The sequence below is a fragment of the Dermacentor andersoni genome, chromosome 9 (assembly GCF_023375885.2).
Source record: "Dermacentor andersoni chromosome 9, qqDerAnde1_hic_scaffold, whole genome shotgun sequence".
Taxonomy (NCBI): Eukaryota; Metazoa; Arthropoda; class Arachnida; order Ixodida; family Ixodidae; genus Dermacentor; species Dermacentor andersoni.
This window is the reverse complement of record NC_092822.1, coordinates 63,607,851-63,669,027: the sequence shown is the minus strand read 5'-3', so window position 1 is coordinate 63,669,027 and position 61,177 is coordinate 63,607,851. Positions and strand designations below refer to the sequence as shown.

At 46.7% G+C, this 61,177-nt stretch overlaps 2 protein-coding genes across 2 annotated transcripts; one reads left to right on the top strand and one right to left on the bottom strand.

Annotated features, from left to right (window-relative positions):
- Positions 1–4,162: 4,162 nt before the first annotated feature.
- LOC126528143 (tyrosine aminotransferase-like) lies at positions 4,163–32,884 on the top strand. The gene is made up of 11 exons (XM_050176005.3): positions 4,163–4,656; positions 5,629–5,696; positions 8,026–8,184; positions 11,082–11,273; positions 13,255–13,337; positions 16,317–16,386; positions 17,213–17,272; positions 17,379–17,447; positions 17,807–17,890; positions 21,860–21,958; positions 31,719–32,884. The coding sequence occupies exons 1-11, from the start codon at positions 4,419–4,421 to the stop codon at positions 31,827–31,829; spliced, it is 1,233 nt and encodes a 410-aa protein (XP_050031962.1). The 5' UTR covers positions 4,163–4,418; the 3' UTR covers positions 31,830–32,884.
- A 20,033-nt stretch (positions 32,885–52,917) lies between these two features.
- Positions 52,918–54,762, bottom strand: APP-BP1 (Nedd8-activating enzyme E1 regulatory subunit APP-BP1). The gene has a single exon (XM_050175997.3). The coding sequence runs from the start codon at positions 54,676–54,678 to the stop codon at positions 53,068–53,070; it is 1,611 nt and encodes a 536-aa protein (XP_050031954.1). The 5' UTR covers positions 54,679–54,762; the 3' UTR covers positions 52,918–53,067.
- Positions 54,763–61,177: the final 6,415 nt, after the last annotated feature.

Sequence of the window (61,177 nt, the reverse complement as noted above, 5' to 3'; positions counted from 1 at the left end):
AAGCTACTTCTTGTCGCTTGTTAAGCGATTTGTGTGCTGGCGGGTACACTGCTCTGGCTAACCTGTAGAGCTGAGTTATTTCCTGGTAACTGACCGTGCGATCCCTCCATGATCCTAGCGGGAGCCGTCCGGGTGCTCGGTTGGCGAGTCTTCAAGTGGCTCTAAAAAAAGTTTAGTCCCGACGTTTTATGTGCCCAAACCACGACATTCAAGAGGCGCGCCGTAGTGGGCTAGCCCGAGTTAATTCTGACTGCCTGGAGTCCTTCAACTTGCACCCAATGCATGGCACCGAGGGTGTTTTTGCATTTCGCCACCTTCGAAACGCGGCCGCCGATGTCCCCCGAGCTTAGCAGCGCAACTCCAAAGCCACTACGGTGGGTCGTCCGTCTCTCCCTTGAGCACTGTCATCTCAAGAAATCCGGTCTTACTGACGTGGGAACAATGCTGACCAGAGTCGTTTTCACGACCAGTGTCGTGAAAACGAAAGAATTACGGCAGAGCCCATCGTAAGATGACTATCGAAGTTAACGCGATTAGCATTCAAGCAACGTAGCGACCGCGTAGCGATACACCATATTGCCTAAGGCACCTTTATTTAGAAGCTGTAGGGGTGCTTCTGAGATTTCAAGTGCTATGACTATATGCGACATACATTGTCTCCGTGATCAGACCGCTTCGCTGTGACAATCGATCGGCAGGGTCGTTCATGACGATGACGACAGGATGGCGACTGTATATGCCAAGGGCGTATGGAGCGACGAAAGAAAGAATGACGTCGACGCAAGGACGAAGGTGGTATGACGACTATGGCAAGAACACAATGGGATGATAATTTTGAAGGGATGACAATAGTACAACGACCAAGCAGTGACGACGCTGGAAAGAAAACGAAGGGATGACGTCGACTGTATGACGACAATAGCGTGACAACGACTGTATGACGGCGATGGTATCATGAGAATCAGATAAGGAAGCTGGAATGCCGACAACGAAATGACCACGACGACATCCCGGCGGTGATGTGAGAACGAATGTACAGGAAGGCGCAATCACGGCGATGCCGTGGCGACGGTGACATAAGCAGGATCGATTGACAAAAGCACAATTATAACATAATGAAGAAGCAGAAATGACGTCGATCGATTGACTAAGGTGGTATGATGACAGCTGGATGACATTTCTGAAATGATGGCGATGGTACGACAACAGCATGACGGCGACTGTATAACGAAAATGGCGAGAATCGGCATGGCGAGAATCGGAAGACGAAGCTAGAATGACGACGATGGAACTGATCACGACAACGGTATGACAACAAAGGCATGACCATGCCGTATGTCGACGACGCAATGACGATGATGGCACGACAACGATGGGATATAGTCACGACTGAATGACAACAGCGTGATTACAATGGAATGACATCGATGTAACTGTGATAATGGCACAAAAATGACGACATGACGACAATTTGATGACGTTTATCAAATGATGGCGATGGCACGACAGATAACGGGATGACCGCACGTGTTCATACACGCGTGGTCATCCGACCACGACGGCATCATGACCCCATGGATATGCGTAGTGGCGCAAGTTAGCAGACAACTTCGGTCACATGGCGTAAGAGAATGGATAGATGGATAGATAGAGAGCTAGATAGAGAGACAAAACGCACCTGAAGCATGCAAAGGATGATAATCGCATTAAAAAGAATTCACCGACGATTACGATACTTCCTATGCGAAATTTTAGTGCATCCCTATACGTGCTTGCATTTCGAGATATATTGAAGCAAAGAATTTTAGAGAGACACGCCGCGGAGTGGGCAATCGCCGAAAATCTGCGGGTCAAGCGCGTCGGCTTTTATACATGACTCGTCGAAGGCTCCAGTGTAATTGCTGGTGCAGCTTGACTTCCAGAAAATACAAAACAATTCGCGTCGCACATGCAATCAGATTACAAAACAATCCCAAACCATGACAACCGAAACAAGCATGAATGAGACCAAACCGAGGAAACCAAGCAAGCGCGAGCGAGAGCTGACGCGAGCAGACGATAGTACAAAACGAGCGATCCGGCTGAGACACGAGTACGCATCGAGCGGTCGAGCGGGTCCGCATGAAACCAGTTTCCGGCACACACGTCGCTGAAGGAACCGCTCTCATTGGTCTCCGCCGTTCGCGGCGGAAACCAATGACCATCTGCCTCCGCCTCTGCCTCCGCCAATGACCTCGACCATCTGCCGCTCCGCGTTCGCTCTTTCACCTTTCGTTGTTGTGCTCGTTCGCTCGGTTACGCCGCCGCCACCGACGACGACGCTCGTCGCAGGAACGGGCCATTAGGAGCTGCGCTCTAAAAGGGGGAAATGGCTGGCATTGGAATATTTTGTCCTGCACTCGACTGGTCTTTTTCTTTAAGATTGCCTGATTTGGTGCCTATTTTTGTGGCCGAGTTTTTAGCAGTAATCCTAGCTTTACGTAAATTAGACCAAATGACTACAACAGCTACTATTCTTACTGATTACTTTTCTGTAGGCTCTTCCCTTACCGCTATTAATGATTCACCCATGCTAAAACTCTTTCACTTGCTAATTCCTGCCCATGTGCAACGTGTTCATTTGATTTGGGTACCTGGTCATAAAGGTTTGTTTTTTAATGAAACTGCCGATTCACTGGCAAAGACATCACTTTCCGGCCCTGTTCTTCCTATTCTACCAGTCACAGCACAGATCACGGCGGCAACTTTTCGGATGCGATCAATTAGAATAGCCTTATCAAACCCAGATCTGACTGCGTCTCCAGATTATAAGCACCTGGTATTTCTCTGGCTTAGCGAATCCTCTGAAACAAAGATGCTTGAGGTCTCTCTCACCAAATGACGCTGCCGCATTACCTCCCTGAATTTCTGCTTACACAGGTCGGGTTTGGTTCCCTCCCCCATCTCCTCGTTTTGTAATGAAGAGGAGACGATACATCACTTTCTTCTGTCTTGTCGCCGCTTTACTGCGGCAAGAGAAAGATTGTTGGAAATACCTTTTCGAAGACTTGGCCTGAACCCGCTATTCTTTCGTTCGGGACGTCCACTTTAGGATTCAGCCACAGGGATGGTTGCTTCGCTGTCCAAACATTTCTTACAGAATCCAAACGAATGCCATGCTAAATTCTAGCTTTCTTTCTACTTTTAAAATAATTTTTTGTCATTCGATCTGACTTTCCTGATTTTATTTTAATGGATAATTCTACGCTATTAAATGCTAATTCCCTAGATATTAGGAGATTTATGCTCCATATTAATTTGGAATAATCTACTAATTTCCTGGCCAATCCCCGATCGCGGGTAGAAGCCACACACGTGATAGGCAACAGCAACAACAACGACAAGGGGGAGTAGCGTATGGTGGACGTGGATATGTGTTTAACGTACATTAACAAAATCACAGGGGGTAAGGAAAGCGACCAATGTAGGCTCTGTTCAGAAACAGGAACACTCACACACATAATGTGGGAAGGTACCTCGCTCCCGTTTTCTCATCCCCCCGTCAGTAGCGAGACTGACTGGACTGCCTGGCTCAGTTCCGGGGACGTCGACCGACAGCTTGAACTGGTGGACTGGGCGGAGAAGGCCAAGCAGGCCCAGGGCCTTACTTGAGCCCAATCCCTCAGCCACGTCCCCCATTACCCTTTCCCCTTTCAATAAAGTTTATCACCACCCCCGTATGGTGGGCGCTGGTGGCCACTGGTACCGTTTATCCGGTAACTGGAGATCACTACCAATGTACACTAACCTACGCAGCGCGTCAGTGCTGTATCGTGGCCTGCCTCCCTCTACTTTCCCATAAACCGACGGACACCGCTGACCTGGAATTTGCATAGAGCTGCAGTTCTTATCGTCTTTAGTTTTATGGTGTTCCTAATAGCATGCCCGGGTATAAGCCAGGCCTAACTGAGGCTTGGGCCCGAACCGCCCCCGGAGCTCCTGAACCCGAGACCGGGCCGAGCCCGCGCACTGCTTGGTTTGATTTGGTTTGCCTTCCACGATGGCCCATAACAACTGCGGGTGATGGGGCAAGATTTCGATGGTATCGATGGTATCAGGAAATTGCTGTTAATACTAAAATTGGTAAAACTGTCAGGAGGAAGTGAATAAAAAAGAATAATGTAAGCAGAACTTAAGAAAATCTCCTTGAAACCACTATAGATTCCTCCACGGCTGAGCAAACATCCCTCTAAGCTGGACTTCGTCGTCTTCACTAGGCGCTGTCGAAAACAAATCTACGTCTACGTCAACCTCGCCTGTGCTCGCGCCATTCGATCGCGTTCCGCGCCATCCTTTCTCGCCTTCTCTCCTCACCCCGCGTCTCGACGACACTGCTCTCTTTCGTCGGCCACGCGGCGCTGCCGCAGACAAGGTGCAGGATGACGGGGAGGACTTCGTGGAACGCCCCGCCGTCCCTGTACGCCACCACCGCCAACAACCCGGCCCACGGCTTCGTCGAGAGACCGGACCTGGTCCCCAATGCCAAGAAAAAGGTCATCCCCCTCTCCATAGGCGACCCCACCGTGTTCGGCAACTTGTTGCCGTGCGAGGAAGTTCTGGCACCCATCGTGGACAGCCTCCGGAACCCGAAGAACTACGGCTACATACCCAGCACGGGTGAGCGAAGAACGTCCGTGTTACCTTAACGTGACTACGTGCACGACTCCGTGCAGGTCAACCAGACACAGCTGTCCGTACACGACGCGACAGCCACGTCACGGCTGAGTTTAGCTCGAAAGCTTAAGGTTAGGTTAGGTTAGGCCAGGTCAGGTCGGGTCGGGTCTGGTAGGCCGAAACAGGGGCTTAAATCATTCCGGCCACGTGAGAAACATCTCTGCCGGCCTGCAAATACGCTCCCTAAACACCCGAGTATTCGTACGATTTGCTGTCGGCAATTACTGTTGTCACCACTTCGCGACTGCGTTTGGCACGCTCTACGAACGCGTCTGTTCGCACCTGCACCAAAACTGTTGAGGTCATCGCGGCGTACACATAGCAAATTCCGGTTGCCCCGTACGACGTCGTACAGATAGACAGTCCACTAATATATAGACCACTTAGACTGTTAAGGGACCTAATGTCTGTTCAAGTCGATTCTTATTACCTACTGCTGTTATAAACGTGTATGTATAAATAATTTTAATGCGTGTGCTTCCCTTGACTCGTTCCACAGTTTCGCGCCCTCGTAAGAGTCAGCACTGCGTGTGATTTTTTTTTCTTTAACCATTTGTACTGCCACCAGACCCACGATGGGCGTTGCGCATACCGCGACCAACGGTACAGGTGGCGGGTGCTAAGAATGGCACTCGCCACCGGTGACAAGGTGGCCTAGGTTGACCTTATCGCTCGAAAGTGAAAATCAGGGCATGACAGGCTTGGACAACCAATATCCCCAGCCTATCGGTTCTCATTCTTAGTGTTCATTACGTGTATTAAAGCATTGTCGTTCTGGAGCGCCGTCAGGGTAAAATACCGGTCCTCGTACTTACCAACGTGTTACTAACGTAACAGCCTATGCAGGCATATCGTCATGTAAGCAGCGACCTGTGAACATTCTTCTGGCGTTTCATATCATTTCTTTATCTCCAGGATTACCGGCAGCCAAGGAGGCCATTGCTGAATATTCGTCGAACGCTGGACTCAAGGTGAAACCACAGGTTGGTCTCTGCTCAAAGAAAACGCGAGCGCATGATTTTAATAACCCTCAGAGCGCGTACTTAGATATAGAATGCCTAATTATTACAGTTGGGAGAAGGACTTAATGGGAAGGGCACAAGCTTAGCCAATGGTCGCTTGAGCCCCGCTCATATGACCGTAGGGTAGCAAGGTGGCGTACCCCACACGCCTGCCGCGACCATAGGACAAGCGGCGGGACGCAATTCGCTCGGCACCTTTCGCCTGGCACCAATGGTCACAGCTAGCTGGCACCACTCCTGGTCGTCACTCCTGGCGCCACTCCTGGTCATCACTCCTATGTGATGTGATCGATCGCATAGGAGTAATGACTGATACATGGTTTTGTCTGATCTTCGTGCATCTGGCTTCAGATGTTCTTGTGGCTTTGTTTACTGCGCCGTACCTACACTTATCGGCCTAAATTTCAAAGCGATCCTACCTTTTGAAATGCCAATCTGCGCACGTGCGGGCTTAATGCGCACGGGCGCACTTATAAGGCAATATTTTGGCGAAAATAAACAATTTGCGAAGTCACAAAGGCTTTCGAACCCAGCAGGAGAAAGTTTAGACGAATCTTTGTAATGGCTATCATTTCCATGCTTGTCGAACCGTCGTGATCGCAGTTTCCTTCGACAATATAGAGCCACAGTTCTCTCTATAGTAATTTTTGTAGATGTCTATCAACAGCACGTCGGGTTACTTAATTAACTATGCGGTTATATATGCAGAACGCGATACCAGAAACGCGCGCACTGTACATAAAGTCTACATTCTCGCGCACAAAGGTGGTGTGGTGACCTGAACAGTGAAGAATCTTGCGCATCCCTGAAGGAATAGAAACGTTCGACCTGGCGCCCTTAGACAAGTCTCCCTTGTTTAGTAGCGCTTTTCATCGCTCCCACTTCTTCCCGCGTTGGGTTGCAACCTCAATACTTGCCAACTCGAATGTCCGGCAACTGGCAAACTGGCTTTTTCACATGGCGCAACTGCCTGACGGCCGAGTTTACCGCGCGCGGAAGTACGCTACCGGAAAAAAGAAGATGTCGCGTTATTGAGAATATACACAGTCTTGTAACACCTACCATGTACACTCGCGAGCAAAGGTCTGGCGAGTGCAGATGTCTTTTTTTCTTCTTTGCAGCCTATAAACATGCAGGCAATGTCGAGTGGTTACAGCTACATGCGCCTGTTCAATCAATCTAGTTTATTCACGCAATTTAAGGTTGCATTGCTGTGCAATCAGATATTTAAATATCGTGAGGATGGCGTGATATCTAGACTTGCTCGTGACTGTATGTATGTATGTATGTATGTACGCATGTATGTATGTATGTATGTATGTATGTATGTATGTATGTATGTATGTATGTATGTATGTATGTATGTAGGTGAGGGGGTGCGTGTGTGTATGTGTTTTACTTTCTGTTTTGGAAGGCCGCAATGGTCAGCTGGAATCGGCTGCTTGTGTTTAAAGTGCATTCATTTTTAATGCGATAGCAATTTCTGGACATTCCAGGCGAATTTCCGCCGTCATCGTCGGTATCGCCGTGATGTTCTGTGTAAATTCCAAGTGCGATTACATTGCGGCCGCCCGCCGTTTGTTGTAGGCGCGGGCGAAAGCTTTCGAGGGTAAGCGGAGAGGGATGGTTGCCTGAAGCGGTGGTGTGTTCTCGCGCTCGCTAAGGAGTTATGCGGGGAGAGTGCGCGCCGACTTTTCGTGCTCAGAGGGTGGAGGGGGGGGGGAGATGTGCGCCCGCTAGAAGAAACAGGGTCGGGGGCACGTTAATGCGCCACTCCTCTTCTACTCCAGCTATGGTGGCTGAGCGCATCCGCGCGCATCCTATCTTGGAAGCTATCTGCGCTGGGTTCGAAGGCTAACCGACCTGGGTTCACTGATGGTTTCGTGTGCGCTGTGTTCTCGTGCGCCTAGTTCGCGTTGAGACGAGAGGCAGCACGAAGGTGAATTCGTTCGCCGCTGCTGCCGCTCGCGCCGGCGTTCTGACAGCGAGTGCCCGCGTTAATTGAGTGAGATGTGTTCGTGTTTGCCTGTGCGTGAGTGGCAACGTGCTCATTAATTTAGTTAGTAAGCAAATGTTTGCAGCAGTTTGTGCGGCTGATAAAACGGCTAACCTTACTTCGTATAGATGTCTAATCATTTGCTATCAATGTTTGGCGAAACTGTGATTCTTTTAATTCCGGCTAATGACTTTCATGGGTTGCCGATTCCTCGATAAATTAGGAATGTCAAGTAGTCCAAACGTTGTCTGAAAGCAAAGAGCGTCAGTCGCCCGACACCGATCTGTCTCGCAGGACGTCATTTTGACCTGCGGCTGCGCACAGGCGCTGGACATGTGCATCACTGTCCTCGCAAACCGCGGTCAGAACATCCTGATCCCGAGGCCGGGTTTCTGCATCTACAAGACGCACGCCGAGTTCCTTGGCATCAAGGTCAAGTTTTACAATTTGCTGGTGAGGACCTGCAGATCTCTCGAACAAATTCATTCAGTGCAAAGCAATTGCCCACTTTCTACAGGGGGACAACGGGATAGCAAGAATAAGCCACTTTATAATTTCTTAGTATTTTTCCATATTTCTACTTTGGCGGGAGAATGTTGTACAAATCAAGAATACACAAATCTCTAGGATGTATGCGCCAAAACCAGGATGTGACTATGACGGAGGCCGTGGTGGCCAACTCCGGATTAATTTCGAGCGCCAGTGGTTGTCAACGTGAGCCTAAATCAATGTAGACTAGCGTTCTTTGTCTTGCGGCCCCATCAAAATTTAGCCGCCTCAGCCAGGATCGAACATGCGACCTCTTAACAGTGCAACGCCATATACACTAGACTACGGCAGCGAGTAAAGTATTCATTATAACTGGAGAAATTGGGGCTAAACTTCCCTTTTCTAAGTGCCACGCCAACTGCCCTACTGTGACACTTGGATTTCAGCGTATTTTCTCGAATTCAAACCATTTTGGGCCAGAAATAGTTCACGAAACTGTTGCAGGTTGAGTATATTAATTTTGTGAGAATGGAATGCAGTCATTCTTCGTTACCAATAAAGCTAAACTGAACTCGTTCAGGCGCTGCAAAACTTTGATGCCAACTGCTCGCCACGACGTCAACGTTGAAAGCGCGTTTCACAATAACGGCGAAAAAAATGGTGCCACCATCTCGTTGAATCTTGTTTTGTTATTTGTTTATTTCTTTAGCGGCGTAGCCGCAGACGACGCGCACTTCGGCTTTACCTTGAACGAAAAAGGCAACTAATGCGCGGAAACGGTGAGTTACACTTAACGCAATGCAAAATGCTCCTTTTGCGAAATGTTAGCCGAAGTCAGCCAGCGGTTTAGTGGGAATAGTCGCGCATCCCTCAGCTCTTATTTATGTAACGCTCAGTACAACTCCAAAACGCGAGAAAAAAACTCACTGGAAAATTGCGGCTTGGAGTGATCAACAGTGGCAGAACCAGTAATGTCGCGAAAGAAGCATCAGCGACATTCCTCATTCCACTATTGTTAATCACCTCTGTATAATCTCAGTTACTCTAAAATCCCCGCAAATGTGTGCTTTATAGCGTGGCCTGTGCTGGTTAGATAAGTGCAAAAGCTCAATTTGCGCGTTGCTATGTCGAAGTCTGGGTACGCACGTGTATTTCACATTGTAATTGTTTTTCAACACAATAAACCCTCAGAATGAGAAACTGTTTCTTAGCCGTTTATCGCATCTCAAATAGAGATATGTTTCTTTATTCAAAGCATACCCCGCAGTGCCCAAGGGCATAACTGCAGAGAGGTTACGGCAACGATTAGAGTATGTTTCCATTTACTCACAGTGCACATGCTTTAGTCAGCCTGTTCCACTGGTTTACACTGTTCGGACGAAAACGGAATTACCCTACATGTTCGTCTTGGCTTGGCACTATTGAATTTTGCATTCATGATCATTATACCTTGAGCTATAGTGACATTCATTTAAATAGGTTCCTTTGTTAATTCCTGTCTTGCTATGGTGCGTAAAGATAGATTGAATCCCCGAGATTCGGCGTATATCAAATAATAAATGTCACATTCTCGGGACTTTATGCGCGTGCATTTTATTAAATTCCCCATTTCAATACGTTCAATATTCTCCTCCATGAGGAAATTTGGTAAGCCATACGAGGCGCGAAGACAAACGAAAAGTGGCGTCGCCGCCTGGCCGTGACGTCATTGATTCTGACGTGATCAAAATCAATGGCGTCTGCTCTTAACTAATTAACCTTGATCCATCAGTGAAGTAAGCTATATTCTTAGTGTGCGAAAGAGCGAACTTGCGAAGTTTTCGAAAGAGGGAGTGCGCCACAACGGCCGAAATCCGGAAAAATATTTTGAAATCTTCACAGTGACGTACTGTACGTACCGGCCTTCTTCGGACGCTAAATTTTGAAAGAGACGGAAATTTTGGCGTTTACGTTGTCATCACTAACGAACTACTTGCCACGAAATTAAAGCAAATAATGTTTTGAAACAATATTTTCTCATTCTAAACTGACTCAGTGTCTCTTAAGGGTCCATTCAAACCGTAAAAATAGCAAACATTTTAAACTTTCCTCATTTTGCTTGAACTATGCTTTTAACTTTCACTTGGCGTACAGCTGAGGCAAGTAAAGCAACAAATAAGGCGAGAAACGCATTATCTCCACTGTGGTTCTTATCTACGGAACTAAATAGGTAGACGAGAACAGAGAACTCAGTGCTACTAGGTATACGATTACTGGTCCCCTGTGAAGGTACTCGCAGCGATAACTCAATGCCTGTGACGTTGCGCTACTGAGGACGAGGTCGTGGGTTCGATCCCTACCGCGGCGACCGCATTCATATGTAGGGTGAAACGGAGCAACGCCCGCGTATACCGTACGCTTAGTTGCACGCTAAGCAACCTCAGATGGTCAGAACTAATCCAGAACACTCCCCTGCCGCGTGCCTCCAAATCCACTGTACAGTTCCCGGACGGTAGAACCCCATATTTCATTAGGCCTTTTATTACACCCATGATATATATTGTCACAGGGAGTATTTACTCAACAGTGAACGTCTAGCACTTGGCTAGTCAAGACTGCACAAGGCACACAGGTTTTAGCACGTTTTACAGTCCGACAAGAGAGACTCTGACCCAGCGCCACTACAACGTCTTTGTCTTCACCACTGTTCGTGACATTATCTACCATTAGCGATTCATTACTCAACCGACAACTCATGGTCACTTGCTTGGCCCTGTTTAGCCCGTATCAGGTCTTCGCGCAACAAAACACCCCATTATCGACAAGCCTTGTAATTGAACAAAGCAAAACTGCCCATGTTGGGCCGGACGGACCGTTTGCAGCCTGAAAGAAGCTGGGAGGTGGACCTGGGGAGCCTCGAGTCCCAGATCGACTCGAACACAGCGGCCATCGTGGTGAACAACCCGAGCAATCCGTGCGGCAGCGTCTTCAGCAAGAAACACCTGAAGGACATCCTGGCCGTGGCCGCGAAGCATTACGTGCCCGTCATCTCCGACGAGATAAACGAACACATCGTAAGCAATTGTGCAGTTGTGCTTGGGGGCAACCGTGGCCTCCGAGAGCGGGCGGTGCGCCTGATCTCGGAGGCAATGGGATAACCATCAAGTTTGATGCGGAGCTCTACTAGAGGGGAAATCTAGCACAACGATTGTTGATGCGCATTTGTTTGTCTTCGATTTGGCATGAATTAGCTTCGAAAGTGCATACCAGATTCTTCGCTGATTTTCTTTCTTTTTTTTCATTAATTGATGTTTTGTGCCAACCTCAACGTTACTTAAGAGAAGTTGAGTGTTTTACTTTCACAATTACTTCACTTTATTAGGTAATCGTCAGAACATAAGCTCAATACGACACTTCCGAGTATTCGCCAGTTGCTAAATGCATATAAGGTTTCGTCACTTCTCTCAGCGTATATATTAAGTAATATTTTAGAACATGTATTAATTTTTTATTGTTTTAAGAGCAATTCAAGGGCATGAAGTACAAGCTAAATGAAACAAACTACTTCCATACAGCAAGTTTGTAAGGAATGATGGCCTTCAATGATGTTCCGTAACAATATTATAACAAACAGGGTAGCTCGGAGCCATAATGATGAGGTTAGGACAAATTCATACGGTACTTCACGGCATTACCATTCTGGAAGGGCTGGCCATGCTTCAAATTCATAATTCTGACACGCCCGCCAAATCGATCAGTAAGTTATACTGAACTCTAGTTACATATCTAGGGGATGCGTATCACTTCGACCTGTCGTATTTTCTTACGATTCTTTTTTCTTTATTTTTATCTTCGTCACTGGTTGGTACGAGACCTATGACCCGCTCCTACTGCCGAGATCGGCCGCTCGGCGGAATAAATAAGATTTTATTAGAATTGGAAGAACATTAAGCTTCGCAATATATTTTCTAGAGTTCAGTAGTAACGGCATAGAATAAACTTAAGAAGCTAGCTATGCTAATAGATTCTTAGTCACAGATAGAGACATTGTAGTTTGGCACTAATTTGGCGCAACCAAATGCAGGACGTGCGAAAGGCAAGGCTGAACGCAACTTGCATAAATCTAAACTATACAATTAAATTCTGGGCTTTTTACGTGCCAAAACCGTGACCTGATAAGGCACGGATTAATTTTGGCCACATGGTGTTCTTTAACGTGCACCTAATTCTAAGTACACGAGCATGTTATTCTTTTTTTCGCTCCCACGGGGATCGAACACGCGACCTCGGACTCAGCAGCGGAGCGCAATAGCCACTGGGCTAAACTCACCAAGGAATGTCTTTACCTTGAAATTCGTGTACTTAGGATGAACGAAATATTGCCTGTCCTGCGTCGGTTTCTTTGTTGCATTGAAGATTTATTTTTCTAATTATATATTTGTTAGTTTTTTTTCCTTACTGCAATAATTCTCACTAATATTTTGTCCAATTGTGGTTCTGCTTTTTTTTTATCATATGTTAGACGACTTGTGGCGTAGTGCGGTTGTTCTTCTGGTATAAACCTTATTGATCCTTTATTTTTCTTCAACAGGTATTGTACTTGAGTAATTCGCGCGCAAATAATCAAAATTTGGTATGTTGCCCATATTTGTTTATTTATTATCTGCGCTACAATAAAAAAAATTCCAGGTCACTATTTCTGTTTTACTGAATCCTTGGCATGCAAAGCTATACGTCGATTGATAGAAATATACAGCCAGTGCATCTGCAAGTGTTTACTATAACTAAAGGTAAACAATTGTTCTGCGGTTGCTCGACATATCGGTAACGAGTTAAACTTCAGCGAGATAAGAACGCGGGAACGCCCTACCAGAATAATTCCTTTCCTTCTTCTTTTTTTTTACTTTTAGTTCCTTCTTTCCTATCCCACTTTCTTCCTTTCCTTCTTTCTTTCTTTCTTTCTTTCTTTCCATTTAAAAGCAGCGAGAGTGCGCGGCACGTGATGCATACAGATTTCATTACTTTGTTCAGTGCCACCCGCTTAATTCTTCGCAGGTTTTCGAGGGGCAGGAGTATTTCCCGATGGCGGCCCTGAGCGAAGACGTCCCCATTCTGGCCTGCAGCGCCCTCACAAAGAGGTGATTCAACGGCTCTCGAAGTTGCCGCAATGCCGTGGCCTCCGAGATAACACGGGCGAGCGATCTCGGGGGCCACGGCCTTCGCTCTGCGAGCGAAAGCCGCACGCGCAGACATAACGTGCAAATTAATGCGACGAGCCTAGACACGAACAGGAAACGTTTGTTGCGTCTCGGTTCGTAAAACAACAGCTGGGGCCTCCTTTATTGCGCCGGAAACGCGCCCCCTTCTATGCACAGAAACTCCTTCATGGATGTGTCATAATGATAATACGAGACATCTAAAACACTTCTTTTAGGAGAGGCGCTACCACATCTGAGGGGAAATTCAACACGTCGCTCTCATTCGGTGCATGCTTTGTAGGTTTATTTAGCGGTGTACTTGTGGGGTACCTCCAAAAGTTACTAGACAGAGCTTCAGCGGTAATGTCGGCGTCGGAATGATGGGCAGTATACATGGATTTGCCTAAATTTCGTCCTCTTCATTTCAAATGCCTTTGCGACCTCGAAAATTGACCCCTTTCAGCGAAATTCGGCTCTACAAATGCAACAATTCGCGATGACTACGCTTCTGTGCAGGCACATCTTTTTTTTTTTTTTTTGCCCTGAGGCTTTGTTTAGAATACTACTGTGATTGCTTGGAAATTTAGAAAGATAAAGTGTCGTAACTGAAGCCGCAGCAATGACCGAAGCCTCAACTATGAAATCTAGACAAATCCATGCGCTACCCATCGTACCCATGGCTTGCACGGCCACGGCAGCAAGGTTCCATTTAGTAATTTTTGTACGAAACTCTGTGTGTGTAAGGATATCCTGTCGTAACAAATAACTCTCCTACCTGCGTTCAACAAAATATTACACATCCTTTCGGTAATCAGAAAAGGGTCGCTGGCAGCGCAATATCAAGAGTGATTAAGTAGTTAGAAAGAAAAATCGTAAACGGCTTAAATATTCATTTTACGAGCTGGAATACTTGCCGCTGGAGTGTGAACCATGCTTACATAAAAAGGCATAACTTCGAGTTATTTCGCCACTTATTGGTTATAATTCTCGACTGAAGAGGTTCGCTTGAAGCTGCGAAACCTTCACAAGAAACCATCGACGGAAATTCTCTGGTAAACCTTCGAGCATTTCTGATTGGCCATCTATCGAGAGCTTAAGCGCATGCCTGTCGCTGTTCGCAATGCATTTATATATAAAGTTCCCTAAAAATAAAAATTGGCAGTAGCTTAGCTCGGCTATGCCAGGATATACGTAGCGAAAGCTAAGGCATAGCATGGTTAGCCTTGGTGAATCTTGATTGCAAGTGCAGGTTAGTCTGGTTGTCTAGCTATGTTGCGGCGTTTAGCCAGTCGTTCGGCGCGCTGTTCGTCTGTTTCCTGGGCGATTCGTTTCCTCTTCATCTCGTTCCGATGTCGATTCCAGGCCTCCTCCTGCTTATCAGAATTGTCACCGTCCATAGTGCCACCTCAACTGTGGTTGCGGCGCACGCGAGCTCTCCTTTTCAATCCTCCGACATGTTATCAGGCATGCGACGCAGCTGGCGAAGCGAGCGGAGGCGAGCGCAACGACGAGGAACGCGCGTGACGTCATACCAAACGGCGGCTGCGGAAAGGCGCGGCGCTGTGCAGCGGCGGAACACCTGCGGTTCGGTGATACTAGTGGCGCATGCGCAGTAGTGACTAGGGAGCGAGAGAGAGAGAAACATCCGCGGCGAGGCGCGCGTTGTGACGTCATGTGCCTCCTCGGAGCACCGCCATGGCGAAATCGCAAGTTCGCGGCCAGTAAGGCTTTCGCTTTAAAATTACTAGCGGGAACCGGTGATCGGTTAAGCAACAACTGAAATGAAGATGAGCACGAATAGTTGTCCTGTCCTCACGCTCCTGGCTTCAATCACATTTGAGGCGTTATTACGACGGCCCTATTTTTCTAAATTTGGAAACGCCAATTTCTACAAACAACATGGCAGTAAACATCTGCGCACATGCTTCATCCTTTCTAATTGTAACATAAAGTGCTATTTAAGATATGGCGTCTATGACACGTTTCGGCTGCGCAATCTTTTCCGGCGCATGCACACAGCAAAAGTATGCCCTTCGAGATTCGAGAGAACGTTTAGCGCAAATCCACGTACCGTCCATCTTCAATGTGCTGTCTGAATCGCCACGCATGCAGTTCCCGTAGACACCAGCGTTGAAGTGCCATCGATAGTCGGATACAACTTAGGTCTGCAGTGAAGCCCCGCCCACGCCTTCATAACCAATAGCCACTGTTTCTCCGCGAGGCTGCAAATAATTTGTACTTAAAACTTTCCCTGTTACCAAATATGCTGCTAACCAAAAAAATAAAATAAAATTATAAGCGCGCAACTTTATACGTTTTCACTCCTCTATTATAGAGGAATGGCTAAAGCTGAATTCTTTATTGAACTGAAATAAAACGCTTTCTTTCCTGCGACTATTTTTTGTCAAGTTTCCGTTCAGATGGCAATGAAGTTTCATGAGTAAAATGGGCTGAGCAGTGAAATGAACTATATCGCGGACTTTTGAAGAGTGAAATGTTCAGACTCCATACATTTTGCCCACGTCTGTTGCACACTTCGTCGCTTTCACCGATGAAAAGACTCTTCAAGAACAGCAGACGCTCCGGAGGTAACAAGTACGACGCCATTTTGAAAAGGTCGCATGACGGCGATTTTGTTTGCTTCTGTGATTGGCTGGCGGAGTAACACAACCCCGGGCGGTCCGTGTGCCTCGGTTGCCAAATGCTGTTCTATATTTTAAATTGTATTATAGTGCCTAGAATTATAGTTGTATCCTACTATAGTAGTTTTCTTACGAAACACTACACATCCGCCGATCTCGGCACATCTGACCTCTCCGTACATCTCTTGTCTCGTAGTCTCCGTTGTACGCCAGGTTAAGCATATTCAATTAAACCAACTTAGAACTCTTTTTACTCACTACCTACCTCGCTTTCCAGGTTTTTGGTTCCCGGCTGGCGAACTGGCTGGATTATCATTCACGACAGGCACGACGTATTCGCGCGCGGGGTGAGTTTGTGCACTCTTTTCGGTAGAGTCTTTCTGCACATCGACGAGCCCGTTTCGCTAAGGATGTTCGTTAATATTGTTATAATCGTAGCGGTGGTCTATTACACAGACAGAATGGGAGCCAATGGAAGAGAAGCGCAGTCGAAGAGATGAAAAGATTAGGTGGTGAGACGAGATTAATACGAGTGTCGCACGGTCACTTTTGATCGCGATAAGACCTGTTCCAGATCGGATTCTTTGATCGCGATCGATAATAGTCGCTGGCACTCGGTGCAATGATCCGGATCGAGTTTAGGTGAGCTCAATCGCACCAGTGCTTGTTGGTGGGTTCAAGTCACTTCCAAATTCGTCGAATATGCTGCAAAGTTGTAACGTAAAACTTCTTTGTTCTTTTTTTTTCAAGAAAAATGTTATTTCGTATGTCATTGGGGGTAAAGCTATTATCGTCTGCTGATCTTCTGCAAATCTCAGAACCACATGGTCGTCAGCACCATGGACGTCAGCTTACGATCGCGATCAAGAGGCCCAATCGCGATTCACGTATTGCGATTGTCTTGATCCGGCTCGAGCAAGATCGCGATCGAAAGTGACCCTGTGAGACCGTTATAATAAAGCTGCGTGCAACTGATGGAGTTGGTAATTGAAGATCGATCACTGGTAATTGAAGATCGATCAGCCTTCGTCCTGCAAAGGGCACGTTTATAGGCTGCTGATAATGATAATGATCGTTACGGATAGCGGTGAAAGCCACTTTTATTGCGCTGAAACTTAAGCACCGCATTTCATGTCAGTAATGAAAAACTCTCATTTTCCTTTTTGGCTTAAGGTGAAGAAAGGACTGCAGAATTTGAGCCAGAAATTGATAGGAGGCAATTCTTTGATTCAGGTAAAGTTTTTGCATAAGCAAAATAAAGACGCTACCTGCGACAGGTATTAAGTCCTTGATACCTTACGACGACTTTCCATGTCTTTTGTTTGTTTTTCACTGTCAGGGAGCGGTGCCCTCGATACTGAAGAACACGCCCAAGAAATTTTTTGACCGCACCATTTCCATAGTGCAGGTAAGAAAACTATATAAACCTTAATTATATCTTTATTTTTCTTCACGACACCGCAAAAGAAATAGACGTACGAACCGACAAAATGTGAAAGCCGGGAAACCAACAACATGAATAAAGGCAGTGCAGGTTCAACTTGAGAAAAGCTTCAAAGATCCGCTGGTGGCCAAATTAATCCGGAGTCGCACACTACGGCGGTGCCTCAAAAAACGAATCGTGGTTTTCGGCCCGTGAAGCCCCAGAATTCAATTCAGTTCAAGAAGTACGGCAAGCGCTCACCATTCCTGAATGCACCGTTCCGTCAGCTCACTGGCGTTTCCTCGCGTATTTTTTGCAATTACCGTTTCTTTCGCTCGTTGCAGAAAAACGCCGAGGTTGCGTACAAGGTACTGTCAACGATCCCAGGCTTGCGACCAGTGATGCCACAAGGCGCCATGTACCTTCTGGTGAGAGACAAAGCCGGCCGAGAGGGGCCGAGGGTGCTAGTGGCTCTTGGATAAATACTGCCAGAGTCAGTATTCCGACGTTGAACGAGTGACGATCAGGGTCGATATGTAACGTGGTGGAAAGGCGATGCCTGTTTCAGCACCAAATGCGCTTACAAACAAACCTTAAGCAGTGAAAAATGCATTCTAAAGCATCACAAAACGCCTTTGGCACATTAGCAGACACCACAAAAACATTGCTAAGCATCGTAATTAGGGAAAGAAAACTGCCTCGAGGTGGTTCGATGGTTCACGGATTCCAATATTGGGCCATATATTCTTCGATTGGTGCCCATGACAGTTGATGTAGCTGATGCGAATAAAGCTGGAGCGCTTGATCCGCCACTTCATTACCTCGCGTTGTAAACTGTGTCGCGTATCGCTCTTCGCATAGCAGTTAAGAGAGAAGGATAGTTAATTGGGCAAGTTGATATGACTGCATCGTAGGTAACCAGCGCACGGACAACACAAACCGAGAGAATAAAAAGACTACACAATTCGCTTCGCTGATTGTGGTATTTTGGTTTTCCTGCCCAGGGTTGACTTTTGTGATTTGCGAACGCCTTAGCATTTACAATGTGGCAATGATGTATATAACCTTCGTTGTTTATTTTTCGTTTTTTTTTAATGGTGACCATTCATTTACAAGTTCAGTAAAGTGTCTTGTCTTTCTTGTTTCGGTCTGTATTGTCCGTGCTATAGCTCCCTACGAAGGAAGAGAGAGCTTCAGCTACCGGAATACCGCGATACCGGTGACTTCGACGGCAATAACGCTCACGGCGACATCTCCTCACACTTTGTCCACCGTCAACACGTTAGAAACGCGTTTGACTGACATTGGCGGTCTCGTCGAAAGAAGAAAGAAAAATTACGGCAGAAACCAGCACCCACGATTATCTCTCGTGCGAAGCGTTTTTTTTTTAATGTATAGACAACGCAAATATGTACAACGATCGAGTGGCAACGATGGTACGACGATGATGATGTGCACGACGACTGAACGACGACCATCGGATGACGACGCTAGACTGACGACGATGGTGTGATGATGACGATAGTGTGACGACCCTGATATGACGACAACGTCGTTACGGCGCGTGCATGAAGACCACGTGATGACGACGGTGGTATGACGTAGACGCTGTGACCACGACGTGAAGCCGATGGAATCACGACGTTAAAATAGTTGCAGTGGCACGACGACGACGACGACATGACGACAATGATATAACGGCGACTGTACGAAGACAAAGGGATGACGAAGGCGGAATCACGATGGCGGCGTGATGACAAAAGTATGCCACGACAATGCGGCAATGGCTTTACGACGGAGCAAGCGCTACCACAAATTGACGATGTAACGACCACGACGCCATGACGACGACTTGATGGAATGACGTCGACGGCATGACGACGCTGGCTCGAAGACGGCGCGCGATCAGAGGGACTAGAAACGCGATTAACCGGACACAGGGTAATCTCGCCGAGATATACATGCTCACTCTGCGCCAATTAACACATAAATAAACGCCCCCCCCCCCCCCTCCCCACTCTTGCGCCTATCTTCATTGTGAACAAGGGACCCGTAGCGGTCTCGAAATGTCATTTTATGTTTCATTCCTTTTCAACCTTAGGCGAGTGCCAGTTCATTCGACGGCAAAAAGAGCGATACGACAACGCAGTGACAGCAATAGAATAAAAACGGCGGAAAGATAACGATGTCGTGACACGACATAATTATCCTAGTGTCAAGAAGCCAACGAAATGAAGAAGGCCGAACGACGACGAAATCATGACACGTTGCCGTTGGAGCTCGCGTCTTCGCTCAGGTGCTTCACCTGCCGCCGCGGGCCGCCTTACTTCGCGCGATATATCCGGTGTTTGTTTGCACTTTGTCGAGTGGCTTTTCCATTTGCGCTATATCTGGGATCCGCCCGTATGTGTCGGAGGCGAAATTCGCGTGTCCTTGCGCGTGACCTTGTTTTGGTCTTGGCTCCGATTGGACAAAGAAATGCTTCGCATTTAATTCACAGTAAAAATTACGCAGAAACGATCTTCTCCTCTCTTGTTTACATTTATCGCCTTCGGCGCTCAACCGCGCCGTGCTGCTCGGGCGTGCGCGCTCCGAAGCGATCCTAAACCAAAGGATGTCTAATCGCGAAGTGCGAGCGCATTACCGTTGCCGAAGTCATGTCCAGAGAAGTTCATAATGAAGCTCACAAATTTGATCGTGAGGTTGAATCTGCTGCTTTTGTCGGCTTCTATGGGGGAAAAGAAGGACGCTTTATTGGCCCAGCCAACTGCACTCTTCTCACCCAACCGCAGGTACCGGCCGCTGCCCCAGTTCATGCGTCCTTTGAAAAAGATCACTTTCATCGCTCGCTTCTACCCTGCTTTTCTCTGCTTGGACTTCCTGGGGCTCCCAGACGGATTTGCGAGCTAGACGGCGCGGCGACGCGAAACAAATGTACGCAGTCTCGCTGCACTGCAAGAATGCACTGGAGACACGTACGACACGCCGACCCATTTGCAAGCCATCTGGAGTTTTCGAGCACATACACGTGTGTTCGCTGTGGCTTGAGGAATCTTCGTGCTTTATTGAACAAATCTGAGGGGGCCACGCCTCCACTACGACAGCGCGCAGGCGAGGAGGTAGAAGATGACGTCGTTTATGACTCCGCGTTTAGATACACTGACCGTGTGGCCTGAGGTGCATTTTTCCCACGGGAAGAGAAGCTTCACGGAACCAAATTTTTGTGGTAGCCGGCGCACTGTGCAGAGCAGTACGCGCGCAGACCCGGCCTTCGTGCGACCATGGTACGGCCGTTTGATGTGCGTGCAGGCGTACGTTCTGTGGAGTCTTGATCACTCTTGCCGCGTATCCGCTATAACCTTCTCATCCCTACGCTTCTAGGTGCGAAAATACTATAGGCGGATAAGCAGGCATGCAGCTTGCGAAAATGCCGATGTCGAGGGCAGCAAAATGAAGCACACACACTGCGTGAAAGTCTACCGTCAAGTGCACTGAGCAGTACACCTGTGCAGGTGTGTATGTCGACCCTCGAACGCGCTCTGCTCTAACAAGTTCGTGCCGTCGCTGCTAAATACTGCGAGAAACAAGCAGCGGTTGAGAAACACGTGTTTCAATGCGCACAAAAGCAAGCTGTTACTGAACACGAAGTTCTAAAGCCAGGATTATGCATTCTTGAATAACGTGCTACGTGCCGCAAATGTATTGTCCGCTGTCAAAAGCAGGAATACTGCCCCACTAACACTGACCCACAAAGCGTTCGTTGTACAGTTTCTGAAACACAGCGGTTTCGGTCTGCGATGGCATGTTAGCATGGTTCGCGCCGAAAAGCGCAAAATTTCCCGCACATATTCCTTCGTCCGTGGCCATTGCCGGGGCACGGTATTTCGCGTGCAGCGTTGCATTCGCGTTCGTTTCACGCGTTTTAGTTCCTCCAGTCTCCGCTTGGCGACAGCAACAGCCGGGAGAGCACTGTCTGGATAACGGCAGCGGAACAAAACACGGAGACTACAACAAACCTGCTCACGCAACGCCTTTGCCCCGGTACGATACCATGAGCAACACACGAGTGAGCGCGCACAGCCGTGAGAAAGCCGCCATTGTGGCCCGACAATATGGCCGCTATTGCGTAAGATACCACGTGACTTCCTCCACACTTTTCTTCTAGCGCGCGGACCGCATAGGGCCTCTCAGATTTTTTTTTTTTTTTGCTTCCTCTAAACTAAATTTTATTATGTTGCATACCTTTATAGCGTTGTACGCAGAGGCAGAGTGTCACATGCATACGTTGCATAGCGTCCACGGGCTCCACCAATATCAGTCGTTCATAAGTAGCGTGAAACCAGACGTATCTGTATTTACTTAATATATTTGTAACATCCGCTTTTCGTTCTTCGCAGGTCGGCCTTGAGGTGAACAGGTTCCCCAAGTTCGCCAGCGACACCGAATTCGTCCTGGCGCTCTTCGCAGAAGAATCCGTTCTATGCCTACCAGGACAGGTACGCTGTATCCATAGCGTGTGTCGGTAGTACGGTATAGTCAGGCACGCCGCACTTAAGTGCCCCACCAATGTCAGATTCGGAACGAGCGGCTGACTCCGCAAATGCAGTACAATCCCTTCCTCAGGCGCGAAAAAGCGAAAGCCTACTTAAGTTTACTTAAGTTACTCTTTTACTTAAGAAAGCCTACTTTAAGTTTAGCCGTGATACTAGAGCTCCATTACACACTTAGCCGATTTGCACTCAGGATCCGCGAGTTCTGGTTCTGTTCACAAACTTTCTTAAATAAACCTCAGCTGCTCCACGGAGTCATCTCGACGCGACATGGGCTTTATTAGACACGGGCTCTGTAGACCCCAACAGATACAGCGTGTCCGTAAAGTCATGGTGCACTTTTGACCGGTCACAGGAAAGCAGCAAAACAAGATAGAAAGGTGAAATGTTCACCGAATGAAAGTAAAGCTATCCAAGTTTCCGTAGTATGATGTGCAAGGGCGTGCGCACACAGGTGATGACGCAGCACCACGAACTGCGCCGCAGCGGGTCAGCCGACGCCCACGCCAGTCGAGATGTGGACGGTGCAGATGAAAGTTCGGTGTGTTCTGTGGCTTGCTAAAATCGAATCCTACAGCAAAGTACATCGCGAATATCGTCGCGTGTACAACAAAGCGCCACCACACAGGAATAACATTAATCGGTGTGATAAACAGTAGAAGGATACCGGCAGTTTGTTGCGCAAACCCCATTCTGGTAGGCCGTCGGTAAGTGACGAGTCTGTAGAGGCTAAACTACGGGATAGCTACCCAAGGAGCCCTAAAAATGTGCACGTGCGTGTGTTCGGCAATTAAACCTAAGCAAGACTAACACGGAGAGTTTTCCTTTTATTTGGTGTGGGTCTGACATTTCTTTCTTGTTTCGTTGATTTCCTGTGACGGGTCACAACTGCACCAATACTTTACGGACACGCTGTATGTAAAGCTCTTGTTACCAAGGAGCAGAAAGTGTTGCCTCTGGAAATGCTCCAAATCCGTCATTGGAATTGCTGTCGGGAAGCGTCGCATCCTGTGGGGTATGTGTGGCGCTGCGTGAACTCAGCCAAGCGGGTCACTGGTACGTGGGCAAGTCAGATATTACCTATTACCTCTCCCACTTCCTCCCCCCCCAAACCTAAGATCACCTCCATCGCTTCCGAAATAGAGGCAACGTGAATGTCAAAGAATGTTAGTGGTGCCATTCACTAAGTTTATATACTTGATCGCAGATTTTGTATATATATATATATATATATATATATATATATATATCCATAGCCAGTGCGCAACCATGGCGGGTTATATATATTGTAAAGGAGATTTATTGGGGTTCGTAGCGACCGCCGGTTCTACGATGCACCGAGCAGTTCCCGAGCTCGAGCTTCTGCTGCGCGCTTGATGCTGCCGATGCTGCTGGCCCAGTGCGCACGTTCGTTATCTTCCTTACAATATATATATATATATATATATATATATATATATATATATATATATATATATATATATATATATATATATACATATATATATATATACCATCAGCCTAGTTACGCCCACTGCAGGGCAAAGGCCTCTCCCATACTTCTCCAACTACCCTGGTCATGTACTAATTGTGGCCATGTTGTCCCTGCAAACTTAGTCTCATCCGCCCACCTAACTTTCTCTCACCCCCTGCTACGCTTCCCTTCCCTTGGAATCCAGTCCGTAACCCTTAATGACCATCGGTTATCTTCCCTCCTCATTACATGCCTTGCACATGCCCACTTCGTTTTCTTGATTTCAACTAAGATGTCATTAACTGGCGTTTTATTCCGTCACCCAATCTGCTCTTTTCTTATCCCTTAACGTTACACCCACCATTCTTCTTTCCATAGCTCGATGCGTCGTCCTCAATTTAAGTAGAACCCTTTTCGTAAGCGTCCAGGTTTCTGCCCCGTAGGTGAGTACTGGTAAGACACAGCTGTTATACACTTTTCTCTTGAGGGATAATGGCAACCTGCTGTTCATGATCTGAGAATGCCTGCCAAACGCACCCCAGCCCATTCTTATTCTTCTGATTATTTTAGTCTCATGATCCGGATCCGCACTCACTACCTGCCCTAAGTACATGTATTCCCTTACCACTTCCAGTGCCACGCTATCTATCATAAACTGCTGTTCTCTTCCGAGACTATTAAACATTACTTTAGTTTTCTGTCGATTAATCTTTAGACGCACCCTTCTGCTTTGTCTCTCCAGGTCAGTGAGCATGCATTGCAATTGGTCCTCTGAGGTACTAAGCAAGGCAATATCATCAGCGAATCGCAAGTTACTAAGGTACTCTCCATTAACTTTTATCTCCAATTCTTCCCAATCCAGGTCTCTGGATACCTCCTGTAAACACGCTGTGAATAGCATTGGAGAGATTAATATCTCCCTGCCTGACGCCTTTCTTTATTGGGATTTTGTTGCTTTCTTTATGGAGGACTACGCTGGCTGTGGAGCCGTTATAGATGTGTTTCAGTATCGTCTACATCCTGATTCTGTAATGCCTCCATGACTGCTGAGGTTTCGACTGAATCAAACGCCTTCTGGTAATCAATGAAAGCTATATCTAAGAATTGGCTATATTCCGCACATTTCTCTATCACCTGATTGATAGTGTGAATGCGGTCTATTGTTGAGTAGCCGTTACGGAATCCTGCCTGGTCCTTTGCTTGACAGAAGTCTAAGGTGTTCCTGATTCTATTTGCGATTACCTTAGTAAATAGCTTGTAGGCAACTGACAGTAAGCTGATCGGTCTATAATTTTTCAAATCTTTGGCGTCCCCTTTCTTATGGTTTAGGATTATATTAGCGTTCTTCCAAGATTCCGGTATGTTCGAAGTCATGAGGCATTGCGCATACAGGGTGGCCAGTTTTTGTAGAACAATCTGCCCACCATCCTTCAACAAATCTGCTGTTACGTGATCCTCCCCAGCTGCCTTCCCCCTTTGCATAGCTCCCAAGGCTTTCTTTACTTCTTCTGGCGTTACTTGTGGGATTTCAAATTCCTCTAGACTATTCTCTCTTCAATTATCGTCGTGGGTGCCACTGGTACTGTATAAATCTCTACAGACTCCTCAGCCACTTGAACTATCTCATCCATATTATTAATGATATTGCCGGCTTTGTCTCTTAACGCATAGATCTGATTCTTGCCTATTCCTGGCTTCTTCTTCACTGCTTTTAGGCTTCCTCCGTTGCTGAGAGCATGTTCAATTCTACTCATATAATACTTCCTTATGTCAGCTGTCTTACGCTTGTTGATTAACTTAAAAGTTCTTCCAGTTCTACTTTAGCTGTAGGGTTAGAGGCTTTCATACTTTGGCGTTTCTTGATCAGATCTTTCGTCTCCTGCGATAGATTACTGGTATCCTGTCTAATGGAGGTACCACCGACAGTTTATATATATATATATATATATATATATATATATATATATATATATATATATATATATATATTTACCCAACAGCTCTAGAGAAATCGTACCGACTGCATAGTCGTATGTACTTACGGCCAGTATTTTTTCATCACGAAGTATTACTCCAACATCTAACACGCTTCTGATTTCCGTAACAACACTGCACCTTCTGGCTCCAGTGCTGTTCTCTGGCCTTGTTTCTAATTCTTCAAGCCTGACTTCCGCGAGAAATTGGCCGAGCGGCCGCACCAAACCCAAGGAAGGTTGGCAACGATGGCTTCGCCAATGAAAGAATTGCGAGCTTGAAGGCGGACGTTTGTTGCAGTGAAGACATTTCGGTACCGTTTGTTGTTTCGTTGCGCAATTCCGTGAAGACCACTGCTGGTCACTGGTACATCTGTAGGGCCAATACAGATAGGTGTGTAATAGCCCAGTCACACGGGGCACCTTTAATCGCGATTGAGCCCGATCGGGATAGATCGCTATCGAATGCCGACCTGTCTGCCTCGTGAATGCTCCGCCGTGTACTCGGCGAGAAACTTAATTATGTGCTTACATAAACACACAGGAGTTCATTGAAGAAAAAAAGCTTCGCCCTTTAAAGTGGATTTTCAATAAATACCTAGGCTGCACTTCGACATTTCCGAGTAATTTGTGGTATTCAGAACAAAGTCAAAGAAAATAAAAACGGAGGAACATTTTTTTTTATCCGAGGGTGACTCCTCTCCTGCATAGTACAGTGAAAAACTGGAGACATTTTAAAACATATTATTTGTTAAAAAAATATGCCTTAATTTAAAACCAATCTATGGAACTCTATAAAAGGGCGTATCTTTCATCAAGAGTGGTTGGTGGACGCCATTTGCCTGATAATTTTGGCAAGTGCTCGATAAAACCAGTAGGTAGACGTTCGACATGGCACCGTGAAAACAACGGCGGTTTTTCGAGATGGCCTATAACAGGGACTGCACGTGTCAATTCGGTTCCAACGTCAACGATTCTTGTGAAGTACGGTGTTCTTTTTTTTTTTTTTATGTGTGACCTTTCGTATGATCAGAAGTAAACTAGGTTGCAGTTGATGCGGTTTTGTTCATTTAAATGTTGCGCGGTTTCCAAACAAGTTTTCCTTGATCTGAACGCACTCTTTGTCAGAAGACCCCTGCATGTTTCAGCAACTGCGTTTCGTCCTTCAGTTCACAGGGGTTCTCTGGTCAAGTTTTCAAAACTCTGAAACACGTCGTGCCTCGAGCTCACGTATGCAGCATTTCGGTGTAAAATTTTCTTAAGATTGCGATGTCACCGCAAAGCAGAACTGACAGTATTTCGTAAGTGCAAGCAAACAAGTTGTTGCGACTCAGTCGTGAGTTCGTTGCTTGCTCAATTCAGTGGTTGTTCGAGAGGATGTCATGTAGTTGCGTCCTCGTCTCTTTCTGGCCGCTTCTGCATCGATGTCGGCACCTCTCGTTGCAAGCACACGCGTCACCATCTTCGCCGCGGCTTTGCCGAGCATTGAGAACACGCAGCAATCGCCGTTAACCTAATTGTCCTGGAAAACTCTATGCTTTCCTTTCACAGTAGCACACGCCACAGCGATTGACATTTCGATTGACGCGTTTGAAGAAATTGTGTCGTCATGGCAACGGCAACAAGTTCCATGGCAGCCTCTCTCTGGTGGGAACCTCCTGGAGGTAGGTATAGGCAAAGAAAGCTTTCCTTTAAAACTGCATACGAAAAATCGCCACTCAGTTGGGGCTCGCGATTTTATCCTTACTAAGCTATAATGTATGCACGGAGGGAAAATCTTGCGCCTGTAGGGTATAGATGCGACTTCCGATTATTGAAATCGAAATTTATTCAAGTGTGACATTTTATGCGCTAAGGAGGAGGGTAAATGGCAACGATGCCCGACTAAGGCTCTCTCTCCCCTAACGGTACACAGTGCACTTGAACTCGTGATACTAAACTCTTTGCACTTCAACGACACATTAACCCGTATTCATCAAACGACCGGATTAGTACGAAAAAATGAGAACGGCAACCGAAGGGCCCGATTTCCATTTATCGAAACCATATGAAGCCAACGCATAATGAAGCCAATGATGAAGACGATACAGCTTCATGAAAAAAGGGATGGCTCTTTGGCCTATTAAGGGTAAGGGAGCTGGAAGGAATTGAGAGAAGAGAGGGCCCGTGCGCGGAATGCTTCTGCGCACGATTGCACAATGTGTAGATCACCCGATTCCGCAACAAAGGCGAACAGCGATCGCTAGGCACCGTCGGCCTCCGCCGAGGGACGGATCCACTCCTCGAAGCTGGCCACTTGGCCCCCGGTGTTTTCGTCGGAGGGCTGCATACTTTGGGCGCTCCCACAGCAAGTGGCCGACGGTTGGCGCAATCGCCGTTTTGCGCGCTGGGCAACCCGTTTGTACGGGCGGTATAGCTCGTGTCCACCGTTTTGTGGTTAAGGTAAAAGAAAACCAAAGTGGACAAAAAAAAAAGAATATTACTTGCCGCCTGTGGTGGCCTAACCCACGCCCACCATTTATATTGTACTGCATGCATAATGTTGCGTCCATGCGTTCTGTCTTGGCGGGCCAACGGAGCGCTGCGCAAAGGGAACGCTTTCGCCCTGGACGGTCGTTTGCTAACGGTGTTCTCGTGAGCATGACCGCTCACCAAGACGCGTCCTTGGACCTCGACGCTTTGACGTCGAACTGCGGCGATCGTGAAATTCGAAGCCCGTTCTCCCATACTTGCACTTATAAAGCAGCGCTGCAAACGCTGTAACACGGGGACGAGAACAGCACATATACGAAGCGCATCTATAACAGCACGGACGAAGCATTCCAGCCCCCGAATCGAGTGCCTGGAATTCTGGCCACGGACCGCGGGCCTGGCCGATCCTCCTGGCACCCTGGAGAGCTGCTTTCCGGGCGCTACGCGGCAGAACCACTTTCGCTGTCCTCGTGTCCGAGGCCGTCCGGTCCTATTCGAGCACGTCGAAAAGCAACTGTTCACGAAATTTTGTGCGAGGACAGAGATCCTCCCGGCGGCTACATTCGCCCAGCGACCCCCAGGGCGAGCTTCCTCAAACATTCCCCGACCGCGATCCAGCATCAGGAGGCCCAGCTTCTATGATTGGCCGTTTGAGGAATCCCGCGATGACGAGGGCAGCTAGCCCACACCGTACGCCAGCCTCTTGGACGAGTCTCCCCGATGTGAAGGCGCTGGACAAAAAAAAAAGAAAAAAAAGAAAAGGAAATACGCGAGGGCTTGCGCGAAGGCAAAAAGCCACGCCGTCGACGCCACCGCATATATCTAGTCGTTGATCTTCTCCTCTTCGTTTGTCATCCCCACATTTTTTTTTTTTCACCCATGGACGCCACATAATGTATATGCAATACTACGAACTATCGAAGCTGTAGAATAAATAATGATATCTGACAAGCAAAACGCACTCAGTACGGTGTGGGGGCCCGTCATAGTAGTATGTACACTATTAAGTAAAAAGCACGTGAGTCACGTTAAACTTTGCAAATATACTGAATAAAATTAATAAATGAAAGCTTTCTTTCTTTGACCTTCCCAGACTTTCCTCGCCCCGGCTGCTTGCTGGGTGCTGCTGCTGTCTTACCGAATAGCTCATACTACAAAAAAGAAAATTGAATTACGTCCCAGATGCAGGGATCCAACATCGTCCTGCCCAGCACAGCAGTCTAATGCTCTAACCATAAATCCCCAATTGCTTTTCTTCTTCTTTATTGCCGGTCGTCGACTCGTTACACTTCCAAATACTAATCAGAGTACTTACATTCCCTCTACTCATCGTCGTCAACACAGAAATGACATTATCTTACTGAAATTATGTTCATTACGTGCGGCCGCCGCCTGGCATGACGTTGTCATTTTGAAGTTCCTCCACTACACTCTCAGACAAAGGTACACCCTTTGCGGTGTACATCTGCCACACAACGACAATCATCATCTGCCTTGCTTGCGTTCCCTTTCTTGAAAACGTCGCGCCCGCTACTTTCCTGTCGGGAATGCTATGTCATGCTGATAACGGGCATGCCGTTCGTTAATGGGAAGCACCGGGCTCGCCGCGTTAAAGAAAGGAAATGCGGACAAGACAGATGACGTTTATTAGTGTGTGGCAAGATACAACCCAAAGGGTGTAATTTTGTTTTAGAGTGTATAGCTAGAGGTTCAACTCTGTTACCCACGGATGAACACATTCGTGTGGTTTCTGTAACTCAGTATACATTCCCGGAAACTATACATACGCGCTGGTTTTGCATCCGGGTTGCAGTGATAGCCCGTTATTCTAAAACGCCATAAACAGTGGAGGCCCGTAAGCATATTTAAATTATATTCCATCATTGTTTATTGCCAAATACCTGCTGCCTTACGGATCTATCGGAAGCTGCGTTTTTAAAAGTTGTTTGATTTCATTAGGCCACAATCCCACGTGTAGACTTATATCGTGCCAACGCAGACTAGCTATTTGAGATGACTGCCGCGTTTTTATGATGACAAATTAATGACTTTCATAGTATAGCACACACCCAAAACGAGGGATTGGCCAAGAAGCGGGCGGCTTACTTTTAAAACGAATAAGAAGAAATGAAGAAATACAAGACATCGTAAGAGTCGTCAAAACGCGTAGAACAGGTGCGCACGAGCTTTTCATTAGCAGCTGCACGAGAGCTTCACTTTGCATACATTCCAAAATCTGCTGTTGGATCTGCATAATCTTCTAGCAAGCAGCTAGTGTATCTCTCTCCTACATTTTTTTTCAGAACTTGATTTCTTTTTATTCTGAAGGTTGCCCTTATGCATAACACATTTTATGAAAGAAATAAGAAATGGCGTCACCCGTCTACGAACAAGTTTGCTTCATGCATAAAGTCAAGCGAGCACCGGTCAAAACGGCCCTTGTATCCAACGTCGCAAGTCAGAGGTTTAGCATCTGAAATCAGTTTCTCTAGAGGCGTGTTTTATATTTTTTATGAAACGGATTAGTTCATGACTGATAGCCTAGTCCACACTTCATTATTTCTGTAGGAAGAATGTCAAAGTATTATCGATAACTCGAGGAACCTTCGGAGACGATGTCAGCATTGTGAAGAAGTAGACGGGCAGCAAGAGCTAACCTTAGAGTATCTAATTTACATATAGGTAATGTGTAATATATTTATTTCACACATAGTTATATGCCACTGCGAAGGTTAAGTTATGCCCATGGCCAGCGTTTGACTCGGGGAGAGTTAATTAGAGACAAGGCCCCATTGCTTCGACAGATAATATATATTAGACAACCGGCACGCAGACACTACCCATAAACACATTCCGGTAGAATTCATACCACGATGAACGTCAGCGTTATTGCGATTATTTTCAAAGAAATGTATAGCGACGCGCTGTATCGCCATCGCAGACACAGAAAATGGAAATGCCGCTGCGAATCACAAAGCCGAATGACACCACGATACAGTGAATCTTGTTGTAGTCACTGCACGAGTAGCTGAAACTGAAATATACTTAGTGTCCTGGCTGCAACTTCGTTGCTATCTCTCTCCACAAAGCAGGCGCGCTCGACACGGACGTGTCGGTTGTGGATGAGGCGTTGGGTTACGTAGCATTAGAATATACTTAAGGCTACGGAATACCTTGTGTCGTCTTGGCACGATCATCACGTGGGAATGACCAAGAGTGGCAACATAACCGCGTAACCCATGTTGCCTGCCAAGCGAGACAGCAGCCAGCAGCAAGTTGTCTTATCCGACTTAGAATCCTATGTGCGAGTTCGGGCATGCCTATACGCCGCATTGGGATCAATTTCGCTAACACTAAACACTTCATGTTAAACACCAAACGGATAAGGTCGCCACTGTGAGATAGAGATACAGGCTTTAATTATATGCTGGAGATGTTAGCCTGGCTGTTCGCCTGACGTGTTACTCCAAGTGCTGGGGGATGATTATGATATATACAGTGATAAACACTTGACATACAGCCACACACATACATACACTATAGAGCTATAGAGAGTGCGATATTGAGAAGTTCATGACCCCGCACTTCGCAGCCTTGATGGTACTACCCCTGTGATCATCGTTGGCGATATCTTTGGCGATATCTACCGTTGGCGATATATTACGAAGTGATGAAAATAAATACATGTGCCCTTGCCTAACCCTGTGTGACGTGCTACAGCTTCGCTGGTCATCCGCCATCACAGAGTGGAATGGCTCCTCGATTTCTTTCATGTTTTTTTTTTCAGAGTTTCGACTACCCCAACTACTTCCGCATCATGCTGACAGTGCCACAGGAAATGCTGGTCGAGGCCCTCGACCGAATAGCAGCCTTCTGCAAGGCCTGCTGCACTCGCTAGAGCTGGCTAGCGCAACAGCAAATTCAGCCTCCTGAGATCTCCTCACGGGTAGCGCCACAGTCGCCAAGGAGGCTGGAGCGCGACGTACCAGCCATAATAAGTGCGTGGGTGCAGAAGTAGTTGCAACATCTGCGGGCAAGGTAGTTGCAGCATCGGCGGGCAAGGCATCGATATGCATCGGCGAGACGAATGTTAGCGTTTATCCACACGACATTGCGTCAGCGTCCACGAAATTTCACGAGGCCTATCTCAGCAAGAAAAGGGAGCAGTGTCGTTTGTCATGAACAAACGCAACTTTCTATAGAACTAATAAATTTTACTTTTACATATTATCGAGAAAAAAAAAGAAAAGGTGCCGTTACTGCCCAGGTTCGGCTGATGAACAGCAGCTTCCAATTTAAAAAAAGCGAAGAAAAAAAATATCCTTATAACGCCGACAAATGCCAAATCAGGGGGAAACGTTGGACAGTCTAAGGGGGAAAATTATCTTGGTGAAACGGTATGAATTCCATTCGCAGAAAATTTTCGCCATTTTCTCTGCCATATTTTTTGCACAGTGAAGCTGTCTACATGCGATCTGGAAAAAAAAATTGTCCGGGATGTTGACAAAAACAAATCATCATGTGGGCCGATCCTGGTGATAGCGCAAAAGGGGTCCAAACTCAATGTCACATAAGCCCTAAGGGCACGGGGACCTGTAACGCGCCCTTGAACTAAAGAAAAATTAAATTATGCGGTTTTACGTGCCAAAACCATGATCTGATTATGAGGCACGCCGTAGTGGGGGACTCCCGAATAATTTGAACCACTTGGGGCTCTAACGTGCACCTAAATTTAGGTTCCAGGGGTGTTTTCGCATTTCGCCCCTATATGGAAATGCGGCCGCCGTGGCCGGGATTCGATCTCGCGATCTCGTGCTTAACAGCGCAGCCACTAAGCAACCACGGCGGGTGCCCTTGAACCGCCCTTGTCACACGTGGGAACCACAGAGGTCCCAGGCACAAGGGTAAGAACAGATGTTTTTGAAAACAGTGTTTTGTACAACTTAAGCTTCTCGGCGCTGTTGTGACGGTGACGTCTCAACGCTGCCGCCACTGTTGCAAAGGAGGATCCAAGGCGACGGTGATTAAACGAAACATTTATATGCAGTATGTACAAGGGCGTTACATGAACGGCCCAGAGGCCGGGGCATAATGGACTCGCACTAAAGCGTGCGGTGAGAAACGGGAGCACGCCTCTGCTTGCTGTCGTCGTCGTCGTCCCGTGGTTCGGGCTTTTATAACCACAGGAGTCGATGCAGTTGCCATCGGCTCGAACCTCCAATCAGGACCCACCACGGGTTGCTGTGCGAATTTCGACGAATGGACGAGAGGCACCTGCATCAGGCGATCCCGGTGAAGTGGTTCAACGGCGCCGCTCCGGCGGCGCCACCGGATGTAAACCGAACACGACCCGCCGTCGGGCCGGGCGAATTCGTTCGGCGCCCAGCTTCAGCCGCATGCCGGCGAAGCGAACCTTTGTTGGGAGCTCTAGCACAACAGCACCCCCGCCGCCAGACCATGCGCCAGGAAGACGAGCTGCTCCCTCGTGGCTCGGATGCCGGGCGCGCTTGTTGGTCAGGCCCATCCAGGTTCCCCTCCGTGCTCCGGGGAATAGGTGGCTCCACGCTCCTTCCCGTGAACAGGCCCCACTCGCCAGGCCAGGGTCACTCGTTCTCCGGCTTGTCGCCCAAGTGTCTCGACCAGCTTTATTTGGCAGCTCCGACAGGCTTTCTTCTCGGCACCGGTAAGGGTTAGTTCTGCAGCATCAGGGAACCAACCGACAACAGGCAACCCCCAACACGAGCAAGTGCCGTTTTGTCACCCGTCAGAATACCAGACTCAAACGTATCGAAATGGTTCTAGCTTTGTCTCTGTCCCAATTTATTTCCCTCTTCGACAAGAGATACATGTGGTACACAGAACTCTCAAGCGCGGCACAAACAATGTGTCACTACATGACACGTAATGATTACGATACAAAACAAAATTTTGGTTTTCTTGAGATCACTTGGTCAGAAAACACTAAGCTGAAGCTGAAAATGAGGTGTCTAAATTTTGCCCTCAGCTAATAACAACACCATTAGCGTTTCGTGAAGTAACGAAATGCAAGTTACGAGGAGTTCGAAGGCCGCACTGTTTAGAACGCACGGCTCAATGCGTCTGCGTTCGCGTTCAACTTTCCTTTCTTATAGCGAACGACAAGATTGTGCTGCTGGAGCGTCATACTCCATCTTAACAACCGGCCGCTTTTAGACGACATATTATTTAACCAAGTCAGTGGGCAGTGGTCGGTCTCCACCACAAACTTGGAACCGGCAACGTAGCAGGCCAATTTCTGCACGGCCCACACGACGCAGGCGCATTCTTTTTCAGAGGTGCTGTAAGCCTCTTCTCTGCAAGTTAGTTTACGGCTCAAGTACAAAACTGGCCGTTCATGGCCGTTATCATCCTTTTGGCATAGCACCGCTCCCATACCACGGTCGCTCGCATCGCACTGGATCAAAAAACCTTTTGAAAAGTCTGGCGCCAGTAGAACTGGTTTCTCGCTCAAGGCTTGTTTCAGCATTTGAAATGCGTTCTCTTTTGCCGTGTCCCATTGCACCTTCACTGGCTCAGACCTTCCAAGTGCGTCAGTTAGAGGACAAGCAAGCGCAGAGTAATCTTTCACGTAATGCTGGTAATATCCAGCCAAGCCTAAGAAGGCCCTTATCTCGGACTTGGTGGTTGGTCGGGGGTAGTTCACGACCGCGGCTACTTTGATTTCAGACGGTCTTCTTCGGCCGCGCCCCACCACATGCCCCAGATAAGTCACTTCGGCGCAACCAAGGTGACACTTCACAGGTTTTACCGTAAGACCTGCTTCTTTCAGCCTGCTCAGCACGACTCGTAAGTGCGCCAGATGTTCGACCCAAGTGTTTGAAAAGATGGCGACATCGTCGAGGTAAGGGAGTGCGTACTCAGACAGGCCACGAAGCACTTGATCCATTAGACTGGTGAAACAATACGGCGCGTTTTTGAGTCCAAAACTCAACATGACGGGGCGGAACGTTCCGCTCGGGGAAACGAACGCAGCGTAGCGACTGGCCCGCTCTGTGAGGGGGACTTGCCAATAGCCTCGCACAAGGTCTAGTGGGGATATGTAATTCGACTTCGATACCGTTTCCACCCTTTCCTCGAGGTTCGGTATCGGATAGGTCTGATCTCGGGTTATCGCATTGAGGCGTCGATAATCGATGCACGGCCTCGGATCCTTTCCCGGTACTTGGACTAGTATTAGAGGGGAGGTGTAGTCGCTCTCACTCGGCACAATGACTCCTAGGTCACACATGCGCTGAATCTCATCCGCTATAATCCGTTTCTGTACAGGAGAACAACGATACGGCTTACTACGTATCGGCTCTTCGCACGTTAGTTCAATGTCGTGCTCAATTAGCGTCGTCTTTCCGGGCCGATCGGAAAAGACCTCTTCAAACTCAGAAACAATTATTTTCAAGTCTTCCTTTTGGGCTTCGCTTAGGCGAGGTTCTAACTTTACTTGTTCCAGCAGGACATTCGGACCACCTTCTTTAATGTCCGCAGTGGTCAGGATTTCCGTACCTTCCTCGTCCTGAACACTCAAAACTACGTTCACCACTGCGTGACGCTGAATGTATGGTTTCATCAAATTGCTGTGGTAGATTTTGTTCGGTCGTTTGCCTAGTTTAACTTCATAGTTTGTATCGGAAAGCTTCGATACAACCTTCGCTGGCCCTTCCCAATGAACCTCGAGTTTATTTTTCTTAGAAGGCCGCAGTAACATCACTTGGCTACCTGCTTCAAAAGTACGTTTCCTTGCTGACCGGTCGTAGTAAACCTTTGACAATGCCTGTGCAGCCTTAAGGTGGCTCTCGACAAGGTCTTTAGTTCTTCCGAGCCTCTGAAGCAAGTTAAGAACGTACGCAACTACATTTGGGTCCTCCTCGTAGCCTTCCCACGCCTCTCGTAGCATGCGCAGCGGGGTTCTTAAACTTCGACCGTATACAAGCTCCGCTGGGCTGAAGCCCGTACTCTCGTGGGGAGCAGATCTCAAAGCGAACATTGCGGCTGGAACGCATGCTTCCCAATCACGTTTCCGCTCAAAGCAAAGAGCTCTTAATATTCGTTTCAACATTGAATGCATTCGCTCTACTGGATTGGATTGCGGGTGATTGATCGAACTGTGGAACACTTTGATTCCGCACCTTTCCAGGAAAGTAGAGGTTAGGCAGCTAGTGAAGACGCTACCATTATCACATTGAATTTCCGAAGGAAATCCGACTCGAGCGAATATAGAAAGGAGCGCGTCAACGACCTGAGGAGAATTGAGCTCTCTGAGTGGCACCGCTTCCGGAAACTTCGTTGCGACACACAGGGCAGTTAAAATGTATCGACATCCGTTCTCGGACTCGGGCAGTGGCCCTACTATGTCGATTACCAGCCGACGGAAAGGCTCAGTTATGACTGGTACCAACTTCATTGGTGCCTTCCATTTGTCAGTACTCTTGCCGACCCTTTGACATGTATCGCAAGAGCGCACAAACTCTTCAATGTCCTTCCAACAACGAGGCCAGTAGTACTCTTGGGCAAGTCGAGCTTTCGTTTTCTTCAAGCCGAGATGCCCTGCCCACGCGTTCTCGTGCGCGAGGTCCAGTAGTTGTCGGCGATACTTTAGAGGGATTAAAAGCTGCTCATACTTACGACCCTGTAGATCCGTATAACTGCGGTACCACAAGCCAGATTTCTCATGGAATGAAACATTCTTCCTCGCTGCTCCCAGTTTCACATTATCAAGCAAGTCCTTTATCAAGATATCCCCCTGCTGTTCTCGAATGAGCGTCGCTCGGTCAACGTTCAGTAGCTCATTCCAGCTGTCAGAGACTGGGGTCAACGTCGAGCTCACCTCGCCCAACGGCGCTGGTTCGGTTTCTCCGCCGGTGGAAACGATGCAACCCTCTTCCGCAGCAGACAGCCCGACTGCACTATTGCGGGAGTTCTCCAGCCCGGTCGACTGACTGCTCGGGTTACGCTGCTCGGCCGCTGTTTTTGTCTCACTCTCTGGGGCAGCATCAAGTTTCTGCGTAAGCTTCCGCGCTTGCGATCGCGTGAGGGCCATGCACGCCAAGCTGGCAAAGAACGATTTTCCCTGTTCTCTAAGGAGCTGCTCCGAGCTGTTAGAGAAAAGATAAGGAAAATGCTCTGGGAGGGCTGCCGACACGGCCGCTTCGGTATTAAGCTTACCAAAAGTGCCTTCAATGATCACCGTAGCGATCGGTAAGCAAGCACACTGCTCCTCAGCAACCTGCTTTATCCACGCGCATTCTCCTGTGAAGTCGTTTGGAGAAACTAGTGAAGAGTGGACCACGTCCATAGTGGCCGCTGAGTCCCGGAGTGCTCGGCATTTTTTTCCGTTAACGCTTATCTCCTGCATATAGGGTTCCAACAACCGCATGTTCTTTTCTGTTTCTCGAATCGTTGCAAAAGCAACCTTCTGTTTACAGTTTGCCGCGATGTGCCCTTCCCTTTTGCAGTTGTAGCAGATTAGCGGCTTCCGCGTCTCAAATGCACGTGCGGCATCCGCTCGCTGCTTGGCATCATCGTTTGATTTTTGCGATTCATATAACTCTTTCCTCACAGTCTCTTTAGGAGGAGATGAGTCCTTTCGAAAACTGCGGTACGCGTACGGTTTCCTTTCATCGGGCTTTGTAAAAGCGTCCTTCCTCTCCGCTTTTTCCACTCGCACGGCCCTATTATGCAAGCTTCGGCGGATATAGTACTCCTCAGCTAGCTCTGCTGCCTTGTTCAGCTTTACTTCTTGAAGCCTATCCTGCAGCCAGAGCCTGACGTCATCTTCGATGCAGCGGTAGAATTGCTCCAATGCTACGCACTCTACCACTTTATCTCGATCGTCATAAACTTCTTCGCCCTTAAGCCATTCAATCAAATCAGCCTTAAGGCGGAATGCAAAGTCGATGTGCGACTCACTGCCTTTTTTTGCGAACCTGAACCTTTGCCGGAAAGCCTCGGGTGACAATCTATACTTCCTCAATAGAGCCTCTTTGACATCATCGTACCTCTCAAACGCCTCTTTTGACAGGCACGTTATCACGTCAGATGCCTCCCCAGGAAGCATAGCTAACAGGTTCTGTGCCCAAAGGGACCTCTCAACGTCGTTTCGTTCACAAACGTGCTCGAACTTGACGAGATACTTTGCCATGTCTTCGCCAATTACGAACGGCGGCAGTTGGTCCCGAATTCTTGGACCGCTCGCCTGAACTGTCGTAGAAGCTACCGCCGGCGAGGACTGCCCAAGCTCTAACTCCAACCTCTTTGTCGCGAGCCGCTCTTTTCTATCGGCTTCCTCTTTACGTATACGCTCCTGCTTCTCAGCCTCCTCTTTACGTATACGCTCCTGCCTCTCGGCCTCCTCGAGCTCGCGTTCACGGCGCTCTTTGATCGCAGCCCAGGCCTCATTGGCCTCCTCAGCAGTTACGTTCTCGTTCTTCATGATATCAAGAATGGCTTGCTTTCGTTTCGCACGGCCTACGGTAAGGCCTAGCTCCTCACAAATTTCGATGAGTTCCTTTACCCGAAAGTTCTCCATTGTTCACAGTTGCCTCTTGCCGTTTGCCCTTGCTAGAATTCCCTTGCCTTTCACTACTATCGAGCTACTAGCGTGACACGCGCAGGTAATTCTTTACACTGTCTTGTTTATTCCCTCGGCACTAGCTTTGGTTTCAAAACTCTCACTAGGTCTGAAACAATCAAAGTTCTCCACAGTGCTTCACACAGCCCTACTCTAAACTACGATAACCTGTGCTAGAGAAGTCTGGTGAACTGAGGGGAAAACATCAGGCACTCACCGCGCCGGGGTAGCTGACGCCGGTCGATCCCGCAGCTGCCAACCACCTGTTGTGACGGTGACGTCTCAACGCTGCCGCCACTGTTGCAAAGGAGGATCCAAGGCGACGGTGATTAAACGAAACATTTATATGCAGTATGTACAAGGGCGTTACATGAACGGCCCAGAGGCCGGGGCATAATGGACTCGCACTAAAGCGTGCGGTGAGAAACGGGAGCACGCCTCTGCTTGCTGTCGTCGTCGTCGTCCCGTGGTTCGGGCTTTTATAACCACAGGAGTCGATGCAGTTGCCATCGGCTCGAACCTCCAATCAGGACCCACCACGGGTTGCTGTGCGAATTTCGACGAATGGACGAGAGGCACCTGCATCAGGCGATCCCGGTGAAGTGGTTCAACGGCGCCGCTCCGGCGGCGCCACCGGATGTAAACCGAACACGACCCGCCGTCGGGCCGGGCGAATTCGTTCGGCGCCCAGCTTCAGCCGCATGCCGGCGAAGCGAACCTTTGTTGGGAGCTCTAGCACAACAGCGCCAACCGCACAATCTCGCTAGTGCGGCAGCTCGCGCGTTCGTCGTCGTCTTCCACGCTTGTCTAAGTCGATGCGTGTCGAAACGTCAGTGTATATCCGTAAAGTAAAAAAAAAATAACAATAAAAAGTAGGAAAAATAAATAAATTGAAATTAAGAAATAAAAACAAAATAGACGAAACAAACAACGAAGTTATGTGTTTGTGCCTTAATATTCAACCAATATAGCATAACCACCATATAGAACTTTATATAGTTATTGAGCAATGCAGCTTCACTGCTCTTGCATCTTCGCATAGTGGAAGGGATCTGAATATACTTTTTTTTTTTTAATTCGGAAGTGTTCTGTGCCAAAACCGCGCTCTGATTATGAGGCACGCTGTATTGCGCAGACTCCGGCACAATTTCTACCATCTAGAGTTCTCTACCGTGCATCAAATGCTCGGTGCACGAGTGTTATATATATATATTTTTTTTTTTTTGCGTACCACCCCCACCGGAATGCGGCAGCATGCAGCTGCCGGGATTGAACTCACGACCTCTCGCGCTCAGCGCAGAAGTGTCCTAAAACTAATGACAAAGTTATACGATACTTATGACCGCATAACAGGCGATGAAACGGAAAACATGCAATTTTAAGACGTAGAAATAAAGCAGTGTGGATTAGAGAGTAAATGTCGTTAAGTGCACGATATGCTATCATTGAGGCATACTGTAGTTTCAGCAGGTCTTGCAATGAGGTGAATTGCTTCATAATACAGCGCTGGGGAAAACGGACACGTTAGCCCGAGCAGCACAAGACGGGTGCGGGCACCAGAGCTTGCTTACATGCGTGAAAGGCACATCAATATTGTAGAGCGTATGACATATCTTTCAAAAAACGCCCGTCAGGCGTGCGCGCCACGCATTTTCTCGACCGTGCGATCAATTTCTTTGGCAGAGATCTCGATAGGTGGCGTACTAATGCAGCTATCGGCTTAATTTAATGTATGCAAAACGCCTCGCGTACCAATCTGCCCTTTCCGGCCTTAAAGTTAACCTGTACACGTGCACTGCGAAACTTCGACATGCATGCACAGAACCATTGCAGCGCCCGCCGTCGTTGTCGTCGAGGTTGTTGTTGTCATCCTTTGTTGTAGTTGCTGTTAATCGTTGTCGTCGACGTCATCGTGGTTGCTAATCGTTCTTGTTCACACGTCGTCGTGCTTTATTTTTTTTTTACTTGCGTGTAGAAGCGTGGGAAGGTAGGATACGTCAGAGCCGGCTATCGCAAAATCCCAAATTCGTTACTCAAAGAGAAAGGAACAAGGAAGTGTCAGAAAAACACGACACACATACGAACACAAGCGAACAAAGACTGTCTCATCTACTTGCACCAGCACCGAAAGCACCGTCTAGTACGACGGTCGCTCAATACACAGGAGTGCCAGTTGTCGTTGTTGTTTCCTCCAATGTATGGAACGTACCCATGAGCGGGGATTGGCTAAGGTTCGCAATGTAAACATGACGGAATGAGTGTCTTCCTCACGTCCTTAATTCCTTAATGGTCTGTATACCTTACATTTATACAGAGCACGTCCTGCTTATAGCTTCGTATTTATGCATTTGTCTTCCCTAGCGCTGTAACCATGTTTCATATTGCCAGCAACCAACTAGCACAACATTCCACGTTACTATAGTTCAATTATTACGGTTAAATGCTTGGCCACTCCTTCTTCATTGGTACGGCTGGCTCTCCTATATGTGACCACGTAACCCGGAGGAGACCATCGAGCGCATTATCTGCCATTGCACCTGCTTTGACGTCCAATGTCGGTTTCTTCGGAGCGCGCTCAAAAAAACACGACTGTCGACCATTTACAGAGGCAAACGTTCTGGGCGCTTGGCTTCATCCATCATCAACCCAGAGGGGTATACGCTTGCCCTAATGACTTTTCTAAAGTCAACGGACCTGAAAAGACGCTTGTGGGACACCCTACCTCTACTGCTGTCTCGGTGAACTATACCTATCCCTTGTCCTTATGATTTTTTTTATTTTAATCTCTCATCCCCTCTCCTCCGTGCAGGGTAGCAAACCGGACGTCCGTCCTCCCCGTCTTTCCTTGTTTCTATCTCTTTCTCTTTTGTTGAGCGAGGAGACTCAGCGTGTCTGTCCATCATGTGGTTAGCCCATAACAAATACAGACCCAGTAGCATAAGCAAGTCACATGGAGCACTATTGATGATATTTAGAACGGGAGGAACCGGTTTTCCAAGTTTTACAGCAATGTTGGTGCGACTAATACAGAAGTGCTCCGTTATATGCCTGTTCTCAATGTATTCCTTTTAAAAAATATCTAGGTAACTCACGAAGGTTATATTTTGAGAAAATGTGCGAAATACTTTTTGTGACATGCAGGCATGTGTTAAAGCCTGTGGGTTAATAAGGGCTTAAACGAAAATTGATAAACGGTCGTTCTTAGCCTGTTTAGAGGCGCTTGCAAAGTTTTCCCGCTTCTCCTGAAGTACCAAAGACGGCAGCGATTTAGTATTTAGATGAAATGGGTGCCATTCTATTGATGACGTGTACCCGAAGTTTGAAGTGTGTACGTTGACTGCACGCTTAAAAATTTTTTACTAAATACTCGTTTTCTACCAATTTTCATGCCTTGTACGAGGCGTGTAGTTCGTCTTCCCATGCTCCTCGCCGAACTTTCACAGTTCGGCGAGGCGACTGGGAAAACAAACTACACGCCTCGTTGAAGTAGGAGGCATGTCGTGAGCGACGTACGACAAGTGTTTAAAAGGAATCCTATCTAAATACAGGGGAAAGAATAAATCGATTTTCTCGGCAACCGCCACACTGGATTTAATGACGTTTGTTAAAGTTAAAAGAAGTTAAAGATCTAGTGACTGTTGAAAACGGATTCTCAATTTAGGCCGTCGATATTTTAATAAAGCTTTCTTTTGAAAATTGCAAGGTTTAGAAAAACGAAACTACCAAGTTAGCAACTCTGTAATTCAGCACTGAGAAACGATATGACGATTCCATAAACTGCGCCTAATACTACATATAAGCGAATAACCTTCGCTATATTATACATTCCTTTTAAATATATTTTTAAGTTGTAATTAGGACTTCTGCAAAACTTTTGTGGATATTGTAACAAATCCACGTAAGCTGTAAATTAATATACCAAATGTGGACGCATTAGATGCTCTAGCGGATACAGTTGACAGAACGCCGATATCTGTTTTTGGTGCAGAGCTACGAATTTGTAAACTTCGTGCTTCTACTTCTTTTTAAGCAAACCAGCTACGCAATTATTATTTTAAATAATGTAGGCATTCATTAAAACTTTGCTTCCTGCCGTCATCAGAATTTAGCTTTCTCTTTCAAATGTAACTAATTCCATTAAAATCGATCCAGAAGTCATTTCAAAAAATCATTTCTGCGCTTTACATTTATTTGAACAGGCGGCATCGGAGTTGGCGCCAAGCTAAAGCTTCCTCCTAATCTGTACACGTGAATTTATAGCCTTTGAAGAAAATTGCTTATTCAAGCGTTTCAGAGCATTATATACTGTCGCTATCCGCAGTGTTTACCAAAGTCTTAAAATAATTGTTTTACACAACTGATCCACACAGTGCGCGTGGGATCCGCAAAGTTTCTCTTTCTCGCGCATGGTTTTGGTTCCGAACGAGAGGTTACAGCTACAAAACTTGGAACTTTGTGCTTTGTTTGCAATTCTTCTATTTCCGAGTGCACATTTGCGGTTGCAGGTGCCTAAATGACGGCCGCATCCTGTCGCGAACACAATTTGCAGCCGGAAACAGTTGTTCGACACCCATCCGTCGTTTGGGGATAGATGTTTCACGTAGGTCGAATGAGCACGATCGTGAAGCGAAAACTGTCAATGCAAGCAACGCCACGCAACAGGAAAGAGCACCGGATGATGAGCTCCGCTGCCGGAGCCGATAAATAAAGGAAAGAAAGGAAGAAAGAAAGAAAGAAAGGAAGAAAGAAAGGAAGAAGAAAAGAAAAAAGGAAGCCAAATAAAATGCCCCTATCAAGTATGCTAATGTGAATGAACTGGTTAGGAAGGTTAGGCTAGGTTAGGAAGGCAACAGCAGTGATATAATTATATACGACCACCTGCAGGCTGACACGTGTGCCTTTTACGTGTGTGCTCTCTGCATAGGCGACCACTCTTTCATTGCATTAGCATTCTTAGGGTATACTGCACGGACATTTCAGTATATATGTATGTATGTATGTATGTATGTATGCATGCATGTATGTACGTATGTATGTATGTATGTATGCATGCATGCATGTATGTATGCATGTATGTATGTATCTATGTATGTATGTATGTATGTATGTATGTATGTATGTATGTATGTATGTATGTATGTATGTATGTATGTATGTATGTATGTATGTATGTATGTATGTATGTATGTATGTATGTATCAAACCGTTTTCCCGCCTACCTGGGTCACTGGGCATAGTCCGTGGTCGAATGGCTAGCGCAATGGCTGCTGTGCTGAGGTAACAGGGTTCGAAGTCAACCATTGGACCAACTTGGGTCGCTGAGTACCGCTCTTCAACGAACCTCTTCCACGCCGATATGGGTCACCGTGAGATGCGGGATTGGGTAGGTATACCTCTGTTCGAAGAAACCCTTTGTCGCCGACTTGGAGCCCTGGGTACGTGCAACTCGATCTGTGTTCGTCTTTGATGATTCTCCTTGATGCTGACTTGGGCAACTAGGCATTTGCCACTTCGAATGTGCCGCAATGACTAAAAAGGGCCCTTTTACTCTTCTCCGATGCCGAGCGGTATCGAAGCCACGTCACAAGGATTCCTCAAGGACGACAAGCAGGCTGCCGCACAAATGCATTGGGTATGTGCCGCTTTTTAAATAACACCTTTCGCGCCAATGGATTAGCGAGATGTGCCGTGAATGCACTGGGCATGTTCCACTCTCCAATGAACCTCTCGCCAACAGACACTGAATTGGCATGAACGAGTTCACGAAGCGCAAGGCGTATCGAATGAACCTATGATAAATCATTCAGGGGGACTCTAACTCTTGACAGTATTTTTGCTGAGGTTTCGGGATCGGGATGTAGCACAAAGAGTTCACAAACATATGGTGTAGAAGTGATAGCCTTATACGCGTTACCCCGTGGCACGCATACCCTCGTGGTTTTACCGGTCGCTGCAGGAGACGAGACAGTCCAGCCACACCCAGTGATGAACAGCCTGTCTGAGACAGCGTGTGGCGGTGACGGGACCTGAGGTCGAGGAGAAAAAACAACGTCTACAGAGGAATACAATCCGTAAAGCCCGATGACGACATCGGGGTCTTTGCCGGACTTGCAGCCGCTGCTGCCTCGAGCTGACGATGAGACCATTGATCAGGAAGGATTCGAATTAACCCACCGCGCGCGACGTTGATCCTTGCGCCGGATGGGCAGCCGAAGAGGACGACCAGAATGCGGCCAGCTGCCGGCCCCGAGCCACGGCAGTTGAACAAGGGTGTGACTTTCTCCATGCTGTCCAGCTTCTGTTGCTCCATCTGCAAAATCATCCTCAAGAGGCTAAAGGACGTGTACCGTAGACGTAAAATGTTGGCAAACCGCGGGATCTCAGAAAGAGCTGAATTTTCGCGCACTCTGTGGCCGTAACCAGTAAACCGTGCGGCACTATCTTGTTCGCATATATCATACTATACTTTATCATACCGTACAATCATGACGATTAGGCCCCTATTTTATTTTCCTTGCAGCATGAAGACCTCTCCCAGCGACCTTCAATTAGTCCAGCCAACCCCATATTATGCTTGCACTGTTATGACTGCGCTGCCCTGCTGTAAATTCTGTAAATACGACAGCTCATCGGCTATTTGTCCTATGCGCATTACATGGCCTGTCCAACTCCATTTCTACGTTTTAATGTCAACTAGAATATCGGCTATATCCTTGTTGGCTCTCTAATCCATGCACGTTGTAGACCCTTTTCGCGAAGCAGTTTACTCTAGAGAAACGAGATGGCGCTTTTTTTTTTACCTAGGTAGGACATTAGGCAGTATATTAGCAAGAGCTTGGGGGCGCAACCCACCGCCCCGTTCCAAAGGGGACGCTCATAACATCCATCCACCCATCCATACATCCATCCATCGGACGTTGCCCAACGAAACCGCACGAATACGAAACCATTACGCCGCTTCTGCCCTGCTACCATGCACTCAGTGGTAGGAAATGCTACTGGGCTTTCGCTAATACATAGTGCTCCATTCACGCCGCAAGATGTGGACTGGTAGAGGGAAGACGTGTGCAGTAGTTGACTGCAAAAATATAGTGAGTGACACAAAGGAATGTAATCGATGTGCGTGACCAGGTCCACGTATTTCTGCTGCATGTGGACTGCCCGTGCTGCCGGCCCTTCTCAATGCACGACTTTCCTCGAGGACAAAAAAAGATATTCGCTCTTCCGCCAGCGTTGTATTGCTAACCTCCAAAGAAAGTACTTCAGCCCCGGAAAGTCGGCAAGAGTGAGTAGCACTCGTTAGACAATAACAAAGGGAGTAGCGCCGCTTCCTGGCATGTTAAGTTTCTAGCACGTTATCTGCACGCATCTACCTGAACTCACTCGCAAACATACGCCCACTACATCCGCAGCCTATTTAAGAATAAGTGAATGGCACTCACTTGAATCCATGTGCCGAAGCATGGATGGCAGCGACTACACCCCAACACACGAATGTTCGAAGTTGGACGTTTCCCCATCTCCCTACTCTGTGGACGTCCACAGAGTAGGGAGATGGAGTTGACAAGCTATTACAAAAAGAACATCTACGTACCAAGCCCTGTGCGCAGCAAGAACAGATATATCGCAACTGAGCACACCCACGAGCGATTAGGCAGAATATAAGCAATCAGACAGTGACCGCACCGAGGAACTTGGTAGTCAGAAACATCACCAGCCGCTGCTCAAAGTGTTTTCAAATAAATAACTTATAGCAAGACACACTGATCCTGATTTAATTCATAAACGGAAAGTTTGGGCAGCCTGTAATACATTTCTGAAGTCGCTTTTAATAGAAGCACTGCATATGCAGCTCGCGCGGTTTGGACTACGCGTAATGAGCTCACAAAGCGCTCACATCTCCTCTGAAGCTGAGGCCTCGAGCTTCGTGTCGTTCACTCTACCACCATCCACGATATTCGCCGAAACAGTGGTTTGCCGAGACGCACCTGGGCGTCAAGCACATACGTTAAAGACACCTAGGCAGCGGATGCAGCTGAGGCAAGCAATGGACGCGTCACCACGTGATCAAACATGGCGGCGCCCACGGGATCGTCGTGAAAAGGGTCTCTACATATACAAGCAGGGTGTCGGAACGTAATGTTTTTCGTTCTGGTTTTAATTTCGTTTCACCGAAAAACGTTCCGCTCCGTTTGTGCTCTGGAACGAAAAAAGAATCTAATCCGTAATGGTCCATAACGGCTTTGGTCGCATGCAGAAATTTTCGAACCAAAGATAAAAACGTGGCATTTATTTTTCTTTAATAAGTGAATTATGAATTCTGAGACCATGCTCAGTGCCTTGAGCCAAGGTACTGAGCATGATATCAAAAGCAGCACGTCATGAAGTGTACTCGCCTAAATGCGAGACCGCTGTTCCGATAAAAAGAACTTAAACGAACATAAACGAATGATACAACTTCGGTAACAAAGCGTTGAAACCGCACAAAACGAAACTGTACGTAAGTCCTTCAGTGCGTAAGCCCTGGGTTTTGCTACGATTCCGATCTGCCAGTGCACCGAGCGACAGGCTTAGATTAGTGGAGCGCTGCCCGAGATATATCGCTAATTCTGACGTTGTCTGAAGTTGATTGTTTTGGATTGCCGACTTTCCCCTCGAACCGAAAACCAATCAAAAATATTTCGGTTGAACTCCAAAACAAAATAATAAATAACGTTTCGGTTACGTTTTCGTTCTTGGGAAAAATACGATTTTTTTTTCGTTTTGGTTTTCGTTCCGTTCCGACGCACTGTATACAAGGCTCTACTTATACGAAATACTTATATGCAATACTGGAAATCCGAATACCATGCTGCATGTCCAAGCTACGGAAATACTTTTTTCTAAGATCACGTGGTCCAGAAGTTTTGAGGCCGACTGTACAGTGCGGCCAATTCTTGAAAGGAGCATCTAAGTGATAATATATGCGTTGTAACTGCCAGAATTCTTTGCTTGAGAAACAGATACCCCGCAACCAATCGTCACGATGGCTTGGTGGCGGTCACAAAAGTGCGCATAATCAAAGAGCGCGCCGTGTATCACCCAAGCCAGCAAAGGAGCACGTCGGCCCCGCGGCAACTTCGACAGAGGAAGAACGTTCATACGCCACACACTACCGACGCAATCAATGGAGACTAGAAGCTTCGACAAGACACGCGAGGGTTACGGTATCGTGAGGAGAGAGGGCGCGTGCCGGGACACTCTCTCAGGCCTCGACACACGGTGAGCAGAGCGAGAGGAGGAGGGCAACAGCCCGAGCGTGCGCCAACGGATGAGACTCCACCCTTCTCGAAGACATTTCATGGCCGCGGCCGAAAACGCGACAAATGTCTAGAAGATTCCCAGGCTTTGTTTATGCTATGGGAGCACGACTCCGTCAGAAAGTTCGGGAAACGCCGACGAAGTAAACGACGAAGGCGATAAAAGCGCCGTGCTGGAATCAGTGGGGGAAATCAGGCAATCAGCGCCGGTGAAGAAATGTGACGTGTAGACTGACCGTCTGCAGAAGAAGGGGATTCCCTGGCAAGTTAGCCGACGAGTTCTTTGAGTGTCTGCATTTCCGGAAGAAGTTCCTTCTTCGAGATTTGCCTCGTGCTACACCGAGGATGTCTGGCTCAAGGCCAGCAAGGGTGAATACGAGTGGACACTTGGTACTCCTATTAATTCTGCATAGTACGTGTTGAACTCTTAGTGCTTGTCATTGCTTATTTTACAGAGTTTTGTTAACACCCATTTGAATTGCATTGTGATGTGCCTAGCCAAAGTGTGCATGTGTGTATGTAACCACCTTTTTGAAGAACATATTTCGTTGAGTTTTGACAACCCTGGGCTCTGAGTCAGTCTTTGGACCACGACCGGTGTTCGCTGGCACACTAGAAATCTTCTTATTCATCACCTGTGCTTTCGTGGAGTTATTTTCAGAAGCTTATAAGATGGCTTTGGAATTTGGCCTGGCGCTGGGGCCTTGTTCACAGCGCCAATATTGTGTGTTTGATCCCTGAACACGGTGACCATATTACAGTGGGAGTGGAATGCAACATAAAGCACATGTACAAAGATTTCAGGGATTGTGAGAGAAGCCCAGGGAGTGCCAAAATGGAAACTTTCACTGCGGCATCTCTCGTTGTCACAGCTCACGTGTTGCTCTGAGCCATTCAACTCTATCAGTTCATGCGAAATGCCTTCACCAAACACATGCTGAATACCATTGTCAGCGCTTGGCATGTACCTAGCTCTTCACATGTCGCACTGCATGCCAGGCTGCTTCCCCATGGGGAGAAGATTTGCAAACTGGACACAAGAACATGGCAAGTGCAGCATGGTAGACACATATACAGTCTAATGCCTTCGTAACGAAGCATTTGGGATCTCCAGAATCCTTTGTTGTAGAGGTAACTTCGTTGTAAAGCTTTGAACTGAACTCAACAAAGTGTTTATTACTACTTTTTCAGTTTTTATAAGTGACTTGACATTAAGGAACATTAAGAATTATCTGAGAAAGGCCACATCCTCAATCACTGAATTTCTCCCGATGAAGACTATCATTACGGAGCAACATCAATATAATTGACACTTAGCTGATGAAGCCGAACCTCTACTCAAATTTTCGCTTGTGTCTCACAAGCACACTAACTTCAATTATCAAATTTACATTCATAAGCACGGGCGGTTGGAAAATACCATTATCTCGGCATATTGATTGCGAGTAACTTAGCTTGGTCTGATCACGTTACAACTTGCATCTGACGGCGTCAAAATCACTTGACTACATTTGAAGAACATTATCATTGGCTCCCTATATACATAGCAGTCCTGCAATGCAGCAATAACTAGGAGTCGATCCTGCCCCAGGTCCTGTCAGTCAACCAGGAAAGCTGGCGGGTTACCTTGAAACAGAAACGCATCAGCACACACCGAACATTGGGAACATTGCTTACAAATAGGAGTGTCAGGTATGCACAACTCTACTGGCTAAACCATTGGGCTTGCTTGCACTAAAATTTTTAACAGAACCATTGTCATTTGCTGGTGGATGCAGTTTGACACGTAATGCATTACTTGGTTCTTTAGCCCAGAAATACCCATGGCACTAGCCCACTGGCTACGGCGTTGCACTGTGGAACTTGAGGTCCCGGGTTTGATCCCTGCTATGGTGGCCGCGTTTTGATGGGGACGAAATGCAAAGATTGCTGGAGGTTTTGATGCACATTAAAGAAGCGCAGGTGGTCAATATTAATTTAAAGTCACCCCCGCCAAGACTACGGTGTGCTTCATTAGATCATACTTTTGGCTTTATTGGCCAGAATTATTTGAAAAAAAAAATTCAATATAAACCAGAGGTACGTGTCGCACGTGCCGATGTGAGACACAGGAGAAAAAAAGAGGCAGCTTCACACAAAAGGGGATGCACAGGAGCGAACTTGAAAATCAGCATCGGAAGCCTACCAATATTCCTACATATTGCCTACATATTCTCGATTCTGTACAAAATGGTCAAGTATACATTGTGTATCCCAAACATGGTGCTAAACTGCAACCTCTGTGTAAAATTTGAGTGCGAATGAGCCTATGACTTAGCAAGAAGAGACAGGTGCACTTCCTGCACCTATTTGTGCAGCATTCAGTACATGCGAGGAGGTGATGTTGGTATAGTATAACCAGCCTAGGTACATACGTGCTTTCTTACTAGGCCACCCAACAGCTTTCCTGGTTGGCGCACTCTTCGCTTTTGCTGGATTACACAAACATAGTGAGACAATTCAATTTAATTCTGGGGTGTCATGTGCCAGAACCATGATATGATAATGAGGCATGCCGTAGTGGGGGACTCCGGACTAATTTCGAACACCTGGGGTTCTTTAACATACACCGAATGAGTGATGCATGGGCGTTGTTGCATTTTGCCCCTATCGAAATGTGGCCGGGATTCGATCCCATGCCCTCAGGCTTATTAACACAATGCCTAAGCCACTACACCACCATGGCAGGTTAAAAGATAGTGAAACACAGTTTAGAGGAAGCTGATTCACCACCACCATCACATGCTACTTATTAAAATTTTTTTAAATTACAGTGAATGAAATTAGCTGAATTTAAAAACAAATGGTTAATACTGGCAAACGATGGATGTATATTGGAATTGTCTTTTAATGAAAACTGCCAAACTTCAAGATATTTATAATTTCACAGCTCATAAATGCGCAACGAAAGCAGCTGTTGGAATTCTGTAAATTGCTACTAACAAAGCGGTTACAACACCATATTCATACTTCCTCCATCACAAAAGTTTCCTAAAAGTACATCCTGAGAATACAATGCCATTGATTGTGACTGGTTTTTCTATACTAGTTATGGTATTCAAGAGAGCTTGAAATTTTTTGGGTGATAAAATTTCCAAATGTCTGGCACATTTGCAAATGTAAATAGATATTATGCGACTATAACATAATCTCATTTTTTCTATTAAAATGAAATTGCATTACACTGTATGATTAGCAATCACTTGATGAGTCTGCGTTTCATGTGTAGTTGAATAAAGAGAACTGACAATGGCCCACAAGCTAAAGACCTGTCTGAATGTGTGCGCTGCTTGATTCCCTTCCAATAAGTTTATTAACTTGATCAAGTGACAATGTAATCCCAGTGATTAACGAAGACTGAATGAGGAATGTCTCAGGCTGCAGCCAATGCTTTAACAAGGGGGCATGTCTGACGAAAACAATTTCTGTATGTGTTCTTGTACAGAGAGAATATGCAAGAATACTAGTTGGCACAAACTTTGATGAAAACATGTTCCCTTGCCAAAACATTGGCTCAAACCAGAGACATACGTTGTCCAACTACTTCAAGTCCCCACCTCATCTTTCTTGCTTAGATATATAACTTGCAAATGATGTGACAGATGCAACAGCAGAAAGAAATTGTGTGGAAACCATCAACGATGATTGACAATGTAAGCAACTAACTGAATGCTTCTAGGAAGCTATGTTCTTTTTTAAAGAAATTATCTGTTTGATGGCATATACTGAGGAGGCGTTACAGTGAGGACATTCTGGTAGTGCTTGTTGTTTCATTACATAATTCAGTAAAGAGCAGTGTCATTACCTAGCATATCTGTAGGGGTAGTATAGGTGGCTTTACATGTAAGCCAGTTTGCTGTGTGTTGTCTCCAGAAGTGCGAGCGCCAGCACGGAAGGTTACCGACATCCTCCCCTGCCGACAGAGTCCTCGCTCACAGCCACCGCTGAGAGAAAGGCTGATGACAAGAGAGGAGAGCTGTTCTGCCTGATCGCTCCACTACAGCATCAAAACTTTCAGATGCCCCAAAGCTAGCGTACAATGGCACATGCATATCAAGCAGCTAGTTGGTGTTCAAGGTCAAACATGCCCCATAACTCGGTTGCTCTTTGCACTGGCACCTTTGTATCGTCGGCAAGTCCCACTGCCAACCCCGATAATGAGTAAAAGAAAAAAAGAAAGCTATTCGCTTAAAAAACTTGGAATTAATGCTCATATTTGAGAAAACATCACTAAATCAGAAGAGGACTAAGTGTGAAGAACACGTGGGACTGCGTTTGTATATGTACCGTTGACCCAAAAAGTTTACAGACCAAGAGATCTAACAAAAAGCTGAATATCTCTGCAGCCTAAAAATGCAGCCTGGTATTCAGATTTCCAGCCTTTACCAGCATATGCGAACAACATTGTGATGTACCGTTGTACTACTGGCTACTTTTAAAGACTGCTCGTTTATTTAGCATTTTCTGAGATTTTGTGGTCCGTAATTTTTTTTGGTCGACTGTACCTCACAAAGTTCTCGTCTGATTTAAGCCCTTTTTTGCCAAATGTGACATATACAGTGCATGTAGTGGCCAGAATACCTGCACGGCAAGAATCTAGGCTAACCTGCAAAATCTAATACGTGTGTCATACGACCACTTTCGATCACGATCAAGCCCGATCCGGATCGAAATACTCGACACCGATTGGTTCCCTGTCGCAGCTTGCGCGAAGAAATCAATCGTGACCGAGAAATTCGATCCGGATCGGGCTTGATCGTGATCGAAAGTGGTCGTATGACACACGTATAAACTGCTTGTGTAGCTTCTGTGATAAGGTACATAAATCTGAAACCAAACATATCATGGAAGAGTGTGCTGAACTGGGTTGGTTGGTGCATTCTTAGAAGGGACCAAACAGCACTTTAGAAAGGACAAAGTGAAGGCAGTGCTGGATCTGTCATCCTCACTTCATCCTGTCTAAAGCACTGCTTGATGCCCTTCCAAAGATTTCACAAACATAGCCTTTCACAATTTCACCTAAGAGCATGGGTATTGAGACTGGTCAATTTCACTGGTGGAAGTCAAAATGACTGCCTTCACATGTAGTTTATCTCAACACAAAGTTTACAAAGAAAACAGGGTTTGTGAACAACACATTGCCAAAAAAAAAGAGAAAATATCATGCCTAAATTCTGAGTCAAAGTAGCCTGTGGCTGCTACAAAACAAATGTCTCCGAGGTGGTAGTCATGCCATTGAATATAAATGTGTTGTTCAATGGCACGTACTGTCCCGTGACCAGCTTGATGACTTCCTGAGCTGCGCAGCCGCCAACGAATGCTGCCACAGTGTGAATCTCCGCAGCGCCATACCGACACATTTCGTGGACATAGTCGTCCTTGGCAACCGGTCCAGAGCCCAACTGTTCAAGCACTTGGCCCAGCGATGCCTTCAACTTACTGATGTCAGTCTCGAGCTGGTCTTCAAAGTAACCCGGATAGCGATTGTACTGGCTGTAAAAATGGTCGGCAGCTCTCAGCATCAAGTAGAAAATTATCTCGCTGTCCGGGGAATCCAGGCTCGTCAAAATGGTGCTGACGGGGGCCTCTTTGGCATTGTACTCTGCAGCCAGGGAGCGACCACGAACCAGACGCAGTGTGTGGGCGTTCTTGCAGAAGACTTTCACCTCAGATTCGGTGATGAAGCCTTCAGGCTTGCCAATTGTGGTCAGAAGCTGCTGAACCCTGTGATGAACAGCCCTGACGTCCTTCTCTGCTTCGGCATGGTAGATGTTGAGCAGTTTGACGTATCGGTCCGTGTCTGATGTCATGTCTGGGAGCGTTCCCCGCACAGGCAAGGCGCCTTTACCTTCACTCTCGACGAAGTCCTTCAGGGCACGCATCAATATCCAGAACGGCCGGCTTTCCGTGGTAATGTTCAGGCAGGCTTCCTCTTCAAAAAGTTGTTTCACGTGATGGGGCACCTCCGTGGGGGTCAGAGACTTGTTGACTGCCTTCACAGCCTCTTCGAAGTTCTCCTCGTCCTCGCTTCCCCGGTCTCCCTTGGCCCTTATCCAACCCTTAACTAAGGCCTTGAAGGCCTGCTTTTCTTGACTACTTTTGGGAAGGGTTTGTGACCCGTTCTGCCGACGCCACTCGTCCAGGGCTTTGAGAAGGATGACCACATACGGTGTGTGGCTGTGCTCCTTGTCCGAGAGTTCACCCATGTTAATCGAGTCGACAAAAGCACGCAGAGCGGGGAACGGCCTGTCAAGGCGGAGGTCGTCGAAGTCGTTGTCAGGGTGCGTCTCTATGACAGGATGCTCGTTCATCTGCAGTCGCATGTAACCGATGAACCCGTAAGAACGACACACCAGGAGGGGCACGTTTGCGTCCCACAGCCTCGCAGCCAAAGCCAGCAAAGTCTTTTCTTGCAAGCCAGTCGCGATGACCGCAGAGAAGTTGGAAAAGTAGGCGGGGTTTTGCTCCAGCAAATTTTCGGGAGTCTCTTCCACGAAGTCGCCTTGAACGTCGGGGTTCAGTTCTACGAGAAGCCGGGTAGCCGCCTCCGCCCGCGACTTCCCGATACTATCGCTGTCCAAAAAGAAGTTGTTCCCAACATCTTCGGCCGTCACTGCATGGCCGTCGACGATCGTGAAGGCGCCGACACCAGGGAGTACAATGCTCTTCAAGGCTTCAGTGCCAGTTGCCGTGGCATTGATGAGGCATACGTGGGCGGACTCTAGAGCTGCTTGTCCATGGTCGCCCCACAGCCTTAGCTGCCTGTCGTACTTCTTGCACTTCTCGGAGTCGGCGGACTTCGGCCTCATGATGTCAGCACGCGATGAGAACGGAACAACGCGCCACTGGCCGCACCGATCGACTGTAAACACAGAAATTCAATAACAACGAGTAGAGAAACGCTTTGCACCGTGTGCCTCAAACGTGAACACCTCTTTAAAGTTGTAATTTACAATGTACGTGTTATTGTATCGCTTGTGAGGTATAAAACAAACTAAGAAACTGAGTTTTTAAAATAAAATTTGCAGTTAACAGTGTTATTTACTAAACCGAGATGGCGCGCAAATCTGCAAGTGTACAAAATTGAACACAAATGGTGTTGTCTGTTTAGCGGAATTTTGCTATTTTGTGTTAAAATGACTTCGTCGTTGCCAGACAAAATTATTGGCACTGCTTCATTATTTTCTTGGCTCAAGAAGCAAAAGCAACTTTTCGGAAGCATTTTTGAAAGCTCCCGATGCTTATGAAAGGCATCAACGTGCTGACGTACTTGACGTCATTTTCGTCGCGGTCACAGCAAGTCCTTGCGTGCGCAAACCAGCTTGTGTGACTGCGTGTTTTAGCAGGCTTTTAGTAACCTAATGGTAGCAGTACTGCACCTCTGCGACACTGTCCCTGTTCCAAGTGTGGTTGCAGAAATCAGTTTCGGTATCACTAAGCAGTTAAAAAAAAAAGAAGAAAGAAATTCATTTGGGCGCTCAAACCACTTTCATTCAAAAGCCGCATTCACGCGAGCGCATGCTCACATTTTTCAATGATCCCTCACTGATAAATCAGAGATTGGGCACTGGCTCTACTGTCATCTGCTGTTTATTCACAGCTCATGTGACAACTTGGGCCAGACCGAGGCTTGCTGTGCAGTAGTCGCAGCTCAGTGACCTAGTGCCACACCCCAAATGGCATGCCAGTCTCGTCAGCTGTCCTTAAAGAACCAACTAAATCAAAGGCTAGCTCACTCTGGTTGTGAGAGCAATCGTCTATGACAAGCTGCACAACAGTAATGCCGTAAGCAGTAATACATCATTAATAAGGAATCCCATATTTTAGCAAATTCATAACCATGTCACGATAGCTGTCAGAGCAAGGAAGCTTTTTATCGACAACACATATCAGTTGATGAATGCAAGCCTTTTACTCCATCATAACTACACCTCAAATGTTTGTGAAGTTCATTTTATTTGCTGCATATCCTTCATCACGTAGATCATATACTGAAGTGTAGAATGTACTTCAGTACTTTGCAACCAAGGAGGAGATACACGGGAAAAGGCCAACGATAGATGATGTCACTGAGCACTTATGTGGGGTGCAACTATGCCAGAAATGACAGGCGTATGTGACGGAATGTTAATGTGAACATTAAATGTTTTTCTGCAATGTTACACTAAGCTGACGAACAAGCTTCCACAAGACGCTCATCAAGACGTCTATATCGCAGTTGACAGAGTGGCAAGAGCACTGTGTGTTAAATTGTAGATTCATAATTTTGGTACGTTTCACATTGTTGAAGATGCAAGTAAAGTCTGGTGGAAATTAGTGCACTCAGCAGGAGGCAGGGAAATTCAGCTTCTTCAGTTATAAATGCTGGCTAAAGATGCACTGTTCTCCACTCATATATAATTTCCTCTGCCAGTCCCTCCAGAGCCTGTTTATTTTGGAGAATGAGAGCTTTAGCCTTTGCATATAGAGAGTACTCATTGAAGCTTCTGGATTGCAAAATTTCTGCCTACAGTTTCTATAGAACCACAATTTAATGGCACATAATGGGCCAATAGGACCGCTGCAGGTGTCACCTCTGACTATCTAGCTAGCTTACACAAATGCAAGAACCTTTCATCGGACTCAAATGGAGACGATTGCCCATGAGGGACTGCACTAATGCTGAAAACATATTAGTCTGTCCATCAGAACATCATCAAGTTTTTAGCTCTGTTTTCTTATCTTATGCAATTTCATCGTTGGCTAGGCCCGGCTAGACTAGGCTAGGCCGTTGACTTGTGCCTTGTCAAAGACAGAAGTGGAACTGGAAGCATGTCTTCATTGAAGCTTGCCACAACACGTGCACACAAAACATCCATAGCTAAACAGGGGTTTCCAAAACACACTCACACAGATCACTTCAGTGCTCATAAAATGAGCCGTAAAGATTAGTGCAACTATTTCATATATGATTGAAAATAGGTTTGCTCCGACTTAACATAACGTTTCACATGTTTTGCAATATCTGCTAGTAATTAACAAACTTATTTCTCACAAGAATTAGCAATAGCACCAAGTTACACAGATTCTGTCATTAGGGAAAACTGAGCTCATTGCTAAACATAAGCTACTGCCGTTTCACAGTGTAGCCTAAATAATGACTTAAGACAAACTGATGAAATAGATGCATGCTTTACAACCAACTTTTTACTGCTTGTCACATAATTGTAGAAGGCACTCCACAGCCTCCGAAATGTATCTACTACACCTAATCCTTGTTGTTACCTCATAATGTTACCTCACTCGAATTATTTATCAGAATTTAGAAGTGGTAGTACTGCCCAAATTATGTCTTTTAAACTGAGCTCCCAATAAGTGAGGTGTCTCATTGACTAGTTCAACATCCCAAAGCAATACAGGGGCTACAGGTGACACTGTCATGTCTCGAGACGCATGCATCGCTCATCTCTGTCTACTCCAGCTCCACTCTCGTGTCCCTTGCAACAGTGGCATAACAGAAGCCTCTAGAATAATTTTGACCACCTAGAGTTCTTTAAGAGGCACTGAAAGCTTTCTGGGCAATTATTTTTACACTTCTATGTCATCGAACTGGCTGCGGTGCCTGGAAATCAAACCTGGAACGTTCTGTTCAGCAGTGACAAATGTGAAAAACTGTGTGCTCAGCATCAGTGAATGGCATAGACAATGCACGAAGGATACACAATTGGGGCAGCACATATGTCCTGTTCATATGTTTCATTGTCTGTGAAATTTGTCACGTTGAACATAGGCCAATTTGCCCAGCTTGAGGGCCAACAAGCTGGAACCATGAAATCACAACTTTCTTTCCATGCTCAACCATACTTGGCATGCTTGGCTGTTTTGTGCCGAATTCGCTATTTTGGGTAACCCTCTGAACACAAAAATTTTGGCTACTACTTGGATACTCTTTGGCTGCTTTGGGTACTGTTATCAGTAAAGCGATATTGCAATGTAAGCGTGTATTGTGGTCACCAGTTGCGATTGCTCATTCACAGCTTAGCGACTGCTGCCTTTCTTATTCTGCGATCTAGGCCAGCTTATTTGTTAGTTTGTTTGCTACTTTAAAGGATTTTAAGGCTACTTTCTGACCTTGGAACATGGCATACCTGCCCTTTCCTCTTTGTCTACAAACCCATGGTTAAAAGAAATGTTGCAGTTTTGTCTGAAGTAGAAACAAGCAAGAGATGGCACATTATTATGCTCAATAGGGTCCACTTGCCATGCTTGGTGCATTATAAAGTAAAAGGGTGGCACTTAATGTTCCAAATCTGTACAATGAGCTACGAGAGACGTCGTAGCTGGAGAGTTCTCGATTAATTACACAAGCGTTGCATTTCACCCCACTTTGGAATGCTGCAGAGGCGGTACGGACTCAAACCTGTGACCTCGTGCAATGCCTAAGCCACTCCACCATAGCAGGTTAGTAGCAGTAGTTAATTAGTAGTAGTAGTAGTTAGCAGCAGTAATAGTAGTTAATGGTAGTATTACCTTTAGTACTAGTTGTTGTGTTTAAGGACAAAAGGAAGAAGAAAATGAAGGACCCTGGGTATCGTAACTGTCCCACTTTCCAGCAGGCACCTGAACTGTCCTGTAGTGAAAAATAAGGGTTATGAGAAAAGTTATGGTAGAGGAAAGTTGCAATAAAATGGGAAAAGTTTAGAAAGGGACATATATATAAATACATTGTCTGCAAAGTTGGCTAGGCTGATAACGTATGCCTTGTCAGAGACAGTAGTGGAACTGGAAGCATGTCTTCGTTGAAGCTTGCCACAACACGCACACAAAACATCCATAGCTAGACAAGGGTTATGTGCTAGACATAGAATTATATGTGCAAAAGCGACTGACAACACGACACTATTCCCCAATTCAGCCACATGCGCAGTGTTGTGCACCTAGGCTGCAGGGAACTTTCAACAGCAATGCACGAACAATCTCCTTCCAAGAGCCACAACCTTTGCTTTTTCTCCCTTTCTGTTCTGCATTTCATATTAGGCTGTCGACTTTGTCGCGAGTCTTTCACATTGGTGCTGCTTTACGCCTGCCTCACGCACCAGAGCGGGCGCAGCAGGCGCTGCCTCCTTAGCTGTTGCTGACCTTAGAGCTCACTCATTGTCCATGTGGTGCATAAAAAATGTACTGACAGTGTCTCGAACTTTTGAGCAGTGTATGGTGCAAAAATAGACTATCCCTCTTTGGCTAACGTCCTTCACGACTGTGAACCCGAGGAAATTTTAATAGTACTACCACATCAATCAAATTATGGCTGTCATGTTTTAGCAGCACACATGTTTCGGTAGGTTAACAAAGAAAAGAGCCAGTGGCACAGTTTGTTAGAGCGACAATTTTTGGAAGAGGAGGTTTCATGTACACAATCAGCTGGCATTTTTTTAATGAGGTTTTACATGCCAAAACCACGATCTGATTATGAGGCACGCCGTAGTGGGGGACTGCGGAAATTTCGACCACCTCGGTTTCTTTAACGTGCACCTGTATCTAAGTACACGGGTATTTTCGCACTTCACCCCCATCGAAATGCAGCCGCCGTGGCTGGGATTCAATACCACAACCTCGTGCTTAGCAGCCCAACACCATGGCCACTAAGCAACCGCGGCAAGTATCAGTTGGTGTGCCCTCTTGTCTTCAAAGCTTTATGCACATTTTATTTCACTGTTGCCACAATCACACAATGGTGATTACTAGCAAGCTGCTGTGACCTACGGTGGTGACGCATGAGAATGACCAACCGCAGTGCCCGAAAAGCCAGCAGACAGTTCATAATGGTATCACCGCAACATGCAAGAATGTGGCGATGGAAAGAATTCTCTGTGTAAGTGATAATGCTGGCGCAGTACAGTTTTGCAGCACGTACCCTCCTGAACAAGTGAACACAAGCAGGACAGCACAAAGAGCAACATCCCTTAGAGTAACACAATCAATCCTGTATACAAACACCTTCATTGCCCAAACTTTGCTTGATGTATCAGAATAGATTTAAAATTTTCCTCAAAACTACCAAAGGCCACTCAAAGCTTCTACTTTCTTTTTGAGCCCTCACCTTTCCTATGTTTTTGTAGACAAAATAAAGAAAAAAAATTAAGAAATAGAAACAGGAAAAATGTTTTATTTCCAAACACGTCTTGCACTTCACTTACTGGCAGAAATAGGTGATTAAAGCCTTATAGAATCCTTGGAAAATCACAGAAGTATGCATTGGGGTTCCCTATTGCGCCATTTCATCCAATCATTGCACCATGGCACCACAGTGTGCACCAGTACAATTTTCAAGGATGCTGAAAGCAGCGTCAATTTGTCAAGATATTGACATGGTCGTAGGTGTAGCCCCTGGCATATACAAGATGATGTACGAGTGAGGCCATGATGCTTTAGACAGTCAATGTTGAAACCAATGGTGGGTGCAATTGGAGATTCACTGGTTTCTTGTTCATTCATGTCACTGAAGGTCTCTACTTTAGGAAGTTCTCACATTTCTTCAAGAATTGCTTAACCAGAAGTGCTCTCCTAGACATCTATGCCATCATCAACAGCAACGAGGTAGTCCCATGTTTGCCTGCAAAGAACAAAGCATGTACAGATGGCCTGTATGTGTATAAGGGCAGGCCTATGTCCGCCACTTCTTTACAGACATCCTCTTAGCAGAACTACTAAAGCGCCAAACAGACGACACAACAAGAGACATGGACGAGCGCTTGTTCGTGTCTCTTCTTGTGTCGTCTGTTTGGCACTTTAGTACTTCAGTAACATGCACGAACTAGCCCAACAAAAAGTTCTGCTCTTAGCAGAAGTCAGTTTTACGAAAGGAGCTTTTTGTTTCTGCAGGCTTTGCATCCTTCCCTGATGCTTTCTGCATTTCCATGGCATCCAGCAGCAAGATCCAAGGGCCATAGCTTTGATGGCCAGGTTCAGATTCTACAGTTTGACAAGATATATTTCTTGATATTCTTAGAGCAATTGGAAAGCTGTTGACGAATTACATTTTAAATGCCAGTGTCTATTGGTTTTTGCTTATTCGATGTATTATCCTTCTGACATCATGATCTGTGTGTGAAAAAAAAAATAATACCAGCAATGCACCTTTGGCTATAATGGAAGCTCCAAACCAAGTTGAAGACTTCTGCAGAAAAAAGTTGTGTCCCACGCTGTTCCAGTCTAGGAGCAATAAAGTTGAAGAAATTCAGCACATCTTATAGATGCGTGTGCCTGTATGATGCCATGCAGCCTCCTCTCCTACCATTCTAGTTAGCATAACTAGAATGTATAGTGGAG

Bases quoted from the DNA above. Each gene is read 5' to 3' on its own strand.
- LOC126528143 (XM_050176005.3), top strand. From the start codon at position 4,419: ATGACGGGGAGGACTTCGTGGAACGCCCCGCCGTCCCTGTACGCCACC. The intron at 13,338-16,316 runs GTGATTCAACGG...CTCGCTTTCCAG, and splicing joins TGCAGCGCCCTCACAAAGAG to GTTTTTGGTTCCCGGCTGGC. The intron at 17,891-21,859 runs GTGAGAGACAAA...CGTTCTTCGCAG, and splicing joins AAGGCGCCATGTACCTTCTG to GTCGGCCTTGAGGTGAACAG.
- APP-BP1 (XM_050175997.3), bottom strand. From the start codon at position 54,678: ATGAGGCCGAAGTCCGCCGACTCCGAGAAGTGCAAGAAGTACGACAGG.